This window comes from Populus nigra, chromosome 1 (genome assembly GCF_951802175.1).
Source record: "Populus nigra chromosome 1, ddPopNigr1.1, whole genome shotgun sequence".
Taxonomy (NCBI): domain Eukaryota; kingdom Viridiplantae; phylum Streptophyta; class Magnoliopsida; order Malpighiales; family Salicaceae; genus Populus; species Populus nigra.
The window spans coordinates 12,807,367-12,879,455 of NC_084852.1; the positions used below are offsets into that span (position 1 = coordinate 12,807,367).

At 31.4% G+C, this 72,089-nt stretch overlaps 3 protein-coding genes across 4 annotated transcripts; 1 reads left to right on the top strand and 2 right to left on the bottom strand.

Annotated features, from left to right (window-relative positions):
• Positions 1-810: 810 nt before the first annotated feature.
• LOC133668439 (uncharacterized) lies at positions 811-8,018 on the bottom strand. 2 transcript variants are annotated; one of them, XM_062088292.1, is made up of 9 exons: positions 7,588-8,018; positions 6,660-6,731; positions 5,939-6,028; positions 5,068-5,110; positions 4,293-4,399; positions 3,858-3,953; positions 2,116-2,306; positions 1,900-1,969; positions 811-1,145 (listed from the first exon to the last, which is right to left on the bottom strand). In XM_062088292.1, exons 1-9 carry the CDS (start codon positions 7,774-7,776, stop codon positions 1,032-1,034), a joined length of 972 nt encoding a protein of 323 aa, XP_061944276.1. In that variant the 5' UTR covers positions 7,777-8,018; the 3' UTR covers positions 811-1,031. The 2 variants fall into 2 exon arrangements, with proteins under 2 accessions (XP_061944276.1, XP_061944284.1); XM_062088300.1 differs by lacking the exon at positions 6,660-6,731 and adding an exon at positions 6,775-6,846.
• Positions 8,019-18,655: 10,637 nt separating this feature from the next.
• Positions 18,656-35,812, top strand: LOC133680293 (1,4-alpha-glucan-branching enzyme 3, chloroplastic/amyloplastic). Its single transcript, XM_062103149.1, has 21 exons — positions 18,656-19,118; positions 19,199-19,270; positions 19,375-19,439; positions 19,642-20,328; positions 21,036-21,208; positions 21,306-21,395; positions 21,942-22,017; positions 22,877-22,984; positions 23,652-23,742; positions 23,882-23,983; positions 24,514-24,616; positions 32,151-32,288; positions 32,351-32,422; positions 32,533-32,637; positions 32,859-32,936; positions 33,044-33,151; positions 33,364-33,444; positions 33,818-33,922; positions 34,154-34,239; positions 34,346-34,400; positions 35,229-35,812. Exons 1-21 carry the CDS (start codon positions 18,766-18,768, stop codon positions 35,259-35,261), a joined length of 2,781 nt encoding a protein of 926 aa, XP_061959133.1. The 5' UTR covers positions 18,656-18,765; the 3' UTR covers positions 35,262-35,812.
• A 15,053-nt stretch (positions 35,813-50,865) lies between these two features.
• On the bottom strand, positions 50,866-54,455 carry LOC133681115 (indole-3-acetate O-methyltransferase 1). Its single transcript, XM_062104222.1, has 4 exons — positions 54,230-54,455; positions 53,565-53,981; positions 52,391-52,666; positions 50,866-51,539 (listed from the first exon to the last, which is right to left on the bottom strand). Exons 1-4 carry the CDS (start codon positions 54,338-54,340, stop codon positions 51,186-51,188), a joined length of 1,158 nt encoding a protein of 385 aa, XP_061960206.1. The 5' UTR covers positions 54,341-54,455; the 3' UTR covers positions 50,866-51,185.
• Positions 54,456-72,089: the final 17,634 nt, after the last annotated feature.

The window sequence follows — 72,089 nt, forward strand, 5'->3', positions numbered from 1 at the left end:
ATGACACCATCACTACATTGGTCTATGAATTTAGCGATATGTTTCCTTATTGATTGGTTTTTTTTTAATGAATTATTTGAAATCAACTATTTTTATGTCTTTAATTGGGTACAACATGTCCATAACTATTTGTATAATTTCTAGCCTCGTCTCTCTTGTATGTTAAGTTACCTTAACCCTATTTATTTGTCTTCTTAATTACTATTGAACAACATGTCTTTAAGGTATAGAAGAGTTAAGTAAGGTTACTAGGCTATATAATAGGCTTAAGGCCGCCCTTATGTTTGATTGTACTCCTTTATCATGGAGGTTGCGACTTTGTTTGCTGTAAAGATATATGATACTTAAAATATTCCCACACACCCTCAAAAAAACAAAAAGAAAATCAATTCTACCTTAAAGATTGACCATAGCCTCTATGGCTTTATTGACTACGTTACTGTAATAAGTCAATTTTTGTTGTGTTTTTCATCATCAAAATAGACCTCATCATGCATTGGATAAGTTTAATGGCTCACAATAGGAAGCCCCCTCAGCAGCATCCATTGTTGATGACTGGAACATGGCACAGGTGGCTTTGATCACCTCACCACGCCATCTGGCTCGTAAATCGGGTAAGCGCAGGGGGCATAGTCGAGCCAATGCCCAATGCTTGTATAGGTAATGACGTTGAGAGAAATGGGAACACGAGAGACTACATGAAGACGCCAGGGTTTTGTCCAAGTGCAATTATATGTTGTTACGAAGAAACAGACAATGAAGAATATTTAAAAAAAATAAAAAACACAAACCACTAAAATAACAGATTGATGGTAGGAAAAAAAGACTAGCAATAATGTTAAAAAAGGAGCTCCTCTCTTTTCATTATACATGAACAAATACCAGCTAAATAATTCAACAACTAGTCTAGCTTTTTTGTCTTCCATCGCTTCCTCTTCTGGGTGTTAATTACAGTTACCAGAAACGCTATCGCACATTAAATAGGAAGACAGTAGGTCTTGAAGCGATGGAACAAAAATAAAATTGCGGTCTTAGTTCACCAGCATATGATCAAATCCCCCACCAGCCTGAAGTCCTGGAACCACCCGATTCCCTCCCACGTTGTGAAGCAACTGTTGCAGCCATCGCCTTGTTGTTGGATCTTCCTGAAGTTACAATGTACAAAGACCATGAAATTGGTTATTGACGGAAGAAAGAAGGGGGATGGGGGAGGGAAAAGAGATACTTGATTTTGAAAAATTATTCCAGGGAAATAAATGGAGAACTTATACATCATTTGAAACTCCAAATATTGATATTCCTGACACAGTAACTAATTTTTGTGGCATGGAACACAAATAAATTTCTTTTCCTAATTAGCTATTAATATTTTCACATAAAACACACAAGCATGCATCCAATCAGCAACGTCAGCAAACCATGTACTTGGTTAATCATAGTGTCGTGATTATAATCCCCATCTAAAGACTAACTTCAAACTTAAAAAGAGTGGTTCTAAAACAACTCATGTTTCGATTAAACATAAAGATATGCCACATGATCAACTTCATCGATAGAACAATCAAGCACGTGCAATTCAATCCAACAGCCAGATCATGCACATCGCAAACTGTAGGGGTGAAATTTCTATCAATGGGTTCAAATGCATCTACTCCAATTGTTGCTGTCAAAAACAAAAACTGGCCAATAAAAGCAGCTGTAGAATCTCAATCAGTGTGGCAGTAATCAAGACAAGGTTTGCTAACTGCTAGTTAGGAATTTCAAACCAAATAAAAGGCTTGCAGTCCTTGCCTCAGTTAAAATTCACCAGATTATGGACAAGCTAAAAATCACCATCCTCCAGATGACTCCTAAGGTAATAGAAAAGGGAATATTAACAATTACACAAGCTGTACTTACACGTAGGCAGCTACTGAAGGTGGCATCTCTCAGCATGTCTGGCAGGCAACTTCGCAATGCATCACAAGCCCTGAATTCCAAAGACAAAAAATTTACAATGGAAACATGAAGTCAAAACAAATAATTTATAAATGAAGAATCATCAACACAATCAAAGCAATAAGTACAGAGCCAGCTGACTGCTTGGAGCCCTTCTTTATTTGGAAATGTAACAACCTTGGATTATCTGAAAGTCGAAGATAACATCGGATAATATGTTTTAATAACCGTGATGATGGTTGTTCAGCAAGTGCTGCAACCATGTTCCCCAAAACTCGGCCCACTGCAAAAAACCGTTCTGCTGTAGTGCAAATATAATCCAGGCCCACATCATCCAATAAAATCTTTTGAACTATAAATGTGGCAACCTGCCAACAGAAAGGAGAACTCTCGCTGAAAGATTATTATTCACAATTATCTTATCACATGTATAGTGACAAGCCATTTGTTATTTAAGAACAAAGGAGACAACTCAATCATATAATCACAGATGCCAAATTAAGAACCACATGTCTGTAATGTGTTTTCAAACATCCCATCTCATTGATATTACAGGTTCATGAAAATCATACTCTCCATTGCATTTCAACAAGAAATCATATGATTGAACAATTGTACACATAATTGGTATGAAGTAAGTGCACAGATTGAAACTTTCAAGAAGATCTGTATTAGCAACCTCAGGACTATTTCAAGGAGCTGCATAGCAACCAAAAGAATCGAGAGGAACAAAAGAAACAGGACATTGTATCATTTCATTCTGAAAGGGCATCCCAAGATGGAAAACATTTCAGAGCTGGTGTGAAGAAATCAGAGCAGATAAACCCGTTTCAATATTTTGATAAGTAAAAATGGTAAACGAAAACATTAGCCCAACTTTCTGGAAATCTAGGTTGTTAAAAACATAATATAGCTGATGAAGTTTAGGTTAGTGATATCTTTTGCTTCCACTAGCCTTGAAAACAAGTCATTTAAGCCTACCACGACTTGAAAAATAACATCAATTAAAGAAATTCATTTCATTGTCTGAGCAAGGAAATGTGATGGAGTAGCTATGTTATTCTTGGAGAAACACTTCAGTTTGGAAACCCAAAGCTACATTAATTGATTCCTCATCAAGCAAGAAGTTTTTTGGGTCAACAATTACTGCATATTCTGGTGAATCAGGAGCATTTTAGTAATTATGAGATTACCTGAAGGTCTAGTCTTCTTATTTAGGATTTTGGAGTCTTGGTCTTTAATAGTTTATTCCTGTTTAGTTTGTTTGCTAGTGAAGTGAGGATTGGTAATCCTAGTCTCAATCTCTATGAATAAGGATACTATGTTTTATGTTTCAGCAGAGTTGATTTATGAAATAAATTGAGTTTCAGAGTTATTTTGAAAGCTTGGTGCCTGAGGTTTCTTCTCCTTTCTCTTGTTCCATTTTCCCGTAATAATTCTTCTTTCTTGCTTAAAAGTATTGCTGGTGCAGTAACTGAATCACTGTTCACAGCCTAATTTCTCCTTCTTGCTTCCTAAACAAGCTTTATTCTACTCTAACTCCGTGAATAGCAAACCCTAGCTCAACACAAATCCTTTTTATAACAGAAATCTCAATTTGTTCCTACACCAAAGTGCTGATAGAAGTTCAATAAACTCTACAATTAAAATTAACCTGGGAATTCTACACAATAACTCTATACTATAACTCAATATTTTTAATACATTGAACTTGGATATTTGAAAGACATTTTCTAAAGCACTAAAGTTTTTCTTTAAGAAAACTGAATAAATTCATTATCACCATGTGTCTCCAGTGGGTCAGTTGTCCGCCAAACAAACATCCAAACAAAGGCATAAATGGTGAAAGTAAACTGAATCAGCATAAGTTTTTTGACATATTTGAAAAAACAGAAGGATGTAAAATAACAACACTCAACTGTTTTTGACAATTCACTTCCCATCTCCATAGTACGCAGACACAGTGGAATAATCTCAGTTGAAAGAAGGAAACTAATAACTTCTGTGTCATCAACCTGGTAAAGAGCAGAGAAGAAATAAGATCAAAATTTCAAACTACTTGATACCAAAAGCAACAAAAATATGAGCTTCAATGTAGAGATCAAGAAACAATATAATGTTTGTTTGCTTGGATAAATGTTGACCTGCTTGTGCCAAGTGATACATAGAGTGATGTGGATAAATGCACACAACCATACATATATCATTCTTTTATGAGAAACCGACCCACACATATATTGTTCTGTGAAGCTGTGATGGTTAACTACAAAAAGGTTCAGACATTGAACTTTAAAATAATAAAGAATATAAAAATCACGAGTTTGAGACATAGGATATCAGAAAGGATGAAGTACCTTCACTAGGGCACCAATGACACCTAAACTAGTGAGCCTCAGGTACTCAAAAGGCCTTGATTTGCTAGTTGTATTCAGGAAAGGGTACAGATATAAAGGTATATGAGCTGCAGTGGAAAAAAAATAGTCACTTGGAAGAATACAACACATTAATCAGAATTTATCATCTCCACAAGGTAGTGAAAAAATTATTCTTCCCATAAAACAAAATCTGAGGAGATAAATATAAATTAACTGTCTAAACAATTTTTTTTTCACAATTGGGTGTCTCAACTTCAATTTTTATCAATTGAATTGTTCAACTATTGATAAAGGTACAATTAAGTGCCTCAGTGGACATCAGTTAGGAATTTGCTTGTATTTTTTTTTTAAATGATGACATGGACACCAAAATCTTACAAGAATAATGGTTAATGTTGTGAGTGAGCATAAAATTTGGGATGTGAATATGTGTTTCTTGGGTTAATTGGTGTCATGGCATACCTAGAGTGATAAAGACCTAATTTTTTTGTAAGTTTTTGGTGTCCATGTCATCATTTAATGGATATGTCAACAAATTTGCTAACAAACATTCATTGAGGCACTTGATTGTGCCATTAATAACAGATGGGCAACTCAATTGATAAAAATTGAAGTTGAGACACCCAGTTGTGAAAATTGAAAACTTCACACTTTATATATTGTTATCTCAAATTTGAGCCACAATCCAAACAAGAATAATAGATTTTTCCTCTCAAATGTTATTCAATTGAGTAAACGAGATCAAAAATGTTACCATTGAGGAACAACATTCTTGTGTCTGGATGTGAAGCCACACACTGTAAGAAAATATAAAATAGATTATAAGCATTAGAAATAACTAAGAGCTGGAAATAGAATAAAAGGAAACACAAAAGGTACGATGACTTAGAATGTCCATGTTCACACTTCAACATTTGTCCAAGTGATTAGCAGGCAAAAAACAGAAACAAAGCAGCATATCATGAAATCAGAAAAAAAAAAAAAAAAAAAAAAAATGTCAGGTATATTCCTTTTCTTCTCTGCTTCTTATTTTTAGTTTTGAGTTTTCATTTTTCTCAAATACTGTCAATAAATACTTCAGTTCTCTGGGAAAACACTACGATACATAAAATTCCACAAATAATTTAACCATTTATAGAAATGCTTTGAAAAATAATTTCTACATTGTCCCCATTCTAATAGATGCATTTAAATATAAACACCTGCATCATCTCCTCTATGCTCAAACATGTCAACAAGTTGGCAATAATTATCGTAATAGATAGCCACATGGAAAGTGATATTTGAATCTGTCGAATGTCAAGCATTTGACATTCGCAATATTTCCCAAAATAATAAAAGTGAGATTCGTGCAAGAAGCCAGAATATTAAGTCTTTAATCATTCATAAATTGAACTTTTAAAACCCACGCCACCAAAAGCATTGAGAATGTGAACATATAATACTACTTCATTTGAATACCTAGAAGTGTTTCAATATCTCAAATCATAATCTCTAAATGGGAAATATATGACAATATATGCACAGAATAAATTACCACTAAAGGGAAAGAAGCAAAGTTGAAAAAACTAAAGTAGAAGTATACATAACAGCAACCTAGGGAACTACAAAAAAAATATTCTGACCTGAAGAAGAGCTAGAGCATTACAAACTCGATTTGATTGTGCAGGACTTAAGTTAGGTGGTGACAAGACAGGGTATATTGAGACGATCTCCTGCAAATAACAGGAAAAGTTGAAAATCATGGAAATAAAATACACCAAGCACTTCGAGTGTTGAAAAGTTTTAAACTATGTACAATTTCTGGAAAACAAAAGAGCACCGTGTCAAGGACACGAGAACTACTAAATAACACCACTGGTGTTTATTTTGCTTATTGAGCTCCAACCAAAATTAAAACAATCACGCAAACCAGTCGCATAGGTCCAATTGACAAGCTAAACTAAAAATCAAAAAACAAAACACAAAAACAAAAACAAAAGCGCTCCAAAAGTAAAAAAGCAATAAATATTAACTCAATTATGAATGGAATGCAAAAAAACATCAACAATTTTGCCCAGTTTCAACAGATCATAGAGAAGCACTTGTCGTATCCTTACAGCGCGGAACTTTCTAATTCACGCACTTCCTATCCTCGATATGATACATGTTTATTCTATTTTTTGTCAGCATAATGCATTAAAATCATGGGAAAATAGCAAGAGCTTCTATAATTCCAATTGAAAAAAATGAAGATTTGAAGTTGTGAAGGAAATTCTACAAGCTAAAATATATCACAATTCAACATGAATGAAGAGGGAGAATAATTAAGCAAGGATCTGATAATATCGACTTCAAATGGCATACCTGTAACAGTGCAGCAATAGTACCAAAAGAATTCCACAACAATGGAGCCAAATCTTGAAATAATTCTCTCTTCTATAAATGAAAACAAAAACAAACACAAGTTTATTAGGCATACCTGTATGAGTGCAGCAATAGTACCAAAAGAATTCCACACGAAAGGAGCCAATTCTTGAAATAAATCCTTGTTCTAAAAATGAAAGCAAAGGCAGACACTAGTTTATAATGGCAGCACTTGAATGTTCAACAACTAAATGGAATAGCCACGCAAGGAGAAAAAATGGTAAGATCCGCACACAACAAGTTTAAATGAAGCTATTGCACATGGACCACCTCCAGCTGTGTATGTGTATCTATTTCTTGTTTAAGCATATATATATATATAGAAAAGAACTGGTGTGCAAAGTAAATGATAAACTTTCCCCTCTCACATGTATGCAGCCAACCAAGGTAAAGGTTCCTTTGTATGCAAAACAAACTATCAGGTAGCATCCAAAGATAATGGGCCTCCAATTTAAAAAGAAAAACTCACATCCTGTTTAATTATAAAATGTTCTATTGCATGAAAAGTTTGAATATGCCTTGAATTCTAAGTTTCACTAGTTCAGGGGGGCCTTTTTCTTCCTCAGCTGCATAAAATGGAGTAATAACCACAAATCATGGGTGGTGCCGAGCTAGTGACGGATCTGTTTGAAGCCAATAATCATACAATTCCTTCCTATTCAACTGTCTATAGTAATTTATTATAGCTGTTTTACAAAAGAATAATTCTCATGAAATTAACTATTTTTTCTTAAATAAAAACAATTAAAGACACTGAATTCTCTTTTCATAATTATGAGGGTTTCAAACAAAATCCTAATTTTTCAATTCTCAATTTCTTCCCTAAGAAACAAAAATTAAGCCATCTACTTGGTAATGCTGTTGTTACCTTAGAGAGTTCAAGAAGGGCGTTTTCACGAAGATCAGGACTGCTTAGGTCAAGAACCAAGTGCTCTGCTGATGCCATCTTCCGGTCTTTGTTAGCCGGAGCTCCGGCTACTGCGGCGGAGGCTGGATTAGACGCGCTTGGGACTCCGAACGGTGCGTTCATCGATAGAGATTGAGGAAGATTGGCCATTCGATTTTTTATCAAATTTAAATTTTCTTTTCTCGGCCCTGGGGTGAAGTGAAATGAAATCGAAATGTCAATACACCGAGAGAAATTCCCACACGCATGTAAAGCACGTGTCAACTGTCAGTCTGGACAAAGACTGAAACCCCCACACCTTTTGACAAGGCCCCGAAATTGTAAAATCAAAAACAAAAACCAAACAACACAAATGGGAGCGTTTGGCGTTGTGTGTTATTTGAAAGCTGGGTTGGAAAAGAAATAAAGGATATATATATATATATAGACACACACATACACACACTAGATGTCATGCTCACGTAATGCTGTGGGTTTGTGATATATTTGTGTGTTATTGTAAATTTATAAAAAAAAGTTTATATAAAAAAAACTGTTACAATCTACAATATTTTCAAGAAAAAAATAATAAAACTAAATTCTTAACCAGATTAATATTTAAAAAATAAAATAAACAAAAACTTTTTTGAAAAAAATCATAAAATAATAATAAAATCGATAAAGATAATTTTGAAAAAAATCATAATAAAAAAAATTATTTGGGGGAATACTGTAGCAATCCATAATGTTTTAAAGAAAAAAACTACGAAGCTAAATTCTCAACCAGCTCAATATGAAAAAAATAAAATCGACAAAGACAATTCTAGAAAAAAAACAAAAAAATCATAAAAAATAAAAATAAAAACAATGTAGGGAAACAATATAGCTATCAACGGTGTTTTAAAGAAAAAAAACTACAAAACTAAATTTTCAACCAACTCCATATTAAAAAAATAAAATCAACAAAAACAATTCTGAAAAAAATTAAAAAAAGAAGAAGAAGAAGACAATTTCAGAAAAAAAATAAAAAAAAACACATGGAGAAAGTTAAAGCTGAATTCTCAACCAGCTCAATATTAAAAACAATTCGACAAAGATAATTTTGGAAAAAAAACATGTGGGGAAACACTGTAGTAAAACAAAAACCATGTGGGGAAACATTGTAACAATCTACAGTGTTTTAAAGAAAAAAAACTACGAAGTAAAATCGACAAAGATCATTTAAAAAAAAAAGTCATAAAAAAAACTCATGCAGGAAAACATTGTAGTAATCCATAACATTTTAAAGAAAAAAACTACAGAATAAAATTTTTAACCAGTTTAATATTAAAAAAATCGACAAAAATAATTTAAAAAAACACAAAAACAAAAAAAAAAGACGAAGACAATCTTGGGGGCAAAAAAAAGAAAAACATGTAAAGCCCAAAAAAAATGGGGAAAAAAACAAAACAAATGGGGGTAAAAAGGAAAAAACAAAAAAAATGAAATACAGAAAAAAAATAAAAAAACAAAATAAAAAAATGCAAAAACAATAAAAAAAAAAAAGGAGCATGTGGCGTGGGTAAAGCTACAGTACTTTCTCCACACTTTTTAGAGTATTAGTTAATATATATATATATATATATATATATATATATATATATATATGAAAGCTCAATATATCTTTAAAATTATTTGTAAGAAAACACAGTTATAATAATAGGATATCATTCATTCATAGTTTTATTTATAGAAGACATCAATCATTTTAGTAAAATTAAAATACTTTAACTTTGTCAGAAAATAAATTTTTTCTAAATAATAGTGGTTTCATAAAAAAAAATTCTTGAAAAAAAATTTATTTTTTATATCCAGTAATAAAAAATAAATTGAAATATATTTTTTAATGTTTGATCATTTTATAAAAAATAAGCTGGAAAATTATTTATTAATATTTTAATTTTTTTTTAAATTTATCTAATATATATATAATATTTGATGTAAATATTTGACCACTTACAATAAAAAAAATAAGATATGAAAAGTGATATGATGGAAAAATAATAATTTATTATATTATATATTTATATATAGTTTATTTTATAAAATATAACTATACATATGATATAAATACTTTAAATATAATATTATAGACATATAACCATGTTAATATTTTTTCAGTAAAATATATTAGTATTTTTTAATTTTTAAAACCTTGTTAAATATTTTTTAAGTAAAATATATTAATATGTTTAGTTGTATAATGAAAAATGAGTTGGAAATAACTTTCTGGTCTTTAGACATGTCAGAGAAAATAAGTTGGAAAATATTCATTTTTAGCTATTTATTTTGTTAAAATAGTGATATTTTTATTTTTAAAAAAATTGATGTTTGGAGAACATTGAAAAGAAATTTATTTTCTATAATATCCTAACTTTTTTACATGATTTATATGATTTAAAATATATTATTATTGTATAACATAAAATGTTTTGTATTCGAATGTATTTTCTAGCAATATTATTTAAATTAAAGTCAAATTACTATACTTTTATATTGTATGTCAATATATCCTAATATATTACACAATATATTAAAAGGGCTTGGTATCCCTATTACTATTTACATAGACACAAAGCACCGTGAATTAGAGTAATGTAATGGCAGTCTAACCCTTGACACAAAAAGTTGTAAGGGCAACGGGCACTTGGCGTTGGCGCTACCTATACAAGGAAAACTGGCGCGGCCATTGCGCGGGGCAGGCCCGAGCGCCACCTGGCGCATGGGCAGCCCTACCCTTGCGCAAGGCAAACCTGAGCGCTACCTGGCGCTTGGGGCAACCCAAGGCCACGTGGCCCAAGGACAACACAAATGCCAGGTTTTCGCTTCTCATTGTTATTATAATATTATTACTTGTAATAAAAATATTACTATTTGTACCACAACTGATAATATTTTTAGTATTCATTCTATTAATTATAAATAAAATAATAATATATATAACACAAATAATACTGTTTTTATATGAATATCTTAAATTTTAGTAAAAATAATAATATTTTTAATGCAAATATTATTCATTATAATAAAATAATAATATTTGGAACACCAATTATACTATTTTTAAGAGTAATACTTTTAATTATAAGAAAAATTAAAATATTTATAACACAAATTATACTATTTTTATTGTTAATACTTTAACTTATAATAAAAATAGTTATAACACAAATAATACTATTTTTTATATTAATATTTTTAATTATAATAAAAATTAAAATATTTAAAATCCTTCATTAAGACCCAATAAAATTGGGTTACGCAAGACCCATTAAGTTTGGGTGCTAACTCCGGACCCAAAACAATGGGTTCTCCTTCAAATCCAAGCGTCAGGTGCCCCACATTGAGTGGGCACAGGCTGGCTCACCCCAAGCGATCGCCATCGCCATGTGGCGCTCAGGTATGCACATGGGCGGGCACTACTTGGCTCACCTCAAGCACCCCTAAGCGCCACCTAGCGCTCAGGTCTGCGTGTTAGGGTGATGCTTGAGCAGGGCCTCCAGAGTGTCAAGTGTCTGCTTGCCATTGTTATTATAATATGATTAGTTATAATAAAAATAAAAATATTTATACCATAAATGATAATATTTTTAGTATTCATGCTATTAATTATAAATAAAATAATAATATTTATAACATAAATAATAATATTTTTATATGAATATTTTAAATTTTAGTAAAAATAATAATATTTTTAACACAAATATTATACATTATAATAAAATAATAATATTTGTAACATCAATTATACTATTTTTAAGAGTAATACTTTTAATTATAATAAAAATTAAAATATTTATAACACAAATAATACTATTTTTTATATTAATACTTTTAATTATAATAAAAAAAATATTTAAAATCCTTCATTAAAACCCAATAGAATTGGATCACACAAGACCCATTGAGCTGGGGTTATGACATCGAACCCCAGATAATCATGCCCTTTGTGATGACCCAAGCGTGTGGCTCTCCCCATGCCACCCTATCACCATGTGGCACTTGGGTCTGTACGTGGGGCGGGCACAGTCAGGCTCACCTAAGCACTCTCAAGGGCCACATGGCGCTCGGGTTTGATTGCTACGAATGGGTTGCCTAGCGCCACATGGTGCTATGGCCGACTAAGCATCAGGTGTCCGCTTCCCATTATTATTATAATATTATTACTTATAATAAAAATAATATTATTTGTGTTATAATTATTTTTTTTATTATGATTAAAAGTATTGATATTAAAAATAGTATTATTTTTGTTATAATTATTATTTTTTATTTGATTAAAAGTATTAATATTAAAAATAGTATTATTTTTATTATTATGATTAAAAGTATCAATATTAAAATAGTATTATTTGTGTTATAATTATTTTTATTATAATTAAAAGTCTGGACGCATCCAGACCTAACTTGAAGTGTGTGCCTCGACGCCTCCAGACCCACGCCCAACCCCCAGCTGGGTTTCGACGCGTTCACGTCCAACCACATGTGTGTTAATATAATAATGTATGTTATAAATATTATTTTTTTCTCTTATAATTCAAAGTGTTCATATAAAAATTATTATTATTTGTGTTATAAATAGTATTGTTTTTATTATAACTCAAAGTATTGATATAAAAAATATTATTGTTTGTGTTATAAGCATCCTTGAAATTCTTAATATAATTATTTATGTTAAATATTTTTATTTTTATTATAATTCTAAATATTCATATAAAAATAGTATTATTTGTGTTATAAATATTATTATTTTTATTATAATTAATAGTATGAATATTAAAAATATTATCATTCGTGTTATAAATATTATTATTTTTATTATAATTAATATTATTAATAAAATAATTAATAAATTTGAAAAAAATTTATTATTAATATTAAAAAATAATATTTTTTATATTATAAATTTTTACAGTAGTTTTTATGAAAATAAAAAGTGAGTCAGTCATGTAACGCGGGCATCCAACTAGTTAATTTCTATATAAATATATTAGTAATTTATTCTTTTCTAATAGTATTGTATTTTAAAGTATTTTATTAAAGCATTATTGTTTCAATATATATAATAAAGTATTATAAAATTTTTGGTTTTGGGTCCTTTATAAAAAGTGTTTTCCAATCATTTGAATTGGAAATTTTTCTTCATCTAAAGCTTATATTTCTCAAAGACTAAACAATAAATTATATTAACTAATTTTTTCAAAAAACACTTTCTATCAAAATACTTTCGGTAATCAAACAATATTCTGTTCATAAATAATCTGATGGGAGTCATCATTAATAACATAGGAAGAGATGACAAGAGAAGTGGATGAGCATCCCATAAGAATTAGGGGTAGAGAGATGAGTTTCAAGTCATTTTTTCATTCATTAAGTTTCTATGCTATAGCAAAACAAAGAAGGAGGAGGAGGTAATGATTGGAACAGTTGAAAATAAAAAATGGAGCAAGAAAGAAAAAACAACTAAATTTTAGAGAGTGCTCTAAAAAAGACAAAACAGAGTAAAGAAAATCAAAGAAGTTTAGGAAAGACCAATGTTGTGTCAATGTGCATAAATGAAAGCATAAACATCGAAAAATAGAGGGAAAAACTTTAGCAAAAAGCACAAGCTAGGCATTAAATACACTCTAAATGAGAGACATGAGTCTGCCAACATTGAAAAATAGTATACACACACTGTAAATACAGTAGAAGAAACCCAATGAAAAAAACAGAGTATTTTCAACAGTTTTTTCAGGCCAATAACATTCATGATCCATTAGCACACACAACAACCAATCCCTTGGTAATTTGTTGTTACCACTCTCTAAACAAATTACTTAAACACAGTTTAGGAATTCAAAATCTACCTTCCATTGCACCTTAAATAACTTTCATCTTGATTGTATTTCTTGAATCCAAAACTTCTTGAAAGGTTCTGACTTGCAAACTTTTTGTAGATAGAAATTGTTATTTTTCAAGCACCACAAACATATACATAAATAATTTATTTTGGTCGAAGAATAACTAGTCATTGTCACCCAATCTACTTTAGAATATATTAACGAAAAGAGGAGTAAATAAGCATGTTTTTGTTGCAGGTAAGTGTAACACACCTCAATCTTTTTTTACTTAGTTTATAACAATAGTTTTGATGATACAATGATATTCCATGTTAGAATTGTAACTTAAAATAAAAGGAATTAATTTCTGGTAATGAAACTAATGCCCAATAATGGGCAACACAATTAGACTTCTAGAAGAGGGAATAATACCCGGTAAGGGGCAAATGAATTAGTTTCTAGTAATGAGCAATAAAATTAGATTCTTGAAAGTGGGAATAATGCCTGATAAGGGGCGAATGAATTAGTTTGTAGTAATCAAACTAATGTTCGGTAATGAGCAATAAAATTCGATTTCTAGAAGATGGAATAATGTTTGGTAATGGGCAATAAAATTAGAATTATGAAAGAGGGAATAATGCCTAGTAAGGGATGAAGGAATTAGTTTCCGGTAATATAACTAATGTCTGATAATAGGCAATAAAATTAGATTCCAATAAGTGGAAATAATATTCGGTAAAGGGTGAATGAATTAGTTTTCGGTAATGGACAATAAACTTAGATTCCAGAAATGAGAATAATGCCCGATAAGGGACACAGAAATGAGTTTCCGATAATGGGACTAATGCCCGGTAATGGGTAATAAAATTTAGATTTCTAGAAATGAGAATAATGTTGGTGAGGGGTGAAAGAATGAATGAATTCTATATAGGCCAACATATGAGTTCTATTAATTATTGAAAAGAAATTACTGATAATGTTGAGTTACAATTTAAATGTATTATAACATTTATTTTTCTTTGCTTTTATAATTTTCATGATGCAATCTTAATTAATATTAACTACAGGTACCTTACAACCATGAACAAAATGATAGTTATATAGGACATTCTAAAATGATTTTGTTTAACTTGTATTAGATCTTCTTTTTGTAGTGTATTGAGATTTGTAATTAAATATTAAATTATCCCAAAGTTTATGTAATTTTTAATTCGATCTAAACATGTAAAATTTATGATGTTGTATTAGTTTCTTTTATTGTATACCAGATAATTAATGTTTATTTGCACTCTTTAATTTTTTTTCTTTTACATATTTGCATATTTTATATTGATAATTTTATGTATGTAGTGAACCATGATGACATGTGATAAATATGATGTGTTTGAGTTTGTGTTGTGATGAGTCTAGGGTGATTGGACAATGAATGAGATGTGGATTGGTTGAATATTAATGTATAACACAAGGTTGTCAATTCCGTTTTGGTAGGTGTTTTGTTTTTTCAATTGGAATAGAATATTTCGGTTTCGGAGCGTTTCGGGGTTGTACTATATATATATATATATATATATATATATATATATAATTCAACAAACATAATTCAAATTCAAAATAGATTAATTATAAATTATGCAATACAAACACAATATCAAATAAATATAATTTTAAAATTTACAATATTCCTAAATAGTCAAGATTAAATAAAACTTTAACTTAAAGTAATTCAACTTAAACAAAATACCAATTTGATTTAATGGATTTTCAAGTCCGGAACAGAACATGTGAAATGAAACCGGAACATTCCGGTCGAAATTTATCCGAAAAATCGGAATGGATCGAGATTTGAAATGAGATGAAAATTGTTCTGTTTTGTTTCGTTTTTTGAATTGGTATGAAATGTTTCGGCCATTCTGGACAAAACTAAATGAAATTAACAACCTATTATAACATGCTCTAGTCGATAACTTGGGATCTCCCGGTATAGGAGAAACTCTAGTAAAATTTCAGTAGATTTCTCAATTTAATATTTCTTAGTATAATATATATATATATATATATATATATATATATATATATATATATATATATATATATTATCATTGAGACCTTAATTATGAATACAAGTTAATTTTTTTTTGGGAGGATGTTACACATCTAATGACATCTTTGAAGAAAGTGAGATGATGAGAGGCCTTATAGAAATAACTAGATATTGCTCATACTTTGTTGTGGACTGGATAATTTTATTTTTTTTAACATAAGAAGATGATGTTCATTCAACACAAACACATTAAAAAAGGGAAAAAACTGTGCCAAAAACTGTGCCATGGGTCATAGACTCGATTGAGTCAAATTGATTGCATGAGATTTTTTAACATTAGCCTATATTAAGATGAAATTTTTTTTATATGTTGAGGTTTATATGGTTATCCTAGAGTAAAAGACTCTTTCTATATTTAATGTGAAGAAATTATCTTTTTATTACAAAATCTCTTCTTAGTATGGACCAAAACATTCTTTAGTCATGTTTTCTAAATTATTTTTTATGATAGACCATCGTACAATCTATGTAGTTCTCAAAGTAGGTGATAAAATAATGTTTTTGTTATGCAAACCTTGAAAATACCATTTATATATTTGAACAGAGAAGTAAGCTCATGGTTTTTCTTTTTCTAAGAATCTTTAAATGTTTGTAGAGATGAATTGAGGATTTATTAAAGAAGATGAAAGGTTGGGTATTGATTGAAGAATTGATGAATTAATTATAACTTGATTTTGTGGTTCTTGAAATCTTAGTGTCATGCTTAAAAGCTAAAAAAACATTTCATTTTAAAATTGGTTAATTAGATGACATATGAAACAATCGTGACATGTCTAACAGTGAAACATGACATTTTATACTCAAATTAGCATATCATTTAACGTTAATTTTTCGATTGATTTATATATAAAATTCGGGTCAATATTTTTACAATTATCCTAAATAAGGGAATATAAAGGGCTTTATTTATACTAGAAATAATCCATCCATATGTTATATGATTAAGAAAAATATTTATTCGATTAAGTCGTACACATAATAATAAGAGCCTTTAACTAGTGGATTTTATAGATTGACATGAATAAATACAACTGTCAAAAGGATGCATATAAATAAAAAAGTTCATATTATACTATGGTTTTTCTCTGTCAGAAACAATTTATATATGATTAGGATTTTATATTTACATGAAACTCTATCTTTATAATATTATAAATATGCCATCCAACAACTTGGAACAATGGTTAGCTCTCTATATATAATTTATATGATTTATTCATAAACTTATGCTTTTTATTGCTTTTCTTTTACTTATCATAGCTTATTTTCTTAAAACTTATATCTATAACTTTATTTATTTACCATTTTATATTTTTTCTTTATGTTTTTTTCCAATTTTTGCATTATCTATCTTTTCTTTGTAACTTGTTAAAGTTAAGAACTCCACATTCCATTTGATCAATAATGTTGCTATATGTTTATTCTCGGGATTAAATTTTTTAATTGTATTTTCTCCTTGTTGGAAGGAAAAAATAAAGAACAAGTAGCATATTGATCAAGAAATTGATGATCGATAAATAAGTTAATGATGATTGATCATCAAATTATCTGTCAGATTAACATAAATTAAGAACTTCACATTTCATTTGATCAACAAGGCTGCTATATGCCTCCATCCAGGATGAAGTTTCTAACTATAGTTTCTCTTTGATATGAAAAAGAAACAAAGAACATTTAACATATTGATCAAAGAATTAATGATTAATTTATAGGTTGATAATGATTAATTAAATAGATTATCTAACAAATTAACATATTGACACACTCAACAGGAGTAATTTGTTAACACCATAACTTATTAGTAATCATGTTGAAAACAAGAACATCGTTATAATGAATAATGACTAGTTGATTCACGCAACTAATAAATGCCATTCTTTTAGCCATGAAGGTTCGAATAATCATCTACCAACACAAGCGACAATGGAATAACTTGCAAAAAGTGCTTTATATGATGTCTCTTCATCGTATAATTTCCTATAATAGTAAAAGAGGCAAAACTCTAGTATCTGTATGCAGTCCCTCACACTCTTATCTATTCCAATGTAATTACCTATTTCGATTTATAATGAATATGTTGGTGCTTTTATGTTTCCAACACAACCCTATACTTATCTTTTCTATGGATCTAATGGTATGATCAAGCGGTTATAAACAATTTTTGAAAATCCAATAAACCAACGATGACTCTTTTTAAAGGAATGTCTTTTTATTAGAATTTAGACCTATATAACGTTGTTTTAAGGATATCGAGTTGGAGATGAAAAATATAGTCAAAATAAATTACCATAATAAAATTGAGTTAGTGACATAACCATGCATGCCATAACAAATTAACGCAATTAAATCTATAATGAGTCTAAACAGGGTAGATCAACACTTGTTTTATCCAACACATCTAGAAAACAAGTCTTAGGATATTTGGAAATAACAAGTACTTTAATAAAAATATTTGAAGGTCCTCAACCTTCTATTGGATATCACGTGATCACATATTATGCATTATAACAAACTTAGTCTAATTTAGGCACAATCACTTCTAAGGTACCACTTACCCCACAAGTGTATAGTAGACTTCGCTAATTACATGACATAACAACCCTATATACAATAACAAAAACCTGTAATTGAACATTTCAGTGTTTCACGTGTTGCTTTCCAACAAAGAAATCTCAATCATCTTATACCTCGAGCACTTGTTGTCGACCAACAAGTAAGTAAGAGCTATAAATTTTCCAATAAAATAACGGTCACCATAAATTTAGTATACTCACAACCATAATTTTTATCATTATTTTTAACATTTTATTAATCATGATATATTGTCAATTTATCATTATTATTATTATTATCATCATCATGTTGTTGATGTTGCGACTTATGATAATTTTTTATCTTTTTATTTAAAATATATTATTATAATATTAAATTAAGTATGAGGTTATATATATATATATATATATATATATATATATATATATATATATATATATATATATATATATTGTTAAAAACAAAATTAACATTTTTTTTAAAATAAAAAACTAAGAAAGTAACAAACGGCTTCCAATTATACTCGAAGAACGGAGTCAAGTCTAAAACCTCAAAAGAAAAGCCTCTTGTTCTTATCTAAAACCCCGAAAGCCTCTCGAAGTCTTCTGTGTTTCTGTGTGCTGCTTACAGTTGAGAACGACGAACATGTTGGTGACTTGTTCAACACTAAACACTTTCTCAGCCTCAATCTCAGTGTCCTCAACCAGATTCTGTCGATGTCAATCTCTCTATCCTAACAATTTCTTTCTCCAAAACAAACCTCATACCACACTAAATTTCTCCAACAAAGTCCGAATAATAAAATGCACAGCCTCAGCAAACCAAAAAGAACAGCAACAGCAAGACTTGAATAATAACGGTAGTAAGAAGAAGAAGAAGAAAAAGAAAGGTGATGATGAAACAGAAAAAGACGAAGAGAAAAAAGGGATAAACCCAGTTGGGTTTCTCACCAGACTTGGCATTTCTCACAAACAGTTAGCTTACTTTCTCAGGGAAAGGTAAGCACATAATCAACTCTTCTCCTTTGAGAAACCACCAACTGTTTTTTTTAAAAATAAATGTTCCCTATTGTTTGCAGGTATAAATCATTGAAGGACCTCAAAGATGAACTTTTCAAACGAAACCTTATGCTGAAGGACATTGCTTATGGGTTTGGTTCCTTTCATTTCACCCGCTTTCTCTCTCTCTGTTTTTTTTTGAATAAAAAGAGATTAAACCAACCAGGATAAAAAACACTTCACTTTTGTTGTGTAGATTTGAGCTTATGGGTTTGCATCGTCACCCAGAGCATCGGATGGATTTTATGGAATGGGCTCCAGGTTATTAAATTCACACCACATTCTATTCGATTTGATTCATTGCTATTTGTTACCACCACCACCACCACCACCACTTATTGAGTTTTCCGTTTCATCAATCTTCATTTTTTAACTTTCCGGTTAGATAGCTTTGATTTGTTTTCAACTTCTTGTTTGTTTGGATGAAATTGAAAAATAATAAGGGATGGTGAATTGGATACAGGTGCTCGCTACTGTTCATTAATTGGTGACTTTAATGGGTGGTCACCCACGGAAAACTCTGCTAGAGAGGGTCATTTTGGTCATGATGATTATGGCTACTGGTTTATTATTCTTGAAGATAAACTCAAGGATGGAGTCCAACCTGATCAACTTTATTTCCAGCAGTATAATTATGTGGATGACTACGATAAAGGTGACAGTGGCGATGCTAGTATTGAAGAAATCTTCAAGAAAGCAAATGATGACTACTGGGAACCTGGAGAAGATACTTTTGTAAATAGACGTTTTGAAGTGCCGGCAAAGTTATATGAGCAATTATTTGGCCCTAATGGCCCTCAAACACAAGAAGAACTAGAAGAAATACCTATCCCAGATGCAGAAACAAGATACAATGAATGGAAACAACTACATAAAAATGATCCACCAAGTAACTTACCTCCTTGTACGGTGATTGATGAAGGAAAAGAATATGATATATACAATATCAAAAGTGACCCTGTATGGCTTGAGAAAATTCGTGCTAAGAAGCCTCCTCTGCCATATTGGTTTGAGACACGTAAAGGAAGGCAAGCATGGTTGAAAAAGTACACCCCAGCTATTCCTCATGGAAGCAAATACAGGGTCTATTTTAACACTCCTAGTGGACCACTGGAACGTGTGCCTGCTTGGGCTACTTATGTGCAACCAGGTAAACAAATTCCACAACTCATTTGTTGCTTTTCTAATATTTTTACTGGGAGCACTGAATCCTGTTTAATTTTGTTAACCAAGCATCGAGGTACTCTTTGGTTGATGGTGATATTATTGTAATGAAAAATAAAAGATGGCTGAATGGAAATTAACTATACTCACACAATGATTTGCCTTCACCCTGCATGTGTATACAGCCCCCAGAATTACAAGCACCACTCTTCGTTCCTGAAAGAAAAAACCACGTACTGAACAAGTCTTAGTGTTGAAGGCGGGGTTTTGTATTTGACCGTAAGGAAAACATGGGACTTGATTTCCATTTATATGGCCCTCTCAATGTATATCTCTGGGCAAGACCTTTCCCTCCTTCTGTCTGCCTTTCATCCTCTCTCATCATGGATGATTAATTTGGGCTCTTAAAGATCGCCTTTCTTTCCTAGTTGTTATAACTGGTTCCCTTACTCCAGACTAATACTGGGACCCTACCTTCTCGAAATTAGAAATGCATTTGAGGTGAAACAGCTACTCTTGGATAGTATTTCTCTAGACAACCAGTGTTGTTCTGCTTGCTTGAAATCTTAGTGCCTTGCTCTGTTTCAGGAATATTCCCATTGCCTTCAAAATTTCTACTCTTCTTTAGTTCGATGAATATACTCTGCATATATTAATTATTGGGTTCATCTGAACTTTGTTCATGATTATCAGATACAAACGGGAACGAAGCTTTTGCCATCCATTGGGAACCACCCCCAGAGCATGCTTACAAATGGAAAAACAAACACCTGAAAGTGCCGAAGTCCTTGCGTATATATGAGTGCCATGTTGGTATTAGTGGCTCAGAGCCAAAAATATCTTCTTTCAGTGACTTCACAGAGAAGGTAGCTATTCATGTTTTTCTTTATTGATGTATTTTTATACACAGAGTAACATGGCAACCCATACTTCTGTTCCTCACTATGATTTTTCTCATGATAGGTCCTTCCTCATGTAAAGGGAGCTGGATATAATGCAATCCAGTTGATTGGAATTGTTGAACACAAAGATTATTTCACTGTTGGCTATCGGGTGAGTCATGCACTCTTCCCACACTCTGTATCTTATTTAGAATTGAAAAACCTGGAGAATCTAAGTTTCCCTGAATTGCTGACATCCATAATTTGTTCCTTTATGGTGGTAAGCTGAAACGCATATTCTAATCAATTAGCAGGTTTTGGATTTACTGGATGCTGTAAAATCTTAATGTTTTCAATCCCATTTCTAATGAAGTTTAAACCCTTGAGAATAATTACATCTTAATGCTAATTGCTATTGCAGCCTCTTGTTTATTTAATTGTGTTGTATAAATGGAACATCTTACAGACAATATATTCAATGCTAATTGCTATCACAACCTCTTGTTTACTTAATTGTGTTATGTAAATGGAGCATGTTACAGACATAATATGTTCAATTTTACTTGTATATCATACAACTAGCCCATTTACTAGCGTTCTTAAATTTCTTTCCAGATTTTATTGGTTTTGTAATCTCAACACGTGTTTACATGTTTGGACCCATCAAGTGCTTTTTTTCCTTGTTCAATGATGGGTGATCATCTCTATGGCAATGCAGGTCACCAATTTGTATGCGGTTAGTAGCCGATATGGCACTCCTGATGATTTCAAACGCTTGGTTGATGAAGCACACGGTTATCATTCCTCATCTGATACTGATTCATTTGATTCATTAACCTTAAGGTTGTGCTTGGTTTGGGGTAAAAAATTGGAGGTTAAGTGTTAAGGGTGTAAGAAAGTGGTTAAAGGGTAAAGTGTTAAGGATGTTTGGTAAATGTGTAAAAATTATAAATAATTGTTGGACCAATAATTTTTAAGTCAATTTAAAAATTAAAATAATAAAAACAATAATAAATAAGGTATAATGGCGAGACTAATTTGTTGGCTGGGTGTAAAAGAGAGGGAAAATGAAAGCTGAATTTTGAAAAAAATATTGCACAAACTTTAAAATCTCTCCCTTAAAAATTGTTACCCCACCCCTCTCTTAGGTTAACGCTCAACCCCCATTCGGGGTAGGTGTTAAGCCTCTTAGCTTTTCCCTTCCTAAAAATTAGCCCCAAGAAGGTTAAAGGGGGTTAATTAACATTTAACCCCTTTTAACTCAAAACCAAACACAACCTAATAAATTCATTTATGCTTAGCTAGGGCTGAGTGGCTGTAGTGGTCTTGTATCATCTCGTTAAAATTTTTATGATGTGTAGATTTACAACTTGTTTCTAGGCCCTTAACATACAATAGAGATGGGATGTATATATGAAATAAATTCTTAATTCACCTTGTATGTGAACAGAAAATAATCCCCAAACAACCAATTATCAACTTTTGAATACGAAAGTGTTTAAAATTGACTTCTACCTTCAATATTCATCCGGACATATTTTTTCTTGTCTCCTTTTGGCACATACACTCTTTTAACATACACATTGATCACGTTTGTCATTCATCAATTAATTTTCAGCTGAGGCTCTCTTATTGGGGCCTTTTGTTTTACAGGATTAGGACTGCTGGTGTTCTTAGATATTGTGCATTCCTACTCAGCTGCAGATGAGATGGTTGGACTATCACTGTTTGATGGATCAAATGATTGCTACTTTCACACTGGTAAAATTGATCTTATAATCGGTGAAATAAGTTTGTCATCTCTCTGTTTTCCTACCAGCTTCTTGATTAGCTTGAAGCGAAATACATCATGTTTTTACTTGAAAGAGTATAATTTTTGTTTTTGTGTAAGATGGCACCTTGGAATGATTTATCACAATGACTTGCCCTGCGATGTGCACATTATGTATCTACGATGAGATTCGAACTCGTGACTGCTTAATCATCAAGGTGATACCATTTAAAAAAACCATCTCAATCCAAAAGCGTATTAGAGAATAATATAAATTATATCTTGGGACCTCACCTAATAGCTTAAACTATTGGGTTGAGATGGTTCTTTGACATGGTATCAGAGCCTTGATGACCAAGCAGTCATGAGTTTGAATCTCACCATCCTCATTTATTTGATAAAAATTAAGTATAAGGTAGTGTGAGTCTGTGTAAGTTTCAAGCTCAAAAGGTTTTCACTTAAGGGAGTGAGAGAATAATATAAATCATATCTTGGGACCCCACCTAACAGCTTAAGCACTTTTGGGTTGAGATGGTTCTTTGACAAACACAAGATGGTGCAATGGTTTTGCAAACTTCTCCATAAGCCTATGTCCTCCTGTTATATATACACATATTTTTTTTTAATTCCATATTTAACTTTCCCCTCTATGAATAGGTAAAAGAGGACATCACAAATATTGGGGTACTAGAATGTTCAAATATGGCGACCAAGAAGTATTGCAGTATCTACTCTCAAATCTGAATTGGTAAATGTGAAGCACAAGAAATCATTCAAAAATTCTGTTTCTTTATAGTATCTCCTGTTGGCTAATAGTTCTTGAAACATATTGCATCATGTACTTTTCCAGTATTCATGGCATTTCTTAAGATGTTGTCTTTGAGCAGGTGGGTTGAGGAGTATCACATAGATGGTTTCCAGTTTCATTCACTCTCATCAATGATGTACACACACAATGGTTTTGCTTCTTTTACTGGCAACCTGGAAGAGTAAGGCATCTGTTATGTCAATCTTGATTCCCTAATCTTAATTTCATTTTCTTCCCATATATCTATTAATTGTTTTCATAGCTTCTTGACTTTATAGGATCATTTAATTTCTCAAACATTGCTCGAGTCCTCTTAATTAATCAAATCTGCTCCTGATTTGCCTTTGTACCTTTTGAATAGATGATTTGTTTTTTTGGTGCTTATCCAAATTATATATGCTGCATCTAAGATGAGCAAATGACAATAATCCCTAAAATGCATAAAAAATTGACATGGTACAAATGAATTGGAGGCTAATGGCAATAAGAGCTATGGGTTAGTGGTACAAATAGAAAGAGCAACTACTATTAAGGAAAAAGATCCTATTCCTATTTGTCTAAAAAAAGGTCTTTAGTTCTTCTCAAAGCAGGGTTCTGGTAAGTTATTCGTGTCACTAGTTTTAATTCCATATAATCTATTTTTCAAGAATTTTTTCAATGTGTGCACTCAAGGTTATGGTGTGTTTTGAAACAAGTTTTGTTTTATTGCAGTTACTGCAATCAACATGTTGACAAGGATGCATTCTTGTATCTCATTTTGGCAAATGAGCTATTGCATACTCTTCATCCTGATATCATAACAATTGCTGAAGATGTAGGTAACTATGGTTTATGCTGTAGTTTACTATAATGGCCTTTCTTGTTTATTTCTTTCGAAGAAACTTCTCAAGCTAATGAACTGCAAAAAAAAAAAAAAAAAGAACTTGTGCTTTTGTTAACTTGAAGTCATCTCCTTGAATTTAGTGGTACACCATCCCCATGTAAATATAATGCAAGTCTTTGCCATAGTTCTCTAGGTTAAGAAGTTCCTTCTAATCATTGTCAGGGTCTAATTTTGTGGTATAGCTCACTGCAATTTCTTCCATGTACTCTTTTACTTGTTGTGGGGGGAGTTAACTCTGTGTTGTTTGTTAATTGATATAAATTTTCATTGTTTGGTAGATATTTCCACTTAAATTTTATTTAGGATTGAACATGTGATGAGGCGACAATTATCTCTATCAAAGGAGGAGTGGGGACTCTATATTTTGAACTCTTAAAAAGGGTTATCTCTTCTAAGAAGTATCACCGTACAGAAAAAGATAGGAGTTTAGGAAGAACAAGATTAATGGAATCTAAAATGTAGGAAAATAAAGGGAAAAAAAACTATAAATAAAGCAATAAAAAGAGCAATAAAACCTTTAATGGGAAAAGATAAATAAAGGTTGATCATCATTTACAATAGTATTTGACCCTATTTATATTGTTACAGAGTTCAAATCCTACTAATATAGGTCATCTTAATTTTATACAAATATTGATATTAGATAAAAAGGTTTATTAAATTCTAATACTAGCTAAACTCCTATTCTATTAATACACAAGTAAATCCTAAGCTAATCTTTGATTTTTGTTTAGTTATTTTGATGACAATTCCTGCTCTGAATCGGATTGTATCTTCTAGTTATCTAGTGTATTCAAACTCTGTTAGTTGATTGCTTCTTTTTGGTTGACCATGATCTCTAATATCATGGTCAGTTGCTCATTCAACTTTTTTAGTTGATTGCTTCCTTTATGATTGATTTCAACACTTTTTCCCCTGTTTTGTGATGAACAATCATTATTCTCTATGATTGATATGTGTATATTTTAGGAGTACACAATGCCTCTATATTGTTGTATTTATCAAATGAAGGAATGTTAACCCCATCACACTTGTATTGAAGTCAAACAATTAAATCAATGAAGTATGATGCGAACATTGTTCACCTAAAATTAGTCAATCATGTTTTAAAACATATCTGACATGTCAATCGTTTTAGCCAATTATTTTAATTTTAAAAATTACGTGTGCTCAACATTTAGGTTTCCACTCATGCATGTCTAACCCATAATCAATTACCTTGCCCAATAATCAATGCCATACCTATAAAATCTAATCTTCCACTAAATTTACTCATAAAAAAGAAATGAAATTAGAGTTATAATCCTTTATTATATCTTCAATTCCTTTTCCTCACCACTCCAACTATGTTCCTCGGACGAGCTAATGTATTGATATACATGTGGATAAAACTAAAGAACGTTACAAAGATAGAATCTTTTTTACAAATCAATCTCACAAACCTTAACACATGGAAAAATATAGCTCTTTTACGGCTCAACATTTCTGTAATCTCAAGTACATTCAAATCTATCATAAAAATACTATGAAAAGAAATGAGGTGTTATTTTTTTGGTGTTATCACTCCACCTGGAACTTCTACCAAAGAGTTGTTAATCCCTAAACCTTTGAGTGACATTTTGCTAGTTTTTCTTCAACAAGAAGTCAACGATGTACAAAGACATGTGAACACTCTAGGAGACTTGTTCACCTTCCTTATCACAGCTACCAACAACAATACCCATTTTGAAGTTCTTCTTTTTCTTCACCTAAAACTTCATAGTTGCTTTGATCTCATTAACCTTAGACATAAACAAATCAACAAAGAAAATAATCTATTTGGAAACTAGAACCTCTACAATCCATACAAAATAGGAGCTAAATGAAGAATTTTAGGGTTAGCTTTTAGAAAGGGATTTTCCTAAGCTTTCTAGCTATTGTAACGGACAACTTTTTCCTTTTACACGTTTGATAATTCCATCAATCTGTATTTCATAATCTCTTTGAAGGAAAACAAGCTTATTTTAATCTTAGTGTATTAGTCTTCGAACAAAAATATCTTTGATTATAATTAATTAATAAACCTGCCCATTCAATTGGTCATATAAACCAAACCCTTGTGATGAGACAAAAGCTTTAAAGTTCTTTCTTGAAAAACAATTCAATTCAGATCAATAATACTTAAACATCGAACACCTTTGATTTATTCTTTTATTTTTCTGTATAAATTTGTTTTATTAATTAATTGATTGTACTTTAAATAATAACTTAAATTCATGTTTTAATTAGAGAAACACAAAATTTAAGCCAAATCAAAGCTTAATCAACCAAGCCTAGAGCATAATCTTGGAGCTATTTATGGTTGTGATCTCCAAATCAACCTCGCAATCTCTTTAACAGTACCATCCTTAGCAGGGATAATACTACAAATACATATCATTGACTAATTGATAATGTAGATCCCATCCTGATAAGTTAGGTGATAGGCATCCCTGATATGATTCAGGAACGGTTCGCATCAATCCCTCTTTAGAAATTTAGGAAAAACATATGGACCCTCCACACTAGATTGTTTTCTAGGAAATATTTCAATGGAACATGTTTGTTACATCCCCTTTCAACCTCATTTTTATGTGCTTGCAAATAATGTAATGCCCTTTTGACTTTTCTATTAGTTAGCATGACTAATTGATAATATAAATTGTTTTGCAGTCTTTCTGAGTGATTGTAATTTTAACATTAAAGGTAACATGGCATCATGGTCATATGTTAGGGTAAATGATAAGGTTCCTTAAGTAATCTTCTATGAATTCTTTGACACTCATATTACTTGTAACAAAGCATTATACTAAGTTTTAGAATTGTTTCTAACCAATTTATGAATGTTGATGATTATATTTTATTAGTCGATTTTACTTTCATTGACTTGGGCATAATAAGGAGTTGAGTGGACTATTTTGAATCTATATTGCTTTCTGCGAATTGCTTGATATCTTTCTTAAGAAATATAGACTCTTGGTTAGCAGTGATAGTTTTTGAGTGTCTAAATTTGCGGATATGTTTTTTAATGAATTTGATCACTATTTTCAACCCACTAGGTGAAGTAATTCGTTGCTACCACAACGTAGTTATGCCCTCTTCATGATGGAGGGTGTATCATGCCAATGATATCCGTTGCCCAACCTATGAATGTTCGTGGTTTGACTCCTACATTGAGTTCATTAGAAGGCACATGTTGGATTGGACCAAATTGTTGATGTTCTTGGTATCTTTTTACATAATTAATCTTTGGTTATGCTTGGTAAATGAAAGTCATGATTCATGATAAGCCACCTCATCTTATTTCTAGTTTGGTGAGTTTCAGAATGCCCTTCATGAAACATGACCAACAAGGGTTTTTTTGGTCCTAAACATTTTAACAATATTCTAGTCTTATATCTCGTGTAATATATATTTGCTAAGAGTATATAATTAATCGTTTTTATTTTGAAAAACCTTGAAACTTTTTGTGAAGGATTTCATAAGCTTGTACTTGATAGAAAATTTTAGCAATAGCTTTTTGGTTATTGTCATGTGCTTTTTTGCATTTCTCAAATTGTCATGATATTCTTGTTGGACATCAGCCATGGCTGATTGATCAATGATTTTGACAAGGATAATGCCATAACTAAACTCGTCTTGTCGTGTACTTTGATCTATGTTGACCCAAGTCATTAGCTTTTGTATTTTCTTACTGCAAAAACAAAATAATATTAGAATTTTTTTTTAAAAGGTTTGTGGTTATAATATGACATGGAGCTAGAGTTGAGTGTTTACACTTATATTCTCCAAAGAAATGATTCATAATAAGTAATGAATCCTTAGTTATTGTGATTGATTGTGACTGGTTTTGTTCCAAACTCTAGGAGTATTTATAGACCTATAATAAAGACATAATGTTCAGCTTGATTGTTTATGCAGGAAAAATCAAGATAAATGGATAAGGTCACTTTATGATCTATTGAGGGATATTATGACTACCTTTACACCAATTTTATCTTGGTCTTGGATTTATCAAACCATAATTGCCATGAAATAATTTATTGACCAAGATCTTATGTGCTGGTGCAATGCTTCAAATGGTCTCTCATATCCAATGTTGGCATAGGAAATGTGAGTCCTGACTCTTCTTAAATAGCTGGCTTTGACTAGTTGACCTTAACAATTTATGCTTTTCTTTTGCATTATCATCATAGTTATTTTTCAAATAAGCAAGTTGGTCAGACTTGGCTTTGAAAGAGTATGATAGTGTGAACACCATGTTTGTTGATGTAACTCCCTCATTGTCGCTCGCTTATGCATTATAAGGTTTTTCCAGTTCCTCGGACCTTTAAACTATTTTGTTCACTTACCTATTGCATAAGGACTTAGAATTCTAGTTGTTTTGCCTTCTCCTCCCATGTGTTGTCATTAGGAAGGGTTTTCTAACCTTGATCCATCATGCCATCATCCAAGAAGCCATCAACTTCAATAATCATGTTGATTTTTTCATTTAGTTTGTTTTTTGTTTGGATAAACGTATATGTTGAAGCCTTCTCACAGCTCATGGGCTTGTTTGGAGTTTTGATATTTTTGCTATTTTCAAGCACTGTTAGTATTGTCTCTTTTACAACAGGTGCATGTTTTTTTATTGTGGTGGCTTTCTTAATAGCATTTTCTCATTGCTTTTGCTCGAGAGCTAACACTATTTTCTCTTAGTGCACAACAATCAATGACTTGGACAATGTCATGGTGTTTGTCTTCTATGTTCAATACCAAGGGTGCTTAACATTATGGACAATTTTGTCTTGTCATTGTGGTTGTTGATTGATCCCTGCCTTTACCTTGTTGCCTTTTCATCTTTGAAGCTAGTTGTTTTTTCACATTCTTTTTCACTTTCACTGTCTTAGCATTAGCTTTATCTATTTTTCTAAAGATTTCTTCCATTATTTGTCTCCTTAGCCTCCTAGGATGCGGGTGGTGTAGAGATAAGAACCCTCTCCATCCTTTTTGTTAAGGTTTGTGGTTGTTTGATGATTATGTTCTTAACAAAGATCAACTTATGATCAATTTTTACCTGTTTTGCATAAGAGCAGGTGAGGTCATGTCCAATATTGATCATTTTGGTGTACTTTTAAGAACCTAATTGGTACTTGTGGCAATTTGTTTTCGACTATTTCGTTAGTCTGTGTAACATTCAAAACCTGTTTCTTAGGCATGTGCATCCTCCCTTTATCAAGGTGTCCATGCATTGGATTCTCCTAAAACGAGCTTTGGACAACAGTTCTTGTCTCCATCTCCTTTCAAGATCTAAGAGATATTGGTGATGGCTGACAAGTTAATCACAAGTCATCACTTGGCTTTGGATGATTTATGTTGTGATTGGTACTTGTGTTAGTCATTTTCAATAATTTTTTTATGCCTAAATGTTTTGGCTTGTTGCTGAGGTATTGCTTGCTTAACATTACCCGTTAACTATAAGGAAGAATTGTGTGGTGGGAGGACATCTATAGACCTCACTATGAGACTATGAGGCATATCTTGGGTTTGTCAAACCATCACTTTGACTTTCCATCGTCTATTCCTTTTTCTAGTATTAGCATTTGTGACCAACTTTATCCTTTAACATGGTCGATGAGCTTTTGTTGTCTGGAGCTCTCCCTTTACGAGGAGCCCATCAAGCTTAGGGATAACTGTTGCCGTAGTGATTTTGAGAATGGAGTATTATCTCCTTTCATCTTCTTATTCAAAAAACGGATGTATTTAGATTCTAGAGCCTTCTGGATTCATTTTCTAAAGACTACACAACTGTCAGTGTCATGTTTCCAAAAGTTATTATGTCAAAATGGTCTGAATGCCTCTTAATAGGGAATCTCTTTTCTTTAAATAGTTAAGTATTAACATGTTTACACCCTATAATCGCTCCTGGACCTAATTACAATCTCTCTAAAAAGGTAGTTATGTACACTTAATTTCCTATCAATCAATCTCCTTAAACCAAACTACCTAAGTCAATCAGCCTTTGTAAAACAAGATAGTATAGCTAAAATCCCCTTTTAAATTGATGTTGTTGGATAAAGAAACATCAATTTGTCAACCATAAATTGATGTCAATGATGACATAGAGCCTTAGTAAACACATCAATCATTTGGGACTCAATGAAAATGTAAGAGCGAGTAATCATATATTTGTTAAGTACTATATGAATAGAATGATAATCTTTTTCAATGTACTTGGTGTGTTCATGAAAGACTGGATTAGCAATAATTTGAATAGCATTGGTGTTGAGGAGTAAGAGGTTGAGGAATACCAAGTTCACCCAACATACCCTGAAGCCAAACAATCTCAAGGCATATGAATGACAGCACAATATTTAGACTTGGTTGAGGATTTAAAAACTTGATCTTGCTTCTTACCATCATTTACTGTACGTATTTGGCCTTATGCATATTGTTATAGAGTTTAAATCTTATTTACATTGATAATCCTAATCCTATACATATATTGATATCAAATAAAAAAATTTATTAAATCCTAATACAAGCTAAATTCTTCTTCTATTGATACCCAAATGAATCCCAGGCTAATCTATTTTGTTGAGGACTCATGCTCTGAATAGGACTATATCTTCAAATTATTTGCAGGCATTCAAAACTTTGTTAGTCAATTGCTTTCTTTTGGTAGATTATAACCTCTTGGTCGATTGCATCTTCAATTCTCCTGGTTGATCAAGAACTCTTCCAGCTAGGTTGATTCTTCTGATTCACAATCGATTTTAGCTCTTTTTTGTTGTGATGAATAATCATTGTTTTCTATGATTAACATGTGTGTTTATCTGAGATGTAAACAATATAACAATATCATTTACATCAATTGTGTTTTGTAGCCATATTTCTGATGGGCAAGATAGAATAGTCGGTTAGCATCCTTTGTCTCTCTTGTGTGGTCAATTTTTGCATGAATTGATAACTGTTGGAAGAACCCTAAAAAAATGATAGTTTTTTGCATTTTCTTCAAATGGCAAAAAATTACCACATGGATAGCAAGATAAATGCCAGCATGGCTATAGAAAAGAAGGAAAAAGAAAAAGATAAAAATCAGAAGAAACCATGTGTTAACTGAACAGACAGATCCTGTTCTCCCAATGATCAAATCTTTTTTTGGCAAACCCTAAAGCCCTATGCTCTCTTCACCATTTCTGCTCAAGCATAACTGCTATATGCATAAGCAAAAAGTTCGGATGCAATGAAGTCTATTGAAAGCAGTGAAAACCACTTGATCATGCATGCTTTTGTTTGGGCCACATTCTAATCAATATCCTCGTCTGTGTTTTTCATTGCAATTGGTAATTGTGTCTCAATGCCTTTGTGTTGTTATCTAGATAACATTTAGCACTAATTAGTTAGCTGAGCTGGTTTTAAATAAAATTATGTGGCTCTAAAAAAGTTTCGTTTGTTTGTCGCTCAGGCAACATTTTATCCTGGACTTTGTGAGCCTACTTCACAAGGGGGGCTGGGATTTGATTATTATGTCAACCTTTCTGCACCAGAGATGTGGACGTCTTTTCTAAAGAATATTCCAGATCATGAATGGAGCATGAGCAAGGTGTGCTGTTGATTTTTCTCTCTCAGAGGTGAACATTTACTAAATTTGCTTCTATGCTGCAGATAGTCAGTGCTTTAATGGGCAACAGACAATATGCTGATAAGATGCTTATATATGCTGAAAATCACAATCAAGTAATCATCCCTTCAATAAATCTTTGTTCTAGCTCAAATGTTTGCATGGGACTTTACTGTATGCATGTTTGAATATCATTCACATCCTTCTATAATGTTCTGCATGTCAGTGTATCTCTGGAGGGCAGTCATTTGCTGAGATATTGTTTGGTGAAATCAATGAGCACACTCCTGGCTCGACAGAATCTTTGCTTAGAGGATGTTCACTACACAAAGTAAGTGTTGCCACTAGCCTTCGCATATGCAGAGTGTAATCAGCTTTAATTGTTTTAGTGGCACTGTAAAGTGAGATTGAGTAAATATCCATTTCTGAATGGCAGTTAAAGAGATATTTCCTTATGTGAACTTAGTGAGCATAAATCAACTTCCATTCTCTTTTCCCACATTTTCATTTCACGAGTGTTTGGTTCAATATATTTTATTCATCTTGACGTAGATGATCAGAATGATTACCTTCACAATTGGTGGGCGTGCTTACCTCAATTTCATGGGCAATGAATTTGGGCATCCCAAGGTGAGATTTTGGCTTCAGTCCCTTTTATTTTCATCTTATATATTGGCTAGGTGAAGCATCTACAATTTGAAGACTTGACTTGTGTTTATGAATTTTCTCTGTCTTAGAGGGTTGAGTTCCCAATGCCAAGCAACAACTTCTCATATTCGCTTGCTCATCGTAGTTGGTATCTTCTGTCAAATGAAGTGCATCACAATTTATTTTCCTTTGATAAGGTATCAGTTTTACTCCTCCATATTAATACAGTTTATTCTGTACTGCTTTAAGCTTAGATTTGGAAGGTGAAACTTCCAATTGGTTTGCACCTACATGTTATAATATAATATGCGCAGATTTATTTTTGTTAAATTTTATATTCTTTCGGTTTTGGACTTCAAATACATTGGCTGTTGTGCTACCAGTTTAATTGACTTTCCCTGTGTTTTAGGACCTTATGAATTTGGATGAAAATAACAGATTGCTTTCAAGGGGTTTACCACACATTCACCACGTGAATGACACTACCATGGTACGGGTGTACTTTCTTTCCATACAAATTACTTTGTGCATGTCCATGTGCATTTGAGTGTTTCAAAACTTGAAAAATATCTTGCTCCTTTTTTAGAAGCTTGCATTGTTGTAAAATTTCTCAGAATCAGAATGTACAAACATGTATAAAGCACCTTAGGCATGCTAAAACTCTAATAACAAAGACATTTGAAACTTCTTGGAACTCAAATTCTAAAACGGGCAAAGTTTGAGACTAGGATACTAGCCATAGTTGAACAGACCTTTTGTGGTATTAATACTGCTACTCACTTTATATTAGCTATTGGTAATTTTTGGTGTATGGCAAGTCGTGTAATATTTTCAGTAATTGGACGATTCACTGCTGTTTACAGGTAATATCATACATAAGAGGACCTCTCCTCTTCGTATTCAACTTTCATCCAACTGAAGCATATGAAAGATATAGTGTAGGTGTGGAAGAAGCTGGAGAGTATCAAGTATGTATGGTCGATGCCTGTTTTATAATTATATTCATGGGTCAGATATGCTGTTCTCAGTTTTTAGTTGCTTTGAAGATTATATGATCAAAGCATAATACATATTACTTTTTTAGTCTTAGCACTACTAAATATCTTCTAGTTCATTGCTCCTCGCCAAACATTCCTGGTAGTCTGATTCTACTCTTCAACAAACGTCCTTTTCTTATTTAACTTGTATTGATGTCGCAGATCATACTAAATACTGATGAAAAGAAGTATGGAGGCCAGGGACTTGTAGATGCTCAGCAACATCTTCAAAGAACAATCAGCAGAAAGTAATTATTCCTCTTTTGGATCTTTTGCTTGTATAAAAATGTTTTTGCCAAATTTATTCTTCTTTTTCTTTTCTTTTCTAATTGTATTACATCCATTTATGCGCAGAGCTGATGGCCTCCAAAATTGCTTAGAACTGCCTCTGCCTAGTAGGACTGCTCAGGTTAGTATTTGCATTTCATATTTTTTTCTTTTCACTGCTTTGGACGCTTAAACCTATACCAGATGACTCCAGACACCTAATCTACTGCTTTCTTTATTAACAAATAGTGAAGAAAGAGCAAGAACAGAAAAATCGGTAGCAATTTATTACTGTCAAACTAAGATTTCGTTCCTAATCCTCAATATGCATTCATGCCAGGAACCCCAATCTGGTTTACAGTTTGGGATAAACTTCATGAATATTTAAACCATACATGCAAACCATCACATCCACATGCCATGGAGTAAGCTTGAATTTGCTTCCATCTTTTATGGTCATCAAGTGGCTGCCCCATGTACAAATTCTTCTGAATTGATGCTAGTCTCTAAACTTGAAACCTGGAAATGGTAGCAACTGAATTCTTGATCCTACTTTCCTTTCAAATTGAGTGTCATGCATACTGCTTAAACATTGTTTGAGCTGTAATGAATTGTGATTATGGCAATCAGAGTTTATGCAGTTGGGTCTTCATCACAGAAGATCCATTTAGCTATTGCCAGTGTTTGTTGCTCGTGTGAATGGCACTACTTTTGCATGTTTTAATGGTATGTTAGGGTTCCTGTCGCATTTGAAATCAAAGCTGTAGCACCCTGTGCCATTTCTATTCATCATGTTCTAGTTACGGAGATATTCATGGATCCGAATACCCTATACTATATGGAAGAAAAAAAATCCTCATCAACTATGCCACCTAACAAATTGTCCTCTTACGATTGTTTACTTTAACCGCATAACAGTTGATTTTGCAGGAATTATTTGTGTGACCAAAAGTTTGTTTCTTTTCTACAGGTTTACAAATTAACTCGCATATTACGAATTTGAGTTGTCTTCTATCATTTTGGTTTCTCCAAGGAGCTTGAAGGGTAGCAACTCAAAACCCACTGCTTACTTCGACTGTGTCATTTCCAAGAGCAGTTTCATGAATTATCGAATGTTCAAACTATGCATGAGATGGGAATAACATATTGCGCTCCATGGTTTATGATAATTTTTTGAGGTACTAGCAGTTAAACGGTTGCTGCCGCATCGAAGGCTTCACTGCATGAGTTTGGACAGTGATCTTATCTTTGTGAGACTGGACCAAGTGAATATAGAAGGTTTTCTGCATGCCAACGTCGACAACTTCAGTAACAAATGGAAATACCCCATCGTTGTCTACATGGTAGAATGTAAAATGGTCGAAATTTGCTTGTGAACATGGATACGCTGTTTACCATTATGAGGGGAGGGTCCACAGCAGAATGTAAACTAGGAGGAACTGGACTTCCAAACAAGGTATTACTGTTCACGAGGGAGATTTATGATCGAAACCAGAGCCCCTTTTTTGTAGTATTGTTATTATCAGTGCATTCCACCATTGCCATGTTGGACCATTTTGGTCTTTCTTTCTTTATATATATATATGGTTATAGCTACGTAAAGAGGTGTTGCAAATCTAGAACCTCTAAGGTTTCCTTGTAAATTAAAATTATTATAAGATAAATTTTTACACGTAAAATAAATAAAAAGCAGGTTTTTATAAATGAAAAATAAATTATTTAAGTTTTCTTAAATTAAGGTTTGGAATATAATTAGCTTCATTGCAAAACATAGAAACTACTTAGTTAGCGGTGGTTAAGCAGAAAATAGAAGCTACTTGGTAAAACATCTGGTTTCTAGCTCATTTCCCTCTATAAATTAATGTTTTTCTTGTTGCTTTCAAACTCCACATAATAGCAAACAAATATGATTGATGTTATTTGCCTTAATTTTAGGTAGAATCCCATATCCTTGCAGCCTAGCTTTCACTAGTTTCTAGTTTGATGTCCCGTGCTATGTCTACAGTCCACTAAAAGTTATTGAATGGATTTAATTTTGTATTTAGTTAATTCTTTCTTATCATTTCAAATAAGTTTCCTTTATTGAAAACACGATTTATTTTTCTTTATGCATGTATTTTTAAATAAAATTTATCATAATTTAAAGGGGGAGTTTCAATCAAAAAGGAAAAAAAGGGGGGGGGGTGTTTTGAAAAGCCTCTTTCTTGACTAATAATATTAACAAAAACCTAATAGGTATGGAAAACATTGCTTTTACATATATAAAATATTGTGGATTAGAATATAGTTTTTTCTTTTATTTGTTTTAATCCCTTTTATTTGGTCATTGTTTTTTTTTTTAAAAAATTTTGACAGTGTTGATTGAGACATGGAGTTGATAATTTATTTTGTTTTGTTTTTTTAATTCTTATTAAGGTCTTAAAAAATTCTTGGAATCAGATTGATACACAATTTCATGAAATAGAAGTTAATTTTATTGTGTTGCAAGAGATTGAAAATGAGATGATCAAAATTGAAACAAAGAAAAAAATGACAGTTTTTTTGTTTTTTTTTTTAAATTGTTAGGTCAACTTTGGTCTTCTCTCTCTGTTAGGCCTTCAATCATCAATCATCAATCATCAATCATCAATTTTCTTTTCTTTTTAATTTTATTATTTAATATTGTGTTGATTAGGATTTGAGGGTGATAATTTGTTTCAATCAACTTTTTATATGGTTGTCTCGATCTAAAAAAAAAAACATTCTGATTTTGGATTAGTGCTTGATTTCATGAAAAATAATTCAATTTTGTTGTTTGAAAAAGATTGAAAATAAGTGTACCAAAATTGAAATAAAGAAAAAATGGAAGCCCATTTTTTAAAAAAGAAAATGGTGTTAGAGCCATTTTACTTAATTTTGACTTAGAGCCCGTTTGACTCTGCGACTGTGGCTGCGTTTTTTTTAAAAGGCAGTTGCAGCCGTTTGGTTACAAAAAAATGTGGCATACTGTTCACTTGGTCCCATCTTTTTTCTGCGTTGGAAACACAGTATTTGCAAAGCAAGAATTCCTTGCTTTTTTTGCACTGTTCAATGAACAATGCAATTAACATGAACAGTGCAAAGTGATGCACTGTCCATGTTAAAAATAGTGAACAGTGCAATTCTCTTGCACTGTTCACTTGCACTGCGTGGACTACTTCTTCTTCTTCTTTTTTTTTTTTTAAAGTGTGTTAAGTTTTTTTTTTGTTAATTTTTTTTTAAAAAAACTAGTTTAGAGTGAATTTTATACATGATAATATTTTATCTAATTTTATTACATGCTAAAAAATTATGGAAATTGTAGTTCTTGTCAGATAAATTTTGTACGTAATGGAATTGTAGATAGTTTAATAGAACAATAATTTTTTTTTATATAAAGTATGATTTATTTCATGATGTTACCGCAATAGTTAAATCCACAATATTTAAATTAAAAACCATCAATATTAATTTATATTTTTTTAAATTATTTTATAACCTCAATTTCAAAAACATTCTTAACCAAACACATTAAACTACTTTTTCTTCAACCTCAATTTCAACCACAGTTTTAACCAAACACATATTTTTTCAAACCAAAAACAACTAAAAGTACTTTTTTATAAAATAACTTTTTTTAAACCACAACCACAACAGTTACCGCAATACCAAACACACTCTTAGGATATTTTCAAAATTTCTTTTTGGTTCTTTTAGTTTTGAAATTAATCAGTTTAGCCTAAAACTTTATTTTGTTCACTTTTAGTTTTTGAGTTTGAGAGATATATGTGAGAGAGTTGTTAGAAAATAATACATTAAAGAGAAAGAGGCTAGTTGGTCAAATTTCAATGACGAAAACGACCCAATTTGGTGTCAAAGTGTTTATCTTGACTAGATGAGTTATATTGAGGTGTTTTTGAGTTTCTATATTGCCCAAAACATAATATCAAGGTTGCACAATTTTTTTAATCCTAGTTTGATTTTGTGTATTTAATTGATTTGATTTTTTTTTCCGGTTGAATTAGTTTCTTGAGGTTATGAGAATGTTTTGCAGTTGTTTTTAAGTGAAAATAAAGTTTTATGATCCAAATATACACAACTTAATTTTTCAGCCATCCTTGGGGCAGCAAAAAATTGGGTATGCAAGTGATGCGTGTCCGACTAATTTTTTAAAAAATGCTTAAGTATGTGGACTTGGCCTAACAGGCCTATACAATCTGAGCCTTTTTTTTATCTGTGATATATGCCTAGACCTAGCTCTTTTTATTTTTTGTTTCTTTATATATATCTAAAGTCTTGCCCTTATTTTTTTTAATTATTATTCATTTTTTCCATGATTTTTGATAATATTAAAGGTTTTTATGGGAATGTTAGCAATTTGTTTCTTCAAATTTTTATGTGCCTAATATGGAAAAAACAATTCATAAATAATTATTTAAAAAATATTGGTTTAAATTATTTTGAATATATTTTGAATAGGATTTTATTGAATTTACTATTTTTTCTAACCTTCGATCGCATACAAAATATTCAGACATTATTTTAGTTTTTTTTTAATTTTCTTTTAAGATCATAATAGGTTTTTATCTAGAGAATAATGATTGTAATTAAAAAACATTATTTTATCAAAATAATCAAAAGATACATTGATAAGAAAATTAAGTTTAGATTGAAAATATTCATTTTCCCTACATATCTCAAATGATTGTTAGTGACTTTTATTGGAAAAAACACATTCATAGTGAAGAAGCATGCCATTACTTCTATGATTATTATCACTTTTTTCAATGATATTATCATTGTTTTATAAATAATTATATATTTTTCCAATTAATTTTTTTAATGCCAAAAAAACTTTGGAAGTATATATGCATTTATTTTTTAGCTTAATTTGTTTTTCATTCGAATGAAACGCGGGTTAACTAATTAATATTTTCTATTTTTTTATCAATTAAGAAATAGTGATTTTAAATAACTATTATTAATAATAAGTGTTATTGTGCTTGTAATTAATAATATATTTAAGTATGTTTTTTTTAAATAGTTTACTAAATTAAAAATAAAAAGATAAACTCAATAATTCAAATACAAATTCTATGCATTTTTATAAATGTTTATCAAAATATTTAATTTTTACTTCCCAGAATTTCCTTTTTTAAAAAACATGATTTATTTGTCTTTATATTTTTATCTTTGAATAAAAAAATAATATAATTTCAATAGCAAGTTTCAATTAAAAAAAAGATTGATTAAGAAAAACAAAATTATAGTTAATGTTAAAATATTGTAAAACAATATTAAATAGGATTTAATAATTTTAGTCTTTAAATAGTAACGAGACTTAATTCCTCTTGGATTCTATTTTGTTTTAAAACAATTATACACATTAGATTCATAAATTTACTTTCATTAATAATCACTAACATTAGTAGTAAAAATATCTAATCTTATTTGAAAAATATGGTATTGTTAAATGTTTTAAAATATTGTAATAATTGTTTTAGGAGAAATTAATTTTAGGATATTCAAAAACGAAATAAACTAAATAAAATAAAATAAAGAAACTAAGAAATTTAGGAGCCAATAAGCCAATAAATCATGTATGTGTTGATCCATGACCTTCTAAGTTTTTTTATATGTATATATAAAATAATCAAATACATAAATGATGTGATTCCTATCAGAATATTTTAATTGAATTCGTGAACTCAAGATTTACCCAAGATATCAAGACTATAATAATCATCATCACACAACGTCCTTACCTGGAGATGAGCATAACAAGTATAAAATCACAATAAAAATTGATAAATTCTTTGAGAAGTATAGTTCAATTAAAAACTAAGCAAGAAAAATATATTTTATTCTCTATGTTACAATATGCGGCAATTAATGTATATTCCAATATGAAAATCAAGTCTTACAAAAAAGTATATATATACTTTTGAAAGTAAATCTCTAAGATAATTTAATGGGTTCACTTGATTCAATTTGAACTAAGCCCAAAATAACCCAAAACACAAACTAATAAATATTCTACAATTTTATTTTATGTTGCCACCACTGCTTTTTGAAAATTAGACTAGGAAATTCTCTTGTCCCAATAATTCTATTTTGCTGCCACCTTTAGTGTCCAAATAAATCTCCTTGATAGATTAACTCCTTGATAAATTATAATTTCTTTGGCCAAATAATTCATGATTTCCATATTGGATTTAGAAACATAAAATACTTGACAAAACAAGTTCAATGATGCCGAATTACTCCATGGTCAAAATCCATGGTCTTCAAGCCCATCTTGAATATAAATCAAATTTATTAGGGCTTTTTCTTCTTGGGTTGTTATTTTTTTGTAATCCACTTTGGCCTATGTATCTTGCAAAAACCCATTAAAGGCTTTCTTGAACTTCTTTGCCCTAGCTCTAGTGATTAGGCCTACTAGAACTACTAAGGGATCATTTGGTATGAGTTGGATTGCATCAATAAATTATAGAATCAAATAAGAACCCTCAAAACCAACTAAAACTTTTAAAATACTAAAAAATAAAAATATCCAAAACCAATACAAGATTTTAAAAAATATCATCTAATAAAAATATTCAAAACCAATAAAAATGTTCAAAATACTATAATAAATGACTAATTATTTATTTTTAGGTGATCTATACAATAATAGTAAAATGGATATAGTGAGATGTGATGCCTTTAATATTAGGTTTCTTGAAAGACATGATTGTATAAGAAATAGTATTTCTAAATTTTATTAGGAGTCCTCTAGATCCCGTTAGACAACATAAGGTTGTTTAGGGTTTGTGCAAAGATTATCTAAAGATTAATTCTTTCTTCGAGTGCTTAATCAATTCTTTAAGATTAAGTTGTTGCAAATCATAAACCGTTCAATTATCTAGTCTCTAATAGAAATCCACACGAATCACTAGATTAGAAATCTCCTAAACCCTTTTAAGAGAGCGATTTTTATGTCATGAGTGCTAGTGTTTTCTTTTTCCTTTTGTTCTATACTCTCAAATCTACTCTATTGTATTTCTATGTATATAGTTTGTCGAAAAATATGAGGAATAATATTTTATTTATAGGAAAAAACTCATAACTCTATTAATAACAAAATATCAATTTGCCTAAAAAAATATCATATATTTTATTTCATGATAATTAATAAAAGTTTATGCAATCAAGTCCTTGGTTTTTATAAGTTTAGAATTATAATCCACTATATTAATTTCCACTCCTAAAAAATGATCAATTCAATTGTTATATATTTATATGGAATTAAGTCGTGCTTGATTAATCATATGAGTGTTTAATTTTTTACCAATGATTCTTAATATATATGACCCATTATATCTCTAATATATTAGTCCAAATATAAATTATAATCTTAAATAAAATAATTTAACTTATCATCAATTCAATAAATTGATTAATTTATATTTAAAGATCAAGTGAAGCTTTAAGTAATATGTCATGATTCTTTAAATAATTGGAAAGTGATATATGATTTAACTTAACTTTTTAGTGACTAGTTTCTCAGTATAACTATTATCGTTTCATTAAAAATATTTTAATTTAGATATTTGAGCATGAAGTGTGTATGCTTTGTCAAATTATATTTATTCTCAATACCACATTCATTGATTCTTTAAATAATATTTGAAAGCTTTTTCAAATCTCATTCCATTTTCTGCAAGGATTTTATAATTAATAATATTTGAGAACATATGAAACATATTTCTTAATTTACCTAGGATGATAAATCCTCTCTTGATCACTTATATATCCTTATAAATTTCACTTTTACCCAATATTTGTCTATTTATTACCTTTGATTAATGCAACTTGTAGCCAGGATCAAAATATTGCATTCTTTATATAAGATAACTTAATGATTTGAAAGCTTTTTCAAATCTCAATCCATCTTCTGCAAGGATTTTATAATCAATAATATTTGAGAACATATGGAACATATTTCTTAATTTACCTAGGATGATAAATCATCTCTTGATCACTTATATATCTTTATAAATTTCACTTTTACCCAATATTTGTCTATTTGTTACCTTTGATTAATGCAACTTGTAGCCAGGATCAAAATATTGCATTCTTTATATAAGATAACTTAATGATTTTAAGGCTAAAATCATTTACACAACTGTTACATGAGTCTTTTTATAAACACGAGTAATATTTTTTATTTAGAATCCTCATATAGTTCAATTCATCATACAAATTTAACAAACACCTATATATTAATTTCAAGTATCCTTTATACCTTAATTTATGAAAATAACTATTTTTTTCATAATAAAAAGAACATAATATGTACCAACTTTAACAACTCTAATTAATATTAAGTCTTAATAAAATAATGAATATGAACATTTGAAAATATTAGTTTGATAGAATAGGATTCCACATAATTGTAACCACTTTATAATGTCTTTGCAGATATTTTTGTCTCAAGAAATTTATTTTACTCTAGACTAATTAATCAAACTTAAATGAATATTACAGATAAAGATTGTCTTTATTAATAATAAGAAATATATGTTCTGCAAAAAATAAAGTTATTGTCACATGTAATAATCCCATGAGCTATAAAACATATAGTTTAATAATGTTCCACTTACACTAAAGCTAAATGCTCATGTAGTTAATATCATATTGCTTTATATGACAATCATGCTTCTTTTAGGATAGTGCTTTAGTGAGAGGATTTGTAAAATTCTATTTACTAGGTACTCGCTCTACCATTGTATCTTTTCTTTTTATGATTTCTCTAACTTAATGGTATTGCCTAAATTTTATGATTTCTCTAACTAAATGGTGTTGCCTTAATACATGTTTGGACCATTAATGAGACCTTGGTCATTTTTTTATTGATGGCTTTATTGTTATTATATCAAAGGACTACTAAATCAATAATGTTAAGAACCATTTCTAGTTTTGTGATGAACTTATTGATTCAAACAACCTCTTTTTTTCACTTTAGATGGAGAGATATACTCAACTTTCTTTATAGAGTTTACTATGGTCCCTTATTTGAAACTCTTTCAGCTCGGAATATCACAATTTAGAGTAAAGATATATCCAGACTAGAACTTGCTATCATTAATAACTTATTAAAAACTAGCATTTGAATATCTATGAACTGACAGTTCATTTTCTTTGTAGACTAGAAAGATATTCTTAGTTATTCTTAAGCACTTAAGAATATTTTTAACTATTTTTTAACAACTGTAATATGTATTAGATTGGTTTCTACTTGTTATGCTCAAAGCATAAAATATATCTAATCTTGTACAAGGTATCATATATATGATAGATCTTATAGCTAAAACATAAGGAATCTTTCCCATCCTATAGCTCACAATTTCTGTCTTAGGATATTTATCATTGGAGAGATATATCTCATGTGAAATAGGTAATTATCTTTTTTTGGATTATTATATGCTAAACCATTTTAGCTTTTCATCAATGTATGTGGATTGAGATAATTCAAGCAACCTTCTAAATTTATATCTATAGACAATTATTGCCAATACATAGGTTATTTATCCCATATACTTTATGAATAAATTCCTGGACAACTAAATCTTTACTAACTAAAGTATTTTGTTTTTTGTCAATGATATGTTGTCTATATATAACACTAGAAAAACAACTCCGCTAACACTAACCTTTTTATAAAACAATAATGATTTTTTTTAATGAAATCAAACTATTTTATTATCTTATCAAAACATATATTTCAAATCCCTGAAGCTTGCTTAAGTTCATAAATGATTTTTTATAGCTTGAATACTTCATTGAATTTTTTTTTAGATTCAAAACCTTTAGTTGTGTCATATACACATCTCCGTGAAGATTTCCATTAAAAAATGCAATCTTGGCATCCATTTTCTAAATTTCATAATCATGGTATACAACTATAAGTAGAATTCTTATGGATTTTAGCATAACTATTAACGAGAAAGTTTAACCAAAGTTAACTCCCTGTTTTTATCTATAACATTTGGCATCTAGTTTGATTTTGTATATTTGGACATTGCAATCCATATTAGTTTTTCTCTTGCAGATCCATTTACATCCAATGAGTTTTATCCCTTCAGGTGGATCATCCAATGTCCATGTCTGGTTGGTGTACAAGAAATCTATCTTACATGTCATGATCTTAAGCTAATTTTCTAAATTAATATTAAGTATTTCTTTCATTTAGTTAAGAGGCTCATTATATATGTTCAACTCATCATTTCTAGCTTTCATTAGAAATCCATATCTCATTGATGAATGACATGTTCTACTTGATCTATGAAGTTGTTATGTTTCTTGAGCTTTAAATTGAGCATATAATTTTACAACTTTAAGCCTAGGTTCTATTTAGATTTCAGTTTATGGCTCTTGAAATTTTTCAAGTTCTATTTTCCTCCCACCTCTCCTTTAAGAACAATTTTTTTTTCTAGAAAGGTAGAATATTTTGAGACAAATACCTTTTGCTCAACAATATAATATCTAGTAGTTTCTTTTTTAAAATATCCTATAAACTTTTATTTATCTTATTTAGGTCCTAGTTTTTTAGATACTATTAGCTTCATATAAACATCAAATCCTTAAATATTTAAGTATGATAAGTTTGGTTTCCTACCCTTCTATATCTTATATTGAGTCTTATCAACATATTTTATTAGAACAATATTTAAAAGGTAAGCATTAGTCCTTAGAAAGAAGATGGAAGATTTATAGAGCTCATCATGCATTGCCATATCCAACATGGTGCAATTTCTCCTTTTATAAACTCTATTATGTTGTAGTATTCTAGGAGATGTACATTGTAAGAGAATTCTATTCTTTTTTAGATAATTCTAAAATTCTTCGCTCAAGAATTCTTAACCTTGAGTTGATTGAAGTGTTTTGATATTATTTTCAGTTTATTTTTCAACTTTATTTTTAAATTCTTTGAACCTTTCAAATGATTCAAACTTGTATTTCATCTAATACACATAATCACATACAAAATGAATATTAGTGAATGTAATAAAATATGTATATCCACTTAAGGCACAAATCATTAATGGTTTTTATATATATTTGTTTGTATTAGACCTAAAAATTCATTTGTTCTTTCACTCTTTCCAATAAAGGATGTTTCTTATCATCTTACTCAATAAATAAATTTCAAAATTTTTATTTGATTCATAATCAAAACGATCAAAATATCTTTCTTTATATAACTAGTTATTTTTTGTTATTGACATGACCTAGTCTACAATGCCATAAATATGATAGATATTGATTATATAATATATTCTTCTTATTGTTTACATTGACTATGGACATATCTAAATCAAGTATATACAAATTATTTATATAAATAACAAATCCATAATGAACATTTTTATTATAAAATGAACAACATTGGCTTTTAATAATAAATTTAAATTCATTTAAAGCTAAATAAAAATGGATATGATATTTCTAGAAAGTACTAGAATATAATAATAATTATAAACTTCAAGCATCAACCTATTATGCAAAGTTAAATAATAAGTTCTTATAACTAATGCAACAAATGTTTTTTGAGGTGAATATTTTCTTTTATAAGATTTAAATGTATTTTTATTACAAAAAATAAAAATAATACAAAAATAAAATTTTAAATTAAATAACTTAATTTAATCCAAATCCATTAGAAGAAATTAATTCTATAATTAATTTATTTTAGTAATCTATAATCAATGTTTTATATGTACACGAGAAGAATCATTGCACTTTTATAATTTTTCTTTTTTCTCTTCACTACAACTAGTGGTAATAGACACGTAGGCACACTTGCCAACTACTAGTAGCTTCCACAACAATAGGAGGTAGCAGCCTCGCTCTGTGCTAGGCTTGTTAGCTGAGCTAGTGCTTTAATAGTGGGGTAATAGCCCTTGACTACTACCTATCTATTAGTGGCATGCTAGCCTAGTATATGACCAAGTACGCCAACAATGTTAACATCATTGTAGGTGGAGGCATAACCTTTTATTTTTATTTTTAAATTCCAGCCAGATTTGGTCAGAATTGTAACAATAAAACACTTTTTTTTTTTAACATATATGAGAGGAAAAACAATTTTTTTAAAATTATTGTTTTACACAAAATTAATTCATGATTAATACCATTAAAAATTAAAACAATCAATCAACAACTCTAATTATTTGACAAGGACTCAACTACCACTACTGCATTTTTTGAAAGACATGAATGCAACAAAAATGATATTTAGGATTAGTGCAAAGATTTTTTTGAAAATTATTTCTTGTTTCTTGTGCTTGATCAATTCTTCAGGGTTAGGTTGTCACAAATCACATGTCTTTAAATTGTCTAGCCTTTAATAGTAATCCACATTAATCATCGGGTCATAAAACCTTTTTAGGAGAGAAGGATTAATATGCAATGCGTGCTGACTTTTTTTTTTGTTCTTTGCTCTCATATATACTCTATTGTATTTCTATGTATATAGTATGTTAAGAAAAATAAGATATAACATTCTATTTATAGAAAAAAACATGACAATCCTATTTATGATAAAACATCAATTTTCTCATTGAAAAATATCACATTTTATTTTAGGACAATTATTAGAAATTTATGCAATCAAGTTCTTGATTTTTCTAGATATAGAATTGTAATCTCTTATATTAATTATCCTATAGTCAAATTCTAAAATTTATGTACATTCAAACAATACTTCATTACTTATATGAGTTTATTTTTTTTTTTATCAATGATTCTTAATGTCTGTAATTTTTTTTTAATATGTTGATCTGGATATAAATTATAATCCTATATTGAACATGATTAAATAAACTAAATAATTTAACTCATTATCAATTTAACAAATTAATTTATTTATATTTGAAGATCAAGTGCATCGTTTGACAACATGCCATGAGCTTTTAAATATTAGAAAAATCATATGTTGTTTGTCTTAACTTTTTAGTGACCAATTTCTTAGTGTAACTATTATCTCTTCATCAAGAAAGTTTTGATTTGAACATTTGAGCATGTAGAGTGTTTTCTTTATCAAATCATATTTATTTTTGATACCATGATCATTGATTATTTGAATAAGACTTGAAACTCTTTTCAAATATCATTTCACCTTACCTATATATTTAATAATCAATGCAATTTGAGAACATATAATATATTTTTTCTAAAGCACCTAAAGTGATGAATCATCTCTTGATCACTTAAATACTTTTGTATAGTTTATGCTATACCTAATATTTGTTCATTTGTTAACTTTGATCAAGGCAATATATAGTTAAAATAAAACAATAATATTTTCTATATAAGATAACTTAGTGATATTAAATGTAAGGACCACTTACACAACTATCACATGAGTTTTTTTTCATAAACATGAGTAATCTCTCCACCTGAAATCCTGATGTGGGTTAGTTCAATGTACTTATCATTTAACATACACCTAGATATTAATTTTAGAATCTTTCATACCTTAGATTATGAGACTAGCTACTTCCTTTTATAAAATAAAAATAAAATATATATCAATCTCAATAGCTCCAATTAATATCCAGTCATAATACAATATTGACTAGAAATATTTAAGAACAATACTTTGATGGAATAAGAATCTATATAATTATAATCACTTTATAATTTTCTTTATAGAATATTTTGGTCCCAAGGACTTTAACTTTAATCTTGAATTATTTATCAAACTTAAATGAATATTAAAGATTAAGAATGTCTTTATAAATAATAATAAATATATGTTTTGTATGAATAAAGTCAATACCTAGTATAACCACTCGATTGACTACATGACATGTAACACCTAACACCTAGCATATGTCATATTGAATGGATTTTGTTTTTGTTTTTTTTATCATGTAAGATATAATGATAATTGTCTTTTAATATGTATTTTGACTGTTAAACTGAAAAACAATTATAGTAATATTTATACAATTAATCATTATGATTATCATAAGGGGATATTAGACAATGAGCTTATAAAGATAAAGAAAATGAATCACTACCTAGTACTAAAGCAACAAGGAAACCTAATGACTTTCTACGCAGAGATTGAAGGTAAGAAGTTGATTTTATTAGCCCAAAGGTCTTTAATCACATAGTTAGTGTTTGGTTACTATCTTGAAACATAAAGGATAGAGACAATGAAGATAAAATATGTTTGGTTGAAGAGACATAGACAAATACATAAAAATAAATTTGTCTCTAAGATAGTTTTGGAGTGAGTTTATCTACTTTCAAAATAGAAGGTACAAAGAGGACATATTTCTAAAAACAATATTTTTTATTTTTTATTCCTAAAATATCATTGTAAAAAACTCTCAATTCTAAAATTATCCAACTAAGACATGTAAAAAGAAAAATGATTATTATCATAATTTTAAAACTCAACTCGGAGGTCGATATGGAGTAAAGCCCAGGTCTCTGGTCGAGTTGACATAAATTGACTCGAGTCAACATAAGAATAAAAATAATTATTATAATAGTTTTAAGCCTGATTCAATGGTCGATTGGGGTAAGACCCGGGTCACGAGTGAGATTGACCATTGACCCAGATCAACATAAGAACAAAAATGATTATTATTATAGTTTAAAAATCCGACTCGAGAGTCGACCTGAGGTGAGGCTCAAGTCATCTGTTAGAAGGATCAACCTAAGTTGACCTGAGTCAACATAAAATAAAAGTGATTATTGTCATAATTTTAAATTTTAACCCGGGAGTTGACCTAAGATAATGTTCAGGTCAAAGGTTGGGCTGGTCAACTCGGTTGACCCAAAATCTTTATTTTTTTTCAAAAAGGTCAACAGGTTTTTGACCTATTTTTTTATCTCTAGTTGACCTGTGTTTTTTATTGAACTAGGTCGAGTCAATCATTCCTCTATTTTTTCTTAAACTCGGACCAGCTTAGACCTTGGATCAACACGTCAAGTCAGTCTAAGTTTTATAACTAAGGTTATTATAATATTATTTTTTTCAATAGTCGATATAAAAAAAGTGAAAAAAACAAAATATCATTTTTTTTAAATATATAAGTTTGATAACAATACATATTAAAAGTAAAATATACTTTTTTATATTTTATTCTGTCTTGTTCACCATAACCAAATAGAATACAGAAACAATCACTTTGTCCTGTACATTACTACCAAACACAATCCGTCTTAGTTTTATTTTCTGTCTTGTCTTCTCTATTTCCATTGTTTTTGTCTCTTCTGTTTCGGGATAGTAACCAAATACTACCCTATTGATTATTTGTTTTGATGATAACAACATATTATTGCATTTGATGTGTATGTCAAAGTATTATTGTTGTAGGAATTTCTATACATAAAACCAAAACTATAAACTCCTTGAATGCAAGATTGATTTGAATATTCTCAATCTTATGTAATCAAATTTTTATATGATTTAATTTGATATCATAAAATGACTTTTATTATCTTAAAATATTTTATTTCTATATTTCCTTCCAAAAATATTTTAAGTGCACCAAAAATAGTGAAAATTACCTCATGAAAAATTATTTCATCATATAATTTTGGTATTTTCACTAAAACACTATAAAATATTTTATTATCCATTTGTAGTTAAAAACTTTATGATTTGGCTTTTTACACCATTCATATGTTAAAACCTAAAATGATAAACTTATAATTTTGAGGGAAGTCTTGTTATTCTTGGAACAAATCTTTTTCTCTCAAGAGTTAACCTAATGGTTTCTTACATCTTAGGAAACATTTGGAAGAGCAAAATCTCCGTTCTTTTTTTTTTGATTGAGCATAACATCTAGTTTTTAATGTTTCTTTATAAATATCCAATTGGTTTCAAGTAAGAACTCTCTTTACACAATATCTCAAAATTTCTAATTGTTCTCACCATTGATGCTTTGGTATTTCTTATTCTAAAAGCTTTGATCAATTCCTTGCATTCTTTTGAAAAGCTTCGATTCTTTATTGCATCAAATTCATTCTCTCACCTTTATATGTTATATTATAATCCCATAAAAACTTTAGCTTAATCTTTATAATTTTTATTTATGCGAGATGTGTTCATTCTTTTGTGAGAGAAAAAGTATTGGAAAAGTATAAGTTATAGTTGAACCACTTAGATATATCTTTTAGTAGAGTCAAAAAGAGGATTATAATCTTTAGCATTGAAAAAGATTGTGCGTAAGGTTTTCTGATATTCCACAGCCTCTTGTCCTTACGCTGCTTTTTCTGCATATATAAAGCAAATATATATAATAAAAATAAGTGGGGAATGATACTGATACAATTGACTTTGCAAGCCTTTGAGCAGTGATGCATACGCAGCGAAAAAGCCATCATTTCGTTGAATTAGTCGCCCTGCTAAGCAAGGTTGAATGCCATGGTCCCTGGCTGCTGTAGTGGTCTAGAATTTGCTTAAGATAACAAATTAATTAAGGACTTTCCAACTGAAATAACTACCAGTGACCCCCCAGGCCACCACAACCTCCCACAATATTCAAAAGAACTTGAGGAAAGTAAATGAAGTCTATCAGAGTTGGTTTGAAAAGCTGGTGCAATGGTCTCCAAAGGAAGCGTTTTACAAGCTTTATTTACCTAGTTTGGATTCAAGGGAACACAAAGTCGTAACACCCATCAAGTATAAAGGTAGCTATAGTCAGTAATCACACACAAAAACACACAAATTGAGGGAGAAAGGAAAGTGAAACAAAGTCTCTGTCTCCTCTTTTGTGTGTTTGACGATATTTCTTTAATATACAATGACAAAAACCTTCACATGAAAGAGGAGAAAAGATGGAAAAGTGTCGAGGAAGAAACTGCAGACCCTTTGCTGGCTCCCCTTTCTTTCTCCGAATGCCTCCTTTTCTTGCCCTTGTTCTCAAGCAAAAGAAAGAGATGCAACTATATGGAAGAATTGCAGCTTCTCTAAAAGCTCTTTCGCATGGCTTTTGGCTCGGTGCTCCACCCGTAAGAACAACTCCTCGCTTAGCCCATCACCAATGTGGGCATCAACAAGGACCCCGGCCACACTCCGGCAGGAATTAGCCATGGCCCGGCTGACCTCAGCTTCGTTGTCAGGATGGTTAACCACCAGAGGGCTCCCTCCTTTGAAAACCTCGAGCTTGTCTATGGTAAATGAGCCATTGGCTTCCACTACTTCCTTGAAGTCTTGGAGGCTTGGTGCATACACTGGAATGTTGAAATTGTCACGCTTCTCGCTAGTAATCAGACCCTGAGATTAATTAGCAGCATACCATTCATCAGTTAGTGTCCCGAAACCCTTTTGAGAAGTGCACATAACTAAAGCTAGCTAGGTTTTCTCCGAAATAAAAATAAAAATAAAATAAACCTAGGGAACGAGCCTTTTCACTCTCGGCCCACTTAGATTCAGCTGCAAACCAGGCCGATTTACAGCAGCTGCCTGATGGGCCGACAGCTAGCTATCCCACACAGTACTTAAAACTTAGATAATGGTAATCAAAGGTCCAATTATTAGCATAGAAAATACCAGTAAGCAAGCCTCTGTATTCGGCACAAGCTACACAGATATTCATTCATTCAGAGGCTTCAAAGCCATGAAAACCTAATTATTATAATCTATAGTACGTACCATTCTGATTAGAGTAGTTGATTAAGAGACATGATATCATACGTATGTACTCAAACTCAATGGTTTGAGCCCCACAATCCATCATTTTATGATATAATGGATCCAAAAATGAGTTTCTTGTCTAGATAAAAAAAGTATACTATGATTGTGTTGTGCAACAGAAAAGTCAGCACTTGTATAAATCTAGCATGGCGATCAATAATATGGCCTGCCCATCTGCAAACAGTTATCATATTGCCGACAAGGAGATCAGAGTATGGATGGCTAGAACCTATCGCATCAACGGTTCAATTTGAATAGGACTAATAATGACCAGTGACATCTCATAATAAGGTCTTGTAAGCTCTGCGTTTAATCATATCCCCTGCTGCATGGTGTTTTCTTGCTTTTTGGTGTCGAAGGCAAAATGGATAAAGACTGTTCAAACACTCAAACATAAGAATTAGGAGCATTTTTTGAGAAATGATGATTACCTCCTGGACAAGATCATCCCAGGCATCCTGAAAGTGGGTCCCGAAGAGGAGGCCAGCCCCACCTTGGTCTGTGGGGTCGGCAGAAGTTCTGCCCAAGCAGACAAGAAACATGGACCCACCGCTCTTCATTTCTTGAGATCTTGCACTTAGGAAGCCGGCGAGGTCTGTTTGGAACTGTTTCTTGTATGCATTTGTTGTGGACTCGCTTGCATTGTGGATAAACACCCTCCCCTTGTTATATGCTGCTGATCTCTTATCTAGAACACACTCCGGCACCTGCAAGATTATTGGTCGTGATCAATTCAGGCCATGCACTTTGAGTAATTAATTGTAATTAATTTGCTCTACTTACAATTTGATTTGCTTGCTGGCGATCGATGCATGCTCTTAGATACCCCTAATAATTTAGCTTAGCTGACTTTTGATCTAATATCAGGTGCTAATTAATCAACTTTTCTGAGAAAAAGTAGTGATTAACTACGCTAATCCAAGTTTTTTTCATGGATTATTGCACACGGAAATTAAATTATTCAAGGGCTCACTTTAAAATCTAAGCAAGTTTTCATACCTTAATGATGAGTCGATCTTGATTAATACAGAGACTCATCTAGCTAGCTAGTTAATTATACCTCAAAACTTGATGAATTTCACGGCACAAAATAAATATTTAATTTAATCAAATCTCAAGGTCCCAGAATTCTCTCCTTATTTCCTGTCTCTATCAGGCACAGCATCCACCCACTCAACACACCTCCAAAAAGATGCTTTGAAAATCAAACACGCCTTGAATTTACACACCCAAGATTTCATACACTTTCTTTCAACACTTGTTAGGATGATAATAACCATGGAGTCGTGACTTTTGACCATCTAAAAACCGACAAAAGATTATATAGACTATTAATTATTTTATTCTTATTTAATTAGCTACATATTCTTTTGCCTATACCGTATTGCCACTAGCTAGTTAAAAAACATGACCAAAGTTATTTTTATAGAGTTCTGTAACACAGAGCAACGAGTTATTGGCACTTCCTGGTCAATATTTATTTAAAAATGTTTGCATATTCTGTAGCATTAATGCTTCACCTAGCCATTCATAAGAAAACTTAAAAAAGAAAAGCTATCCCTTGACTAAACATGCAAAACAAAGTTTGAAGGGGGGAAAAAAAACCTGAGAGAGCCAGTGCAAGGAAAATGCCGAGTGGAAAACGTCAATTGATCTTGCCGGAAAAAGCCTCCGGTGAAAGGAGCCGGGAACTCCAGCTGCAAAATAGTTTCGATGGCCACTAGCAGCTAGGCACTCTTCCATGCTACCCCCATAATTGGCCGGGGGAGGGAGGAGCTGGAAAAGGGTGTTGAAGTCATTGCTAGGGAGATCGGCGAAAAAAGCAGAGAACTCCGGCGGCTCGAGTCCGGATGACTCGAATCGCTTGATCATATGCTTGATGATGACATCAATGATGTGGATGGTGTTGTTGCCAGATGAGCACCCTAAGTCCGCCACCTGGAAAGGGAATTCTGGGGAGTTTAGGTGCACCCTATCTAGGGTTTCTTCCAGAAGGTGAAGCATGGATCGAGCATGTAAGGCCTGCATGGATACTCAGGAGTTAGTTTAAAGCTCGTGGACATAAAAAGGTTCGGTAAGAGTGAACTCCTGATCAAGAGAGTTCATAGTTAACTGATAGAACCTAGCTAGCTCCTAAAGGAATTAATTTAACAACCTAATCAGCTGTTGGTACGCATATACATGTCCACAATAAAACATTTATATATACAACTGTCAGGAAACTTGAACCATGAGAAAGAAATGCAAGAATGGAATGAGAAATCGGCAACCTGAGCTTGAGAGTTATTGGCATAGCTTGCCTCTCCTTTGCCTCCCTTCATGCAAAGCAACTTCTCAAGCTTCATACTAGACACAACAACATTGTCACCTTTAGGAGCCATTTATAATCTTGGCGTGTTCTAGCTTGCTAGTTGTTAGCAATATAGGGAGATCAAGTAGATGCTGTGGTGGTGGTTGTGGAAGGAGGCTAGGCAGAGTTCAGTAATATATAGAGGCAGTGAAGGATATAAGGAGGTTATGTTTGTACTCTTGCAAGGATACAAATTAAAGTTAGCTATTTAGCTGTTATTATCAGTGTAATTAAAAACTAATTAAGAAAAGTTGTGAAATTAGAAATGACGAGGTACAAAATCCACACATATGGGGCCTCACATGCAACAACAAATTAAAGAAGCAGCTAGGCCCTAGATTATCGCCGGATTTCCTATTGGCCTGCCGTCTCTCTCTATGCCTAGCTATGCAATAACTCAACCAGCACTGTGCTGTGCTTATGGTGGGATTGAGCTAATGATATTGCCTACTTAGAAAGTGAAAGGATAAGATGGTGATTGAGATCAATTTGCATTTACTAATTATTGTGATCATTGTTGCTAAATACGTACAGACACGGAATTAGGCACGCACAGCACTGCGGGAAAACTTTTGATTAAGTCCCTACATGTTTGCCTCATTATCGATTAGGTCCCAAGACTTTTGATTTTATTCATTTTGCTCCAAACACAGTTGACATTGAATAATTAGGATATGAAAGTATTGCTCTTATTATTAACTAAAACATGGTTAGTGTGGATATATATATATGATGGCTTTCATTAATTCGAGTCTTAATTACTTTGATTTTCTCTTAATGGGGAGAAGGCTGTCCCAAGTTATGCAGTGGAGGGTCTTTTGGACCTCCCCATAAACGGAAGAGAAGATCTTAATTGTGATCTAACCTAACATCCAAAAGGTTTTTTTTTTCCTTACTTTCTTACGTCTTTTGGGGGAATAGGAAAAAGTAACCATTATGCAAAACCATATGAAAAAGGGAAGAGGAAAAAAGAACAAAAAAGGAGAAAAGGAAATAGGTTGTAATATATATATATATATATATATATATATATATATATATATATATATATATATATTGCCAGCCACTCACTTCCACAGAAAACATTTTGTTAAAACCTGGATGTTTTAATTTGTGATACAAATTTCAACGTTAATTTTTAAGTAATTTTCTGTAGTAATTTAAAGGACCTTCAATCAATATCTTCGGAAAAAAATAACAAATACAAAAAATGATTTAAATGAATTTAATTTAAGGAATTTCCGATAGAATATATTTCAAATTATTAAACAATCTAAACTTAGTTTGCCGTGTTCTCACTGCCTAGCTATTAGTTGTTTTGCCTACAATATAAATACATGGAGTTAAATGTACATTTCAAACAATGGGTATGTGTATACAAATTGTCCAATAAAAAAATAGCAGCTCGCATAATCAATATAATGTTATAACCCATTTTTAAACCAGAGTTATCTTTTAGAAACAAGAAAATTCAAAATTTATTATCGAGTTGACTGGACATATTTTCTAGGCTTTAATAAGACAAGATAATTTTTTTCAAGGACGTATTTGAATTGAAATAAGTTATAATTGAAGGAATTAAAGGACCAAGGGTCATATTTGTCAATTTGGCATAATTTAAGAAGTTCTATTAATTCAATCAAGGGCTTAATTGAATATTTTTTTTTATGTTTATAGCTAACTTGATTTCAATTAAAAGGATTTTGAAATCCTAAGGCCATTTTGAAAAACTGAAGAAATTAACAAGATATTTTAAAGTCTGGGTCAGGGACTTAATTAAGACATTTTAATTGTTTGGCTTCAATTTCGAGCTTGTTTGAAAAATTAGAGCTTTGAGAGTAGTAACTTTAAAAGGCCCTAGTTTACGTGGATTGATCTAAAGTTTGGCCTAACCACACTATTGTTTTGATGACCATATGTATTCCTGTGATTCATCATTGTCTTCTTCTCTAGAGAAGAAAAAAGTGACCGTCTGTTAGCTCTCAACTGAACCTCACATTAACCATCATTTCCAGTGATTTAGACATCGATTCAAGTTGATTTTACTTTCATTGCCTTTTAATTTTGGTGCCATTTGCTAAAACTTGTGAAGCCTTAAGAGTTTTGTGTGTCGTTTTTTATTTTGTTTGCTTCCTCAACACTTTTATCTCTGACACCACGAGAGCTTTTTCGTATATAGCCTGGTTATCCTTCAGTCTTGTTTATATGTGTTTAAGGGTTAGGATTGAGGGCTTTGATATAAAAGCTCATGTTAGTTCGAGTTGTTGTTCAAGTCGGTCTTTGTTTAGCTATATAAGAACCAAATATTTAGAGTTTAAAAAAGGAGAAAAAGGAAGAGAGTTTGAAAAAGATTTTTTTGTAGTTTTAAGAGAAATTTTTCCTCAGAAATATGAGAATTTTAAAGAAAATAAAATGTTTAAAGAAATTTTCTAGAAGAGAATATGAAAACAATAAGCTCAGGTTTTCTTGGTTTCTAAGTTTCTACTTTGTTCTCGACTTGTTCCTATGAGATTTCAGTGTTAGGTCTCGAGGTTAAGATTCTTGGAAACCTAAAAGTTACTTTTCTATATGTCATGTTCAACTAGTGCCAATCAATAACTTAGGCATACCTTATTATCCTTATTTTAATCATCTTTATGGTTGTTCTTGCTTTCAAATTTTAATGGCATGTACATTTTTTTTATACCAAGTGTGAATGCATGTTAAGGTCCTCATTTGAGTTTATATGAAACTATGAATGTTTAAGTCCATACTTATAAGTCCATTGTTTTTGTCACATGTCATGATCAAGAGTCACCAGTTATAAACATCTCAATTCACTGAGTATTATCAAAAAATAATAACTAAGAGTGACAAAGATGAACTAGATCTTAGAATGATTAGGCTTTAATCAACCACCTAAGGTTTAAATAATTATAGTAAACCCATTCTCACCATGTAGATAGACCACTAGCAGGTTAGACATTACAAATATTAGGAATAGAAGACAAGTTAAGAATGTAGCTTACCTCAGGTATGATACTTTATATTGATAGTATCTTTTCTTAGGAATTACTAATATCTTATTTTAACATAATACCAATTAGGATTTCATAGTAACCATAATACTAGGCGATGATCTTTTTTTAACATAATACCCTTTACCTCTTCTTAATATGAGAAAGCCTTTCCCCTTTCCATGAAGGAGGGTGGGACGCCATGATATCTGGTGTGATAATATATCTATTTCTTGTCTTATATCATTAATTTTCTTGATACACCTGTTGTTTAATTTGCATATTATTTTCTCAGCCTAACATTCATATTTTATTCTATCTTTTTTATATTGGATAGGGATGTATGCTCATACATAGTACAATAGTGTTTAAGATCACACACTCTTTGATTTAGGTTATATGTGTTAAGCTATGTCAATTGATTAACATGATCTATAATTCTGCAGAAAGAAATAAGAAACAGAGAGATAGGAGCAACAGAGAATACTTGATAATAGTTCTTATTTTGCATTCTTACATATACCACGAGATAGTTGTGTTTATATATCTGTTTGTAACAGACTAACAGACTTGGGCTAATTAACTAACTATCCACTATATTAAGATTGTGACAAGTGTCACAATCTAAAGCAATGTACTCTAATATACTCTAACATCCCCCCGCAAGATCAAGCGGTGAGGAACCAAGCATGAGATTGCAACAATGAGTGTGAAACAGAGGAGCACTCAGCCCCTTTGTAAGGATATCAGCAAACTGCTCCTGGGAAGACACAAACTGTACTGAGAGTTGTTGACGTGAGACTCTTTCGCGGACAAAATGAACATCCACTTCGATATGCTTAGTCTTTTGATGCTGAACAGGATTGAAAGACAAAGCAATGGCAGACAGATTGTCACAAAATAGAACAGGCACGCCAGGCAACGAAATGTGCAGAAAGGCTAATAATTGTTTTATCCAATCCAACTCAGCTGAGGTGAAGGATAAGGCACGATACTCAGCTTCGGTGGAAGATCGAGAAACAGTTTGTTGCTTCTTAGAGGACCACGAAATGGGATTGTTACCCAAGAAGACCACCAATCCAGTAGTAGATCTCCTGTCATTAGGATCCCCTGCCCAATCAGCATCACTAAATGCCTTTAACTGTAAATCGCCTCGAGTATATGAGAGACCAAACTTAAGAGTGCCTTTTAGGTATCGTAGGATTCTCTTAACAGCAGTAAAGTGAGACATCATAGGGTGCTGCATAAACTGGCAGACCTGATGTACAGAGAAAGCAATATCCAGCCTGGTGAAAGTGAGGTATTGCAGAGCTCCTACAAGACTTCTATACAGCTGAGGATTTGGATAAGGCTCCCCATCATCTTTGAGGAGTCGATGATAAGGTAGACAAGGAGTATCACACGGTTTAGCCTCACTCATTTCAGATTTAGCTAACAAGTCCTCAACGTATTTGGTCTGGGACAGAAATAAACCAGCAGCAGTGTGAGTAATTTGGATGCCCAAGAAATAATGGAGGGAGCCTAAATCGGTGAGATCAAATTCAGAAGTAAGAGCACTAATGACTTGCTGAATCACACCAGACGCACTCCCAGTGATAATGATATCATCCACGTAGAGAAGCAGCACCACAATCTCATGTCCAACATGTTTGACAAATAACGAAGAATCAGAATAAGTGGTTTCAAAACCCAAAGAAGGAAGGAACTGAGTAAACCTGTCATTCCAAGCACGAGGAGCCTGTTTCAGGCCATACAAGGATTTATGTAGTTTACAGACGAGTTGAGGATGATTGAGATCTTCAAAACCAGGAGGTTGAGACATGTAGACTTCCTCTTGGAGAATACCATGCAAAAATGCATTTTTGACATCTAACTGTCGTAGAGACCAGTTAAAATGTGCAGCAAGAGCCAAAACTAACCGGACTGTGGTAGGTTTCACCACAGGACTAAACGTCTCCCCATAGTCCAATCCAGGTTCCTGACTGAAGCCCTTAGCAACTAACCTTGCTTTGTGCCTGGCAAGAGAACCATCAGAATGTCTCTTGATCTTAAAAATCCACTTACAGCCAACAAGGTTCCTGTTTGCTGGCAATGAAACTAAACTCCAAGTGCCTTGAGTATGTAAGGCATCAACTTCTTCTTTCATGGCCTGTAGCCACACAGGAATTTTAAGGGCAGCCTTGTAATTGGTTGGTTCAACCAACTGCATTTCAGGGGTCGCAGGAACCTGGATAGTGGCTAAGAGAGCTTTCCTTTTTATAATCCCACTCTTGCTTCGAGTCTGCATTGAATGAAGATTAAGTGGAGGAATGGACAACACCACTTGTAGATTATCAGGAATAAAGCCATGAGAATCTAAATCAGATTGCATACTGATATCAGGTGCCACAGGGAGCAGAGGAGAGGCTGAAAGTGGAGCAGTAATGGACTGTGGACTAACAGAGTCTGTAGATGGGGCAGGTGTATGAGTGGTAGAGGGGTGAGAATGAGACACTGAGCTGGGGGAGACAATGGAATTTGCTGTATTGACAACAGTCACAGGACAAGAAGACAGCGGACTGGATTGGAGTGTGTTTGAAGGGGTAGACACTAAATCTGAGTATGGGAACTGATGCTCATCAAAGATAACATGCCTAGACACAAACATTCTCATTGTTGGTACATGATAGCATAGATAACCTTTATATTTTGTGGCATATCCAAGAAACACACATTTTGTAGTTTTGGCCTGCAATTTGGTGCTATTATAAGGCTTGAGAAGAGGAAAACAAGCACATCCAAAAATTCGAAGGTGTGTAATAGTTGGAGAGGATCCAAATAACATCTCAAATGGTGAGCTATTATGAAGAACAACAGTAGGCATACGATTGATTAGATAAGTGGCTGTTTGACAAGCATAAGACCAGAATTTGGATGGCAATTTAGCGGTTCGTAATAAGGTGATAGTGGTTTCAATTATGTGTCTATGTTTCCTCTCTGCAACCCCATTTTGTTCAGGAGTATATGGACAAGAAAGGCGATGGGAAATGCCCTTGTTAAGAAGAAAAAGTTTCAATCGATTGCTGGTATACTCACCCCCCCCATCAGTTTGAAGAGTTTTAATGGTGGAGGCAAATTGAGTAGAAACAAAGGAATAAAAATCAACAAAGGTAGAAAACAAATCAGATTTATTTACTAAAGGGAAAATCCAGCAATATCTAGTACATTCATCAACAAAGATAGTGTAGAATCTATAACCATCAACTGAAATAGATGGTGCAGGACCCCACAAATCAGTATGAATAGTATGAAATGGAATTACAGACTTATTGACATGCTGTGGAAAAGGTAGTTTACTAAACTTTCCTTCAAGACATGGATGACACATGAGAGGTGTAGGTGTTTTGGAGACATGCACGTGAGCTTTATTTAATATCAAGGAAACAATATTATTTGTAGGATGACCTAACCTATGATGCCACAAGGTGGACTGAACGAGTTGACCAAGATAAGCTGTAGCTTGATAAGGCTGTTGGGAGGTTGCAGGCGAGAAAGAGTGGATAGGATACAATCCATTACTGCACAGCCCTTTGTAAAGGATCCTCCCTGTGACTTTGTCCTGAATCCAAAAACAGAGAGCATCAAATATGAGCCGACAGTTATTATCAAGACAAAGACGGTGTACTGATAGCAGATTCTGAGTAATTTGAGGAACACAAAGCACAGAATGTAATTTGATTGGAGAAATGGATGAATGAAGAGTAGAATGACCAATGTGAGATACTGTCAAACCTTCACCATTGGCAGTATGAATGGTTTCAGTGGATGGATATGGGGAGGCCAGCGATAGATTCGCCAAATCAGCCGTCATATGATTCGTGGCACCAGAATCGGTGAGCCACACTTGAGAAGATCCTGAGAAACATGATGCTGGAGAGGCAGAGTGGATCACTGTATGCATAGCTTGCATAGGAGATTGTGGTACTTCCCGGTTCTGTGAGGATGACGCCTGAAGTGGACTATATTGCTGCATAACTTGCATAGGAGTTTGATGTACTTCCCTGTTCTGTGAAGAGGGAGCCGGATATGAAGGATACTGCAGAGACTGTGGCTGCAGAGAAAAGGATGACTGTGGAGAATACGAAGCAATGTAATTTGGACCCTTATCATTATAGAAACAATACCATGAGGTATGATTGCTTCTACCACAGATGTTGCATCGAGTTCTCTTAGGAGGAGAAGCTCCACAGAAGGGAGCAGTGTGTCCCTCAGAGTTGCATAGCTGACAGATTGGAACCATGAGTGCAAAAGGATGTTGAAATTGCTGAGTAGGGGATTGACCAAGGAGTCCAGAATGTGAGTTGGGAAGCACAGATGCCATGGAGGAAAAACCTGGTCTAGAAGCAAAGAATCGAGAGCCCTGAGTAAATCGACCTTTACCCCTGTTCTTGTTTCCATTATATGGCTGAAACTGTCTAGTAGGCACCTGAGACTGCCCATGATGTGGAGAGAAACTCCCTTGTGTGTATGTGTCACCTGTACTAGCAACCATAGCTGACAGGAATGGAGAATTAACTGAAGTGTCAATAATCACTTCCTCTGCAAGCAATTGTGAGCGAAAGTCCTTCAATGAGATCACACTTTCTCTTCCCCTTATAACACATCTAAAAGTATTATACTCAGCAGGTAAGCCATTCAAGGCAAGAATCACAATGTCTTCATCTGCAAAATATACCCCAGCAGCAGACAAGTAGTCCCTAGCCTCTTTAATTCGATGAAGATACTGTGAAACTGAATCTGAACCCTTTTTAATGGTTTGCAGATTGGATTTCATCTGAAAAATACTAGTCCTAGACACAGTGGAAAATTGTTCCTTTAATCTAATCCACAAATCTTTAGAGCTAGTGCTACCAATTGCACAGGACATAGCAATCGGTGATAATGTGGCAGTAATCAATTGCATAATCGCTCTATCATGCATTTTCCATACTATATATTCATCAGATTGAGAGGAAGAAGAGGTGATACCAGATTCAGCTGAGATTGAACAATGTTGAGGTGGACAGGGGAGCAAACCATCAACATACCCCATAATTCCATTGCTTTCAAGTAAAAGTTGCATCTGGAAGTTCCAATTGAGGTAATTCGATTCATCAAGTTTGACATTGACTGATGTAGGAATGGAGGAAATAAGAGCTGTAACTGGAGATTGAAGCAACTGGAGTTGCGAAGCAGTCACCATCAGGATTTCAAGTTTAATCCGTGGATGAGACAATACACCAAACACTTGCTGTGCAAGTTGCAGAAAGAAATAGAACTCAAGATGAAGATCACAACGAAGCACTATATACTCCAAATATGAAGAACAATAAGTGAGTGCAGAGAAAATAACAGTAAAATGCGGAAGCAACAGAGGATCTAGAAATTTCAAGCGTGAGCAATAATCAGCTCTGATACCATGTTAAGCTATGTCAATTGATTAACATGATCTATAATTCTGCAGAAAGAAAGAAGAAACAGAGAGATAGGAGCAACAGAGAATACTTGATAATAGTTCTTATTTTGCATTCTTACATATACCACGAGATAGTTGTGTTTATATATCTGTTTGTAACAGACTAACAGACTTGGGCTAATTAACTAACTATCCACTATATTAAGATTGTGACAAGTGTCACAATCTAAAGCAATGTACTCTAATATACTCTAACAATATGAGGGTGTAACAGTACCTCAATAGCTATCGACCTGGGTAAGACTCATAAAACTACTAACTCCCATCTCATTATCAACTTGAATTTGGTTAGTATATTGAAATGACATGGTTATGACCTATGCTTTTACACACCTTGCAGACCTCATACTAACTTCTAGAGGTTGATCACTAAGCAAAGAGAGACCCTTTGTGACTAGTAGTAAACTTACCAAGGTATACATAATGATTATAACATTTCCTTATGGTGTCTCCTTTTATTTTCAGCACTTCATATCCAATTATTCATTTTTATTTCTATAAGTATTTATATGTATGTCAATTTTGAGTTTGTATAGAAGAACAAAAAAAGAGAACAAATACAAATGATATTTTAAAAATGTAATTTTACTTGAAAGCCCACATGAAGGATAATGAAAGAGGTCAAATTTAGGTTGAATTAGATCAATTCCTCAAGAGGAGAAATGAACTAGATAACTGGCTTGCTTAAACATACTTTATTATCCAGAACAGGGCTTTCAATTTCTATAGTTTAGCTCACTACGAGGATGTTTTCTTTTCACCCTCTATCATTCAAGATCACTATTAAAACACCATGTCTTACAATTCAAAGCATGCCTACCTACAAAAATAAGCCTCTAGTTTTTATTAAATCAGTCATATTACACAAGGTCTAACTACTCTAAGCTTATTCTTAAAGTTACTTCAACCATGTCAAACTTAAACTATCAATCATGTTGGAATGAAAATTGAATTAGTTAGTGCAAGGTGATATCATTTGATTGAGGAGTGAATATAAGCTATTAAGAAAATAGATTTTTATGGTCTTTGTAAGGCTGTTGAGATGTGCTTGATGCCTGATATCATGATTCCTAAAGACTTCAAGGAGCCACAATTCAAAAAAATTATTGGATCTCAATGTCATATAATTCACTAGAGGCTCTATTACAACAAAATAGTTAAGGTGATATATGATGAAAAATTGTTGATGCATTACTTTCATGAAAGCTCAGGTGGACTTGCTGTTGATTGATGCATGTGATTCATAAAACCAAAATTAAAAAATAAAGTGATGTGATCATATATTTTACTAAACTGTAATAATTAAATCTAGAATTAGCCCTTAATAGAATAATTTATAAAGGATGGAAAAGAAAGCTAATAAAATTTTTAGAGAATATGCTCAAAGGTGGAAATGACTCAGCATTCAAGTTAAACCTCATCTGGTTGAAAATAAAATAATCTTTATCTTTATGAATACTTTCAAAGCTTCTTATTTTGGATAAATGATTTGCAATACCTCAAAATAATTTTTAGATATAATGGTTACAAATGAAAAATTTGAGAGGGCTTTAAAAGAGAGGAAAACCTAATATATAAGGATACAATGAAAAATGATTGAAGATAAGGCAACTGAAATAAATTCACAAGTCAATATCATTCATAAACATGGTCTATAACCTTGGTTACATCGTCCAAATTTTCCCCACATCAAACACCCTTTTCAATCCCATAAAATGTTACATTCTACCCTAAAAGTCAATCACCTTCACCATCTTTATTTCATCCTGAACACCATGCTTCTCCAAGTAATAAGGTTTAAGTTGAAAAAAAAAAACACACCATGAACAATCAGCTTCCTTTCTAGTCCCTCTTCTTAATATTTACCAACTCCTTATGAATGCTCATCTAAAAGTACCTCAATCTCTTGAACCTATCTAACCACCTTTTTCTAAATAGTTCAAATAAAAATGCTAAATTTGAATATCATACAAGAGTTAATTATGGGTCATTTCATTAATTATTGTTAAGGGTTCAAGAAACAGGTTAACAATATGATTTAATATGGATATTTTCACTTGAAGAGAAGAATGGTAAATATAGCATGGTCACAAGAGGTTTTAGGATTATTGAAAATGATGACATAGGTATGAAGAGATCTTGACGATGCATGGATTAAACAACTAGTTCTATAAAAGGATGGGTAAAAAGGCATAATTTGGCTTTTATCGAGGTGAACCAAAGAAATCATGGCTGTTGAAAAATGGATACTTATAATTTGCAAAGTCATATTATCCATTTTAGATATATTTAAGAACTTTGTTGTTTTTAGTATGTTTTGGGATTGAATCACATCTTTTAATGAAATGTGCATTTTCTATATTTTATAGTAGTTTTGAAATCAATAAATACTTATTTGAAAGTAACATTTGACATTTTATGAAATACAATGGAAAACTTATTTAAAGACCTACAAACCATGTCATGTAAATGCTAGAGGACAATCCTTCCTTTTAAATCTTAAAATCTCCTTTTCCAATCCTGATACACCATAAAAGGTATATTTAGGCTTATCTCTCCTTTTTGGATTTCAAAATGTTTTCTCCCCCTGTAATAGGACTTAAAAGGGTGAAATATTATATCAAACTTTCGTTGAATCATAAAATACCCTTTTTACTCTCATAAAATCTCAGCAGTAAGAGTTTTGATTAAAATAATATAGTTCTGTCCAAAATGGAATCAAATTATTTGGTTTTTTAAATAAATAACATGTATTTAGATCATGATCTCAGATATCATGTCATTTCTTTTCTAAGGTTAACCTCATGGTTTTTTATTTATTTATTTATGATGATAAGGCTAAAATTAATCAATACAAACAAGTTTGATTTTTAGATGAGAAAAGATCATATTTGGTACAACATTCACAAGTCAAATTATATCCATTGTTATCCATTTTTAAACATTAAATATTTCTTGAATGATAACCCAAGCTATGATCACTCTTTATATTAAAGGCATGTTTAAGAAGTTTTTAAACAATAGATGAAATTCTCCAAATAAAAAGAAAAAAAAATGTGAAAGAGACAAAAATGTTACAAAAAAAGCTAGAAAATTATTAAAAAAATCAAAAAATAAAAATAAAAAGCTTTCCAAAGTGTCCGTTATAATGGTGTAAAGTTCAAAACTAAAGACAAAAATGTCAAGGACAAAGCATAAAATACAATTGGAAGATTTGAGATTAAAATGAGAAAGTCAATGCAACAACCCTAAAAAGATCTTCATGATAAACAAGTAAACATATGTCTTTAAACCTTTAAACATTGTTTGAGCCTTATGAATATCCCATTTCTTTGTAAACACATGCCTCAACCTATATGACATGCTTTTAAAAGCCCCTTATGATAAAAAGTAGTTTGCTTGTGTTGATAAGTTTTAGCATCTAAAAATATAAGCTTAATCAGAAATTTTTTATAGGTTGTAAATCATTCTTTATAACATGGAATCATAAGTTTCCAACAATAAATAAGCAAGATCACTACACCATGAAGCAAGATGCTTTCACAAGCCAAACCTCTCATTTTGGAATCCAACCTTTTCTTTCTAAAATAGCACTTTATTTACAAGATAATATATTCGATACAATCATTTTTTAAAAGATAACTAAATTTTTAGGATAACTATTCTTTCTCAACCAATATCCATTTCATCATATTCTCAATATAAAATCAAACATTGCTTCATAGCACTTGAATGTCATGTTTTAGGCTTTTGACCAAAGAAATAAAAATTTTCATTTGATAAAAATACTTTTAAAATTACATGTCAAAGATTTATTTCAACTATTGAACTTACATTAACACAATCATTAAAATTTAAGACTTAGTCTTAAAGCATAAAAAAAGATGACTCTTAAAGAAAAATGTTTTATAACAAAACTCTTATTGATTGAATTTGAAATTTTTTTTGGTAAGAATGATTTTGATGGCAACTGGAAATATGAATACATCTTTATCGGCTATATATATCTCCATTTAGAATAATTTGTGATGAAGACAATGTATTTATACCTTTTAATGGCTACTAGAAAGATGATCAAATTTAAATCAACTTAGGGGTAATTTAATTTAAATCAACTTAGGGGTAATTTAATTTAAAGAAACTAATTGAAATAACATTAATTAAACAATGATTTGGGGGATTTCATCGTGATTTATAAGCGATAAAAAAATTCTAATGATGATGATAGTGCAAACATGTTTTTATAACCATTAAAAAAATGAATACATCTAGATTTGTTGGGGGCATTTATGTTTGAAGGAGTCCATTGTGAGGATAATAGATAAATGATAGTTCAAAGAATTCCATCATAATTTATGAGAAGAAGAAGTGGTAGCATCTCCATGATTATGCTGAAAAGTGAGTAATAATGAATAAATAATCTTGGACTGAACTTGAAGGCATTGAAAAGTGGATTCAATATGAGTTAAGATGATATATGAACTATACTTATCCAATGATCAATAATGAAGAACACAAGAGGATAAATCCATAATGAGCATCAAAGGCATTAAAAATAGTTAAAGCAAACTAATGATTGATCATTGACTCTTTCATAGCCAAAGACCTTTAAACATGCAAATGACATTAAATAGGAAGATTGAGCTTTTAAAATGTGTAATTTATGTTCCCTCTCAAAGTTAAAATGTATCATTGAAATTTTCTCTATGCTTGTTGCTCTTTAGAGTGATAAGATTTTCAAAATTATTTTATGATGATCGCTTTATAAAAAGAAAAATTTCAAAATCACCTTGAGCTGATATCTCTTTAAAATAAGTAAATTTTCCAAAAATCATTTTGAGGTGATCACTCTATAAAAAGATGAAATTTTAGAATTACTTTGAGTTGATATCTCTTCAAATAAGTATGTTTTCAAAAAATCACTTTAAGTTGGTCACTCTTTAAAATGGCTATGCTTTTAAAAAACATTTTAAGTTCATCACTTTATAAAATGATAGGCTAAATATCTCTGAGGTTCAAAGTCCAATAGGCTCAAACAGATTTTGAGCTCAGTAAGGCTCTAATAGATTTTGAGCTTAGCAAGACTCTAGCATATTTAAATTTGGTAATATTCTAACAAGTTTAAACTCAACAAAGTTTATTGTTATTTCTAGCCTAATAAAGTTCTAGCAAATTTGAGTTTGATAAGGCTCCAACAAACTTGATTTCAGTAAGGTTCATTATAATTTTTAGCCTATCAAGGTTCTAGCAAATTTAACTCTAGCAAGACTCTAATATATATATATATGTTATCTCTTTGGAGATATTTTACAGGTAAAATATCCTTGGTGGAGTCCAACAAGCCTTGAACAAACTTAAGTCAACAAAAATCTAACAAGGTTTCTTTTAATTTAATTTTACATTAAAAGGTCCAACCTTATGATTGTGTAGCACCAAAAATCATATTCTTTTATAAGATGACCATGCATTGGTGGAATTTAGACCATCACTTTGTTTGGAAGATGATCCCTATATCTATGGAGTTCAAACCATCACCAAAAGCTATTCTTGAATCATTTTATTTCAAACTAGTACTAGGAAGTTGATCTTGCGTCACTAGAATTCAAAGCAACACTAGAAGCTGATCCTGTATTGGTTTAGTTCAAACCATCACTAGAAAATTATCCTTGAGTTAGTGGGTTTCAAATCATTACCAAAAAGTTGATCTTGTATCATTGGAGTTCAATCCAGTACCAAAAGCTAATCTTGTATAGATAGAGTTTCAACCATCAAAAGAAGTACCAAGAGGTAGTTTTTGAGTTATAGAATTTAAAACCATCACAAGAAGTACCAAGAGGTAGATCTTAAGTTACTAAATTTCAAATAGTGCCAAAAGACTGATCCTACATTATTTGAGTTCAAACCATCAAGAAAAGTCAAACTAATTAATATCAAATAAATTATTATGTGGTAAAATTTAACTTGTACTAAGAATAATCACATTTGATCATCAAAAGTTTCAATTCGACTAGTATGATGGCCAAGCAAGTTATTCTTAAGCCATCAAGTAGGTCACCTTTTTAAATGAAAAAATTTTCAAAATTCTTAAGTGAAGTCTTTTAGATTTTCATAATCTTTCTAAACTTTTTCACAAACATTATATTTTCTTACAAATTTATTACACAAAACCTTTCATAAAAATTTATATTGTAAATATTATAAAGAGTTATTTTTAAAATCAATCAAAACTACGTTCAAAAACATCTAAAATAAAGAAAATCAAATTATTTTTAAGTTCACTAGACAAACTTTTTAGATTTTAATTGGACATGATGGTTTTCTCTGAGTACATATTTGAATTAAAATTGGTTATAATTGAAAGAATTAAAGGACCAAGAAACAAATTTATCAATTTGGTATAATTTAGGAGGTCCTATTTGAAATGGCTGGGAAATTAAAGGGTTACTTTTAAGTCTTACTAGGGACCCAATTGAAAATTTTTAAGATTTTTTTGTGTTGTTTTTTCTTTTCTTTTTCTTAGTGATTTTATTATTGAGCATCGCGAAAGAGTTAGCTTTCTCGTACATATCCTGATTGTTCTTTATTCTCATTTGCATGTGTTTAAGGGTTAGGATTGAGACGCTTTGACCCAAAAGTCCATATTAGTTCAAGTTGTTGTTCAAGTCAGTCATTGTTTGGATATGTAAGAACCAAGTCTTTAGAGTTAAAAAAAGAGGAAAAATGATGAGGATTCTAGAGATATTGGTAGTAGTTGTGAGAAAAATAGTGCCTGAAAATTTGAGAATTCTTAAGAAAATATGGGGTTTAATGAGATTTTTTTGAGGAGAATCTAAAAATAATAAGCTCAAGTTTTCTTGGTTTCTAGATTTTCCTACATTTGTTCCTCTAAGATTCTATTGTTGGGTCTTAAGGTTAAGATTCTTGGAAACCTAAGTCAGCTTATGGACAATTTGATATTTTATAAATTAAAGAACATGCATGTGTTAGGCACTAAAAGGTGTGTGGAAGGGGGGCATACACTTTAAATGGCATGTGCAGCACCTTTTGGATCTAAAAATGTCATTCTGTCATATTGTTGGAAGTGTCGCTGTCTCCTTTTCTCTATGGAGGGGTTGTGTCGGCATTGGTGGTCCGGTTTGTCATTGGTTGACTTTTTTTCTCTCTCTCTCTTATCCCTCGATTACAGCTTGACCCTCTTTGTTGTTGATATTTCAACTTTAGTCCTTATTTTTTTTATTTCAAATATTTATTTTTTATCCTTTTGTAGATTTTTTTTTAATTTCATCATTCAATCCCAATTTACCAAATATTATAATTTTCAATTTAGTTCTTATTCTTTTAATTTCTAATTTTTTTCTTGGACCTTTTGGAAAAGTTGTTATTCTTTTCAGTTTCACCCTTCAATCAAAACTTTATTTTTAATTTTTTATGTCATTTTGGATCCTTATTCTTTTGATTTTTTTGGGTTCTTTTGCTAATTTTTTTTATTTCATCCTTCAATCAAATATAAATTTTATTTAGTATTTGGATTTTGATTCTCGTTCTTTTAATTGATTTTTTAAAAAAATCATTATGTATAATTGATTTTTTTTTTCAATTTCATACTTTAATATGTGATTAATTGAGAATTGAACTTCATGGTTTTTTCAAATAGGATGCTTCAAGTCATCTAATGACCTGAGTTATAAGATTGAAAAGTTAACAAAAAAAATTTTTTTTACAAAAAAAACTTTATAATTCTCTTTATTTTTTTATCGAGTTATTCTAATTTCTTGACTTAGACCACATGTTTGGCAGGATATCCTAAATTGATTCAACCCTGATTACTGGAGTTGCAGGTTTGTCATGCTAACTCGGGTTAATGAAGATTTTTTTATCTCCTTTTTTACCCCATTTTATTCTTCCGTATGTTTGGTTATGAATTGAGATATATCGTTTGTTCCCTTAAAAAAAAAGTTTTTCCTTAAGTTATCCTAATTATTATTTTTTTAAAATTGATCCATCTATTATTGTTTTCAATTTTTTTCATTTTATTAAAATAAAACAAGCTTATTCAATCTAGATGGGTCTATAACTCGAGTTATGTATTTATTTTTTTTTAAAAAATACTTGCAGCATAGCCCCGCGGTAAAACACAAGCACCAAGACTTAGTTAAGAAGTATTTTAGTTTGGTATTATTGTAAAACAGTGCTCATATCACTGGCATATTTGCTTAACACTTCAGCTAGAGTTTATGTCAACTTTTTATAAGATTTTTGAATTTAATATTTGTTTTGTTTTAGATTTAGAATTTTTATTTCCATTTAATATTTTTAATTTTTAAAACACAAGGGTTGTTTGGTTCCTTTATACAAAGTTATAAAACATGGGAACAACAATAGTGTCATTACTATATGAAATTATGCTGTTTAAACGTTTTATTGAATAATTTTTTTTTTTTGAATTCGAGGAAAGCTTATGTATTTTATGGATCCAAGTGAGCAAGTAAAATTTCGGCTGTTCCAGACTCTTATAAAAAATGCACGTCCTGACTCGAACTCGAGATCTACTATGCAGATCTCAAACTTTTTGTCATCACGTTACGCTCTTTGAAGATTTTTTTATTGAATAAAACGATATTTTTAATTATAATTTGAAATGAATAATAGGAAAAAATGCCTTTTTCTTTAGACAAGAAAAATTCAAATTTAAGACATCTTAGAAAAGGCTGACACGATCACTGCTGAACTACAAATTTATTGGCAATGATGTTTCTTGTTGAGTGTAAAATAAAAAATAAAAAATGGCATGCAAACAATCTCAATTTGTGGGGCCAGCCTATACCGAAACAAGCCATCTGGTCCCAACTGTGCCATGGAATGAAATTAACTACGATTAGTAAGAAACAATTTACATTTTGTTGTTCAGTTTTGACCAAAATTAATGCCTTTCCATTCTAGGGGCATGGCCCGATCAACTTTATGGAATTGTAAGACCACGCTGCGTACAGAGAGAGAGAGAGAGAGAGATAAAAATACTGTCCTTGTCTAGTAAGCAAAGGCGAGCCGATCGATAAAATATATGACGAACGATTCGATCAACAGAGAATAAAGATCTTTACATGCTATTGCTATGCATTGCTCCCAGTAGTGTATTTGATTACGAGGGACAATATTTGGGTTCCTTTACGAAGTCCGCAGCCTCGAATCAAGATTGATCATGTGTCTCCTTCAAGGCGGGCCGGCCGTGCATTCCCCCCAGCATGGTCGCGTGTGCCCCCTTCTTGGCGGACCAGCCACTGCACTGGTTT

Excerpts from the sequence above, each read along its gene's own strand:
- LOC133668439 (XM_062088292.1), bottom strand. The coding sequence starts at position 7,776 with ATGGCCAATCTTCCTCAATCTCTATCGATGAACGCACCGTTCGGAGTC. Across the intron at positions 1,970-2,115 it reads CGACTTTCAGATAATCCAAG|GGCTTGTGATGCATTGCGAA; the intron begins GTTGTTACATTT and ends TTTGGAATTCAG. Across the intron at positions 1,146-1,899 it reads CCTTCAGTAGCTGCCTACGT|GAAGATCCAACAACAAGGCG; the intron begins GTAAGTACAGCT and ends TTGTAACTTCAG.
- LOC133680293 (XM_062103149.1), top strand. The coding sequence starts at position 18,766 with ATGTTGGTGACTTGTTCAACACTAAACACTTTCTCAGCCTCAATCTCA. Across the intron at positions 19,119-19,198 it reads GCTTACTTTCTCAGGGAAAG|GTATAAATCATTGAAGGACC; the intron begins GTAAGCACATAA and ends TATTGTTTGCAG. Across the intron at positions 20,329-21,035 it reads GGCTACTTATGTGCAACCAG|ATACAAACGGGAACGAAGCT; the intron begins GTAAACAAATTC and ends CATGATTATCAG.
- LOC133681115 (XM_062104222.1), bottom strand. The coding sequence starts at position 54,340 with ATGGCTCCTAAAGGTGACAATGTTGTTGTGTCTAGTATGAAGCTTGAG. Across the intron at positions 53,982-54,229 it reads CCAATAACTCTCAAGCTCAG|GCCTTACATGCTCGATCCAT; the intron begins GTTGCCGATTTC and ends GTATCCATGCAG. Across the intron at positions 51,540-52,390 it reads GGGATGATCTTGTCCAGGAG|GGTCTGATTACTAGCGAGAA; the intron begins GTAATCATCATT and ends AATTAATCTCAG.